The sequence below is a fragment of the Erpetoichthys calabaricus genome, chromosome 7, assembly GCF_900747795.2.
Source record: "Erpetoichthys calabaricus chromosome 7, fErpCal1.3, whole genome shotgun sequence".
Taxonomy (NCBI): Eukaryota; Metazoa; Chordata; class Cladistia; order Polypteriformes; family Polypteridae; genus Erpetoichthys; species Erpetoichthys calabaricus.
Window position 1 is genome coordinate 138877353 of NC_041400.2, and position 72089 is coordinate 138949441.

Here is a 72089-nt window from a genome sequence, read left to right on the forward strand (position 1 = left end):
GTATGCAACAACATTATAGTAAAGTGGTGATACTTGCTTTAGGACCCTGAAAGAGCTGTATGCCCACCTTCTTTTTTAAATCTCATGCTCACTTGCTCCTACTGATTCTTACCCATTCCCACAGGTTTCTCTTACTGTTCCTGCCCATTCCTGATGATCGAGGAGGCTATTATGCTGGATACATTGAATCCACCATATGTTGCCGCAGTGTTAACGAAATATTAAGCAAGCTGCACAAAGCCTTTACCAGCTAAAACACCACAGGGGAAAATGTCTGGACATACAAATTAAATGCATGTCACTACTGTTTTTTGCTTAATGCTAGCTGGGAGCACATCTGCTTATCTCTAAAACACAATTGGGTTTGGCCATGTTGTAGTAAGCTGGGGGAGGTAGCTGATTTGAGTCCAGCGTTATCTTGCAATTTTGTTACCTTTGTCACTGATCAGGCCTCCATCCGAATATAAAATCAAAGCAAATCTATTGGGATGTCTGACTTCAGCCTCTTATTTACTGTGCTATACCACCCAGCTTTCATTGCTTTATGCACATCTGCCAGATTCATTTTCTCAATTTTCTTTGAATGTTTGGCCTTTCACCATAAAAACAACAGCATTATGATTAGCTTTTTAACATGTAAACAAGACAGTTTTTATACTGAATGCCCATTGCCATCCTGTTTTACACTTTGTCCTGCAGATTGCTGATCCCATTGATTCCCACTCCGAACACACACCTCCAAATCCTGATTCCACCCATAATGCTATAGCTCCATGCCCAGTTTTTCAAAATAGGGTACAGCAACAGAAAAATTGAAAACACGGGAGTGTGAGGGACTTGACAGTGCCCCTCTGCATTTGGATGCTGTTAGATATTTTTTCTGGAAAAAGTAAAACAGCGTCCTACAAGACAAAATGCAGATGGGCTTCTAAGAGAAGCATTTTGCAAAGTAAAAGTTGGCATGAATTTGTTTTGTGTAGTGTTAAATCACAAGAACAGGAATGAACACCAAAACATATGCATTTACTTATTTGGCTGACAACTTTATCCAGGGTGACTTGACACATCTGAGATACAACTGGTTACATTTCTTTTAGATTTCCAATTGAAGCACAGGCAGGTGAGTAACATGCTGTTGGTCACACAGCATCAGTAGTGAGACTTGAAAACACAAGCACAGGGTTTGAAGTGCAAAGCCTTAGGCACTTCACTATGCTGCCTGCCTGTATGCCACCATTGTAACCATGTTAATAGTCATTGTTTAAAAAAAAATGCAATATTACCTTATTATGGTTATAATCAGAGGGACATGAAACTCAGAGCAGGCTTCAAATTAAAAAAGGAGGCCTGTCACCAGGTAGGCCTCACTATCACAAAGTATGCTGCCTGCGTGACCATAAAGGGGCCCAAACTTATAAGACTCAAAATGGGTGAGGTGAACAATGAAACCCATTCTTAAAAAAAAAAAATAATATACTTTATTAAACAAGAATTTTAAACACAAGTTCCTAAAGCAAGCACAACCAGAGACAAAAACCACATGCAAGCCTAAAAACAGGCCGGAAATTCCAAAAATCTAAAGATGAATTTGAAAAAAGGCTCAAAAAACAAAATCAAAGAAAGGAGAGCCGGATGACACAAACAGAAGCCAATGTCTCTACACTAATGCGGAGCTCTCCCAGAACTAGGGTTACCACTTTTAATACAAAAAAATAAGGGACGCATACTGCAGCGGGGGCCACATCCCGTATTACCCAATCAAAAGTAGGAAAGGAGGCATCTTCATAAAATGCGTGTGGGATGATTTGCAGGAGACGCTGCTTTAAAAAAAATGATAAAAAAAATACGGGACAAAACCCGTCCCGTATTGATTCAAAACGGGACGCGCAATTTCATTCTCAAATACGGGACGATTCCGTATTTTAAGGGACGGGTGGCAACCCTACCCAGAACTGACAGTCTGGTGGTGGTCTCCTAACTGCTGCATCGGGTGGGGCGTGGGCCTTGCCTCACTAGCACAACAAAGAGAAAACGATAACTGACAGAACCAGCAAAAAAAATACAAAATGATTAAGACAGGAAACAGCACAAATTCAATACTTACATAATATAAAGAGAAAGAAAACAAAACCATATTTCATAGCATAAAGCACATAAGAATTCAGAAAAAAAATAATATACATAGACAAACAGTAAAGAGAGCTATGACAATCATACAGCTGCTGCATCCTTGTACTTATTTGTGAATAGTAGTTGGTTTTTATTTTACCTCACAATAGATGCACTGTGGGTGTTATTTCAATCTGATTTAAATGGAGCTCAATTTCAAATTAAAGATTTCGTTTGGTTCAATTCAATTAATTTATTCCGGAATGAGACTCAAGGCAGAATCACTTTTGCAGACTATGTTGTAAAACTTTCCCAGGATCGTTTTATCTCACTGGTGTTCATGTCTGCGTTTAGTGCTTTGACGATCCGGATGGTGACGCTGCCCTCAATCCTCCATGGCCCAATACTCACAAATATGCAGTGACATTTGGTGTGATTATTACAACCCATTTATTGGCCGCATCATTGAAATTATCCTAGTTTTAAAGTTAGAATTGCTTACCTGTCAAGATGCTTCCAAACATTTTTATTTTGTTGATGTCCTTTCTTCTCCAAGTTTCATGACATCAATTTCGATAGTGTTACTTGTGAAACATCCACAAGGTGATTTGTCTTCGCCATTAAAGGTCCTAAGAGGCACACTACACTCTTAAGTAGATCCCTTTTAAAGCTGCATTGATTTCATCTTCCAGCCATACCAGCAGGTCAAAAAGGCCTTCCTAGTCTTCTTCTGTAAAAGCCTCAGAACCTTTTAATACTATTGACTGCTTTTCAGAAGATTTTCTACTTATTTTTGGGAATTGCCCGTTGGTCATTGGTATGATACATTTAAAGTCTGATTCAGAAATTGTTTCAATGCAATGAGACTCAACGCCATTAAAAATAGGCAAAAAAATGTCATTATATGACATCAACTGGAAAAAAGTTCCCCCTCGTTCCTGCGCTTCTGGGATTAAACCTATCTTCATAAATAAATCATTCACTATCAGAGTAGACATGTCAACTGGAAGCAACGGCGACACAGCTATACGCTGAACAAATGACACTGATGGGAGTGAATGTTCTCATCTTGTCTGCAAAAATCGTTAGTCCCGCTCTGTAGTACACATTTAATAATCCTTACAATTACACAGTGATGATGGATATTAGAGAGAGAGAGACATAGATGTGCCATTCTGGTCTTGTGTATTAAATCCCACATGTCCCTCTTCAGCCCGGCTGACTTCTATCATTGTTTAGATTCGGCCAGCCTTCATCTTTTACTTTTTTATTCTCCACCACAGCTGCAGGAGCACACATTGTGAAATTCATGATCGATAAATGTTGGACACAATGGTTTCGCTCAGTACATTTATGACTGCAGTTACTTCAAGTATAACATTCAAGATATCCATCATCCTCATTGCCAGTTGAAATGATCAGGGGAGCAAAGGTTTGTCCAGCGTTTTAACCTTCTTATCACAATTCTACTTACTACATACAGTAAGGCACACATAATGAGCAGAAAGACTGGAATGCGCAGCTGTAGCCATCTTAAAACAGCCAGTGTTCAGGGTGAAGCACATTGCCTGTCAGAAAGCTCATTTTCTTATTACCCCAAAAAACCATGGGTTTACTTTTTTGCTCAAAGAGACCTTTTATTACCACCACTTAATATTTTAAGAGATTGATTTTTTTTTATTTTCTGTAAATACCCAACAGGAGTCTTTTGCATTACAAAGCCATATTGCTCCACTTCATTTATGGAGTTTTTGACCAAAAAGGAGCAGTTTTTTGTTTTAACATGTAAGTGGCTCAACTGGAACATCCACGGAGTAAAGCCACAGCTAAACATGACCAAGGTGAAGAAGACTTTCAGTATCTCCTCAGTGCAATCTCTCTGAAAAAAGTTTCCCCATCCATGATGTGAACAAAACAAAAAACAACTAAATTTCAGAGTGGTACCGCCTCACCATCTTAACATGCATTTGACTCCTGGCCAGTCCCAGTCTGTGTGAAGCTGGCCTGTTGTGACTGTGTAGCGTTTCTCCTCTCACAGCACAGAAATGATGGTTCAGTTGAACACTCATTCTATTTTGGCCCTTTGTTTTGTCACTGTGGGCGAGTGCACCGGTGTGCCCTGTGAGGGACTTGAATCCTGTCTGGGCTTGATTCCAGCCTTGTGCTTCATACACCTGGAATAGGCTCCAGCTCCTTTTAACCCTGTAACGAAAAAAACGAGTTCAGAATGTGGACACTTATGGTGCTTTAAAATGCACTGCAATGTACTCTTAGCATGTGAAAGCATTAAATATATATATTTAAAAGGACATCTGTTTTTGGCTGCCTTACTTCCAACCTCATTAACAATTTATGCCAGCTTCCAGATAAGTATGGCATCTAATAAACAAAGTTTTTAACCGTCCAATGCTTTTTAAGATAAACAGGAGTTTTTTGGGACATCACTTCCAGATTAAGTAGTCATTTTACTGACTGAAGACGTCAGTTTTCATCTCATAAAGTAATGGATACTAACATATCCAGTCTTGTATTTTTCAGTGCTCAGTAGGTGACATTCTAGTCATTAGGTGGCACAGTTGGCCATATTATTTTAACTGTGTATTTTTTGCACCAAATTTGACTGCAGTTGCATCCCTTACTGACATGATCTTTTCTTGAAATATATATATATTCTTTCCCTTGTCACAGGCCTGGTATTACAATAAACAGGGAAAAAATTCCTCTGCAGTTTTTCATGATCATATCTTATAACACATACAGTATTACCAAAAAAAATAGCTTTGTTATACTGTAGTTAAAATATTGTAAACTATATCCTGCAACAAACTTCAAATTAATTAGGTAATAAAATATAAAAATACTAAGCATAGCCTTGTGTTAGAATTATTCCTTTTCTCTGTGAAAGTAGACAAACATGAGACTAGTTTCAAGATGTACAGAAAGATTTCTAATCAACTGGTTAGGATTACTAGATTCTAATGTGAGCTAAAATAATTCCCTGCAAATGCACTTGTCATTTAATGTGTCCTAATATCCTATAAATTTAAAAGACATTTAGGTAATGCTTCACAAGCTAAGTCCTCCATGGAAATAATGACTGCACTCCTTTTGGAGGTTTGCTGGTTTATGCCCGGACTCAATGCAGCTATCCCCCTCTAGAGGACATTGTGTGGAATCGCGCATTTTGAAATACTCCTCACAAAATGAGATGCTAACATTAAAATCCATCCATCCATCCATTTTCCAACCTGCTGAATCCGAACACAGGGTCACGGGGGTCTGCTGGAGCCAATCCCAGCCAACACAGGGCACAAGGCAGGAACCAATCCTGGGCAGGGTGCCAACCCACCGCAGTAACATTACCATCTTGGCTAACTTACATTCACTGAATCCGGATGAAGAAGAGTAGTGGCAGGTTTTGTGCCGATTTAAAGTAAGAGCTCTCAGAGGCTCAAAATGGCAGGAAACTTTTTTATTAAAAAAAAATAAAGCAAATGGACATGTAACTTTGTCTTTTCTCTGATAAAAATTTATAAAATAAAAAACACCAATACTCCCCCCTTCTGATGTTCAAACATGGTTGAGAACTTCAAAAACGTATTTCCAGCTAATAATGAAGATTTTTTTTTTATATACCAAACCAGATTCATTTTATAATTTTCTTATGAAATACAGTTGAGTGTCACAGACAACAAAACATTTCTCAAACCAGAAACAGTTGTGAAATACCAAAACACACTTCACACAGATTTACAGACCTTCTAATTTTATACAAAAAAATCTGAAAGGTTAACTTCTAAGGTAATTTCTGGGAAAATAAATGTTTATATTTAGCAAACTGAACATTTCTGTGAATGGATTTTGGTAATTAATCAGGTCCTAGCATAGGTGCTTTGTGAATGCCAGACTGTTGGATCTACTTGTCACCTTTTCACAGACACAGACGGATGGGCACACATTGTCAGATTGAAGTGCCGCTTTCTGAGCTGGGAACCCTGATGGAATCACTCCACTACAGGTCTAAGAGGTTAGGTGATTGTTGTATCTATACTTCACTATCCTTTTAATAGATTTGATATATAATTGATTAACAAACTGATCCCAAACAAAGATTACCCATCTACTCCTTCTCTTACCCATAAAGTTTCTGTGAACCCAGTGACTGGATGAGCTCTTATTGTTCACTAACAGGTAAACACCTCTACTTACTCAAACCTGACCAGTTTGATGTCAGTTAGCATCACAATCACACACAGGATGTGAAAGAGAAAACCAGTGATCTGACAGGAGAACAAAATGAAAACATCACATAGAAAGTGAATCAAACTCGAGTCCCCGAGTTAGCCACCATGTCATTTCAGACTGATTGCATTTATTAAATTTATTACCAACACAGAATTTGTTAGGCTGACATGAATTGCACGAGTTACAAGGTGATTAATTTTCTCTTTGGGATTAATAAATATAATCTAATATAATCTACTGTGGTGGGTTGGCACCCTGCCCGGGACTGGTTTCTGCCTTGTGCCCTGTGTTGGCTGGGATTGGCTCCGGCAGACCCCCGTGACCCTGTGTTCGGATTCAGCGGGTTGGAAAATGGATGGATGGATGGATAATATAATCTAATAAATTTTCACTTTATCACATTTTGGGGTACTGAGTGCTGCTTGATGTGGGAAAAACTGAATTAAAATTATTTTAGCACATAGCTGCAACATAGTAGCAAAATGTGAAAAGTGTGAAGGGGTCTGATTACTTTCTGAATCCACCGTGTTTCTTATAAATGTGAACTTCACACTACTGCATTTTTCTAAATTTAGAGAGTAAAAAAAGACTAAATAAATGAACAGTGAGATGCATTGGTGGGTCTGGTTAGAACAAAGGCGTGCCGCCACAGGGACACCCAAAGATTATACTTAAAAACCACTAGTTAAGTGTATTATGATCTAAAAGTCAAAGCATATCTAAAAACCTTAAAGCAACTTTGACTGGGCATTGGTTCAACTTTGAATAAAATCAGCTGTTATCATATATTTGATAAGTGTGACTGGCATGAATAGCGCTTGAATTGCATGAGGAGAACACGTAGAGTAGGTGGGCACTGGGCAGCAGTGTGTCAGGCCTTCCCCACACAAGTTCTATTGCCTATCCTCTCAGTTACTCCCAGTAGAGAGAGAAAAAAAAAAAAAAGATAGTGCGGATCAGCGGCCTACATCTCCTTCATACCACCTCCCCAACCGCCATGACCTCCATGGTGCTACACCAAGATGACTGACCAGTTAGACAATAGATGGCAGTGTCACTGCTGAGACCTATTAGGGTATGACTTCACTTTAAAACAGGATTAAGTAGGTTCAAAATTCATGGGTGAAGTTGAAAATAGACACTTCACACTCTAGCTACATAACATATAACAGTCATATATTGCAAAGTATATACCAGCAAACTTGGCTCATGATAAGAGTTTTTGGTTTATTTTTCTGCATGATAGTTTCATTTTTGTTTTTCTGCACACCAGTCTCGTGTAACTTGACTGACAATTTACTATTAAAGTCTGGAATGTAATCATCCTGCCCTTTCTGTACTTTTCTCATCCATCCAAAAACCCATTTTTACCTACTCATTCAGCATTGCAGGCCCACTAGATGATAATGATGACAAGCTCCATTTATAGCTCATAGATGTGAACATCATTCCTTCATAATATGAAAAGATTTGGTTTGAAAAAGATGTAGATGTTGCTTCAATGGTAAATTCAATGCAGTCCTCGACTAAACACACAACAGATTGTGTAAGAGAGGTAATGAAAAATGAGCAAGCCTGGATACCTGCTGTACACACGACATGCAGTGTAATCACACAAGCCTTTCAGTGGGTTTTAGGATGTTATTCAATACCACAGGATAAGAAGTAAACCCCCAAATTACAAATGAAGCCCTGTATTTAGTTTAGAGGTGCCTAACAAAGTGTATTCAGTTTGGAAGAAGTGAATGAAGTCAGCACTGGTTTAGTAGCTGCCTGTGGAGCTCCAGTAACTGTCTCAGGTTTCATTTCCCTTTCTGAAACTGTTTTAATGAGAAGCTTTCCTCTTTCTCCCTTGCCCGTTCAACAATGTGAGATTGGTGCTTTGTTGATAAGCTAGAATATGTAAGTAAAATCTCATTTTATGTATTAATAGAAATTGCTTTTATATGAAAAAGTTTTATTTTTGTTATATCAATAGGAATGACTTTATAGTCAGTATATTTTTGATTTATTTTTCACGTCATGCAAGCTCTCTTGAAAGATATTACAGTAACCTAGCCCTGAGATATTTCCATATGTGCAGAATTAAGAAAACACAAAATGGGTACAATTTCATGCATGTCAGTGACACCACTTTGCTCTATCGTTCAATACTGGATGTTGTAATAAGTGCACAGTATGCCCTGATGATTTTCTTTGGAAGCTTCACGGTTAATGCTGCTAAAATATGTCCTCGGCTTAAATAGGATCTGTACTCTTAAACACATAGGATTAAGTTGCTGGAATCATTATGCAAACTTGAGTGTTTTCTTTTTCAAGCCTTTAAAATATAACAGATATATATAATATACAGGTAGTACAAAAATAGCTAAAATATGCAAATCACTTCTACATTTTGCTCAGTCTAAGCCCAGCATATACTGTCAAGGGACAACTCTAAACCCACTTGAATAAAAATGATAATTGCTTGCATTCATTTTAATACCTCTCTCAAAATGTTTTGGTTATGAGAGATTCTGTCACACATGTAAGCCTGTCAGCAACTTACAGCCGTGCAGTCTGCAGGAAGCTGATAAGAATGATGTTAAAACTACCTGAAAGCCATATGTAGTCATCTAGTGTCAACTCTGTCTAATCAACAACACGTGGAGACACACAAACAATAAATGAAAAAGAGGGCCTGCAGCAAGTTAACAGTTTTATAATAACCTGATATTATATATCCAAACAGACGAACCATATGACAAAGAAATGACCGGCCGGACTAGTACCATGTCTTCTGCTAGCTAAAAAAACATGTAATAGACAGTAATACAAACTTCCGTCATGAATAAAAGGTAACAAAGCAATAAGTTGACACAAAGGACAGTTGCCTGTAAAACATATATTGTGATGGACGGCGCAAATGGCCAGGCGTCTTGGCTGGGACAGGGTAAGGTTTTTTAACTGGACGGGAGGCCATTCCTTTACTGGCACAAGAAACATGGCAAAAATCATCCTGCCTCAGCCATGAAACAGGCAGAAGATGACAGTGTGGCAGTAGGTACACTGGCATGTCTGCAGGGTTGGACCGAGGAAAAATACCACGCTGGGAGTTCAGTGTAGTGGAAGGCCAGGGGGAGACAACATGCAGCCCCGATAGACCAGGTGGCAGCCTCCATGGATGATGTTACCTTTGCGAACACCCACAAGGCACACTGGGAATTGTAGTCCCATAGGGCAGCCTTGTCGGGTTCCATGGGTGCTGCCAAGAGGTACTGAAGGGATCCATTATCACTACTTTGTGGGAATTCCATTTGAGTTGTAAATACTTCTATCAGGCTATTCCCTAGCACTGGAAGTTCTCCCAGGTCCACATAAAGGAAGCTGCTCAACCTCATCCAGGCGAGTTCGTGTCTGGTGGAAGAAGGACAAAGCTCGTATGAAGGAGATGAAGGAGAAAGAAAGAGAAGTAGAGACGATGCCTTTTTTGTAAGGTAATTGTGCAAGTAAACCTATTTACTTCACCGGGACCTGTGTCATGGCAGCTGTTTCTGAGGTTTGGGGTATACTGTATTATATATAACTAGTCATTTAGCCCGTTACAATAACGGGCGCTAGAACAGTAGTGCATAAACATTAGTAGGAACAGTCTATATTAAATGGCAAGGGACTTTGACCTCATTCTTTTTGTTGGTCGTATTTTTGTTTCTTTCAGCCTTTCTTTTGTTGATGTTTACTTGCTGAGCTGACCGTTCTTCGTGGGCTGCCGCCGTGTATTGTGTGTCTTTAATTTTCTGTGACAGTAATACTGTCTTGTACGGCTCTATTCAATAAGAGCGCATAGATAATTTAGTTCAAATGGCTCTGGAATATGTGAAGAGCAACAGGTGCAGATCTTTATTTACGCGCACCTTTATTCGCTGCGCCCAATTGAGGTCGTCCTTTTGAGGCTCGCCTTTTTGTGCGCGCCCTTATTGAAGGATACCATCTTGTACGTCCGGAATATACGTCCGTACATCCGTAATATACCTTTAATTTTCTCTGGAGGTAATACAGGCGTGCGTGTTGGTAATATGCCTTTAATCTCCTCTGACAATAATACTGGCTTGTATGTGGCTGTAATATGCGTCACTGTATTGTGTACCTTTAATTTCCTCTCGCAGTAATACTGGTTTGTATTTCCGTAAAACGCCTCTAACTTTGTCTGACAGTAATATCGCGCATAGCACCTTGCCCCGCGCATGCGTACTTCACCAGAAGACACCCACACACGGACACCTGGACGCACATAGGGATTTTATATATATATAGAGATATATATATATTCATAGCATTTGTAGTCTGAATCACAATCTGATTGTATGGGTGGTTACCTACTATATATATATAAAATATATATGTACAGTAAAAATTATATTTAGAATTAACTGTTCTTATACAGTAAAAATGATATTTAGAATTAACTGTTCTTAAAGATCGCATGGAATTTTGATTAGTCTTACATCATGATTGGTCTAACATTGTGATAATGCAACGTATAACTGCCAGTGAGTGAATATCATTTCTTTCTCTCTAATTAATAAACCGACTTTTTCAAATGTTTGTCCCTGTGATTTATTAATTGTCATAGCAAATGCTATTCTCACGGGAAACTGTAAACATTTTAATACGAATGGCATATCAAGATCTCCTTTTGTGTCTAATGTTATTCTTGGAATATGTACTACATTACCTTTCTTGTCGCCTGTTAAAATTTTACATGTGAGAATTGTTCGACCAATTTTGAATACAACTAATCTTGTCCCACTGCATAGCCCATCACTCATACATAAATTACGCAATAACATTACGATACATCCTTCTTTCAACAGTAATTCAGCCGGTGGAAGACCGGACAGTGTCAACACTAGTAGATATTAGACGGGATATTGTAAGTTGAAGTTTTCATCTTCCGCACTATCAGCAGCAACTGCTTAAGCATAGTCTATTGATACGCATTTAACCAATTTGCTGTGTTCAAAGTTTCTTTCCGAGAAGATCATGTCTCAACCCATCTTATATATATATATATATATATATATATATATATATATAAATATAAATATACAGTGGAACCTCGGTTCACAACCATAATTCGTTCCAAAACTCTGGTCGTAAACCGAGTTGGTCGTGAACCGAAGCAATTTCTCCCATAGCATTGTATGTAAATACAATTAATCCGTTCCAGACCGTACGAACTGTATGTAAATATATATATTTTTTAGTTTTTAAGCACAAATATATTTAATCATACCATAGAATGCACAGCGTAATGGTAAACTAAATGTAAAAACATTGAATAACACTGAGAAAACCTTGAACAACAGAGAAAACTAACTAACACTGCAATAGTTCGCGCTATACTGCTAGGAACCGCTCGCTAAAACCACTTTTTTTAATGAGTTTTAAGCACAGGGGAAAAAATGAACATTTGAAAAATCCGTAATTTAATAAACCACCAAAAAAAGTAACATTGCAACAATGCAGGCTACGAACCGATCACTGTAAATTGAACTGAAAACAAAAACAAGCCTTCTTTACCTTATGCGTCCCTCGCTCGCTCTCTCTCTCTCTCTCTCTCTCTCTCCCCCGCCTGTGTGTGCGTGTGTCTCTCTTTTGCGAGCCTGGAACGCCTGTGTGTGTTGTCACGCTTGGGTCACAGATTTGCACAGAGACACAGGAGGTTGTAGAAAAAAGAACTTTATTCAATGCACTGCAAACAAACATTTGTCTCTTTTCAACAGTTTAAACGTGCTCCATGACAAGTCAGAGATGACAGCTCCGCCAGGAGCAGAGATTGTCTGAGAGAGAAAGAAGGAGTAGCAAGCAACCAATTTAACAAACTGAAAGAAGCCCGTGCAGGCTTTTTAAGAAGGCGGAGCACCGAGCGAGAGGCATATTACGCGACAGAGCCGGCCAGAAGGGAAAGGAGGAATGTGAAGGTAGTCTGTCCATGTTTCTTAGGGGTTTTCCCAGGGGCGTTTGTATTCTCTGGGGGTGCGATCAGCTTCGCAGCTCACAATGTGTCTTTCTAGAGCGCTCCTGTGTGTGTGCACACGCGCCTCTCGCGCGTGCTCGTTCGTGTGTGTGTGTGTGTGTGTGTGTGTGTGTGTGTGTGTGTGTGTGTGTGTGTGTGTGTGTGCGCGGCTCTCTGTCTCACGCTGCCTGTGTGTGTGCCTCTGTCTCTCGCACTGCCTCTGTGTGTGTGTGTGTGTGTGTGTGTGTGCGCGTGTGTGTGTGTCGCGCTCTCTCGCTCTCTCTCTTGCTCACTGCACAGGAAATGCACAGGCAGAGACTGAACATGAACAAACCGAAAGGGAACCTGGCTTTGTTCGTATACCGAGTGTGTGGTCGTGAACCGAGGTTCCACTGTATGTGTGTATGTGTGTATATATATATATATATATATATATATATATATATATATATATATATATATATATATATATAAATATAAATATAAATATATTCACGGCATTCGTAGTCTGAATCACAATCTGATTGTATGGGTGGTTACCTACCAGGTAACGCTTGTGGTTGGCCAGCAAGTCAGCTAACATCCGCCATGGTGCCCTCAGTTGTGAGAAGCAGATCATAGAATGGTTGAAAATAGTTTACTGTCAAATAATGCAAAGAGTACGCGACATGTGTTTCGTCCTAATTCAGGGCTCATCAGGCGTACATACTCATTGCACTCCCTTACGGGAATCGAACCTCGGACGTCAGCGCTAGAGGCAAAGCCCCTAAAATTACCCCGATCTACATGCTGTTAAATAAACGAACCACACGCTGTGGCGCAATGTTAATGTTTATATATATATACATATATATATATAAATATATATATATATAATGTGACAAATTTGACAGCATTCTGTCTCTGGTTTAAAACAAAACAGTTTAGAATTCTATAAATGCCACAATCTGGACTGCCACTGCCACAATCTGGACTGCCACTGAGATAAAATAATCTGTGGCATGGAGTTTATAACGTAAAATTGTCAGCCTCACTTAATCCAAGAGGCACATACCAACCTGGGATGAGACACCAGATCATCACTGGATACACTCATAAATGTTCCCAAACTCGAAGAAGGCACCATTACATTTATATAGTGCTTTTGTCACTACTCAAAGCACTTTTAATCACCAATTAACCTAACACTGTTTGGGATGTGGAAGTAAAACCCACACAGACAAAGTATGCAAACTCTTTTACTGACAGCAACCAGCCATGGAATACAAACCCAAGATGCAGGATCCATGTGGCAGCATTGAGTTTAGTTTTGAACTAAGACATGCCCTGTAAATACTCATTCTCCATTTCAAGGATATATTACACTCTAAAGGATATATGAGAGAATGTGTAAAACATTTTTTCAGCTTTGAAATAAACACACATCAATTGCCTTTTCTGGCTCACAAGTTCAGTGGAGACCCAAATGGCAGACAAGTATATACTGCACTTTGACATTGCCTCTCTTGACTTGTACTTTACTCCATGAGTAGTTTAAACCTTCATCCTACTATTAATTGCCTTTGTGTAAAACATCATTTCATATTTATCCTTCTTTACTTAATATGCCAATCATCGGCTAAATGCTAATTTTTGTCCAGGTTTTTGTGCAGTGATTTTACTGACACTTAAAAGTATTTCATAAACAGCCTACTGACTTGTCACGTAAGTTTAAGTCTCATTATTAATTAACTAAAATGAGCGACAGACCCAACACTGAGCCCTGCAGAACTCCACCTTGGACATTAATTCTGAAACACATTTCTTGCACTATATAACATGTTAGGTAAAGCCAATTTGGAAAAATCTAAAAAAAAAAATTTGCAATGAAACCCTACCTTTTTCAATTTGATCACAAAATGTTTTTGGGTTAACTTGGGAAATGCTTTTGGAAAGTCAATGTCAGTACCACATGTTTCACATTAACAATTTGTATAGTTTATTTTATGAAAACACCAGAAGAAACAGTAATCAGTCATTTTCATTATTTAATTTCTACACTGACTAAACCTGTTTTAACAGTATAACACACTGGAGATACAAAAATCTTCTTATATAATACAGTACCATGGCTGTCTGTTTGTCTGTCCAGGATTTTAAGTCACCTGTAGCTCGCAAACCATTTGACCTATTGAGCTGAAATTTGGTACACATATATACTATGTGACATCTACTGTCTGCTTTCAAGGTGATGATTTTTATTACTCGTTTTATTTTTATTTTATTTTATTGTAGAATCAACTCATGGCAGCGGGCCAACCTTTGCCGTCACTTCCTCTACCTCTTCTTATCTTAAATCATTCTTGAGGCAGACTGAAAATTAAGAAAAACGTACTAAGTAATTGCAACACCAAAAAATGACTTTTATCAGTTTTAACAGATGCAGATGGAAGAAGAGAAGAAGCGGGCCTCTAGAGTGTAGAAAACAAGGAGGCACATGGCTCAGCACTCATGGGTTTGGCATATTGTTGCCTAATAGATTTTTGTCCAAAAATATCATGTGCTATACATCACTAAAAGAAGAGCATAGAAAACATGCCATGTTTAAAACTTAAATTTAAGCATATAAGCTTGTAATACCAAAATACCAAAGATAAAATTTCTACTGCTTTTGCTACAGGATCCAGGTTGAGCTACATATAGTTTTGTGTATTTTTCTGTACAAAGAGAGAGAAACAAACACATTTTAGAGATTATGAGTATTTTATATAACTATAAAGATTTAATGTTAATCCATGTTCAAATTGCAGGTTGTCTAATTAAGTCAAGAGTTTACAGATGTCAGCAACATGGCAAAGAATAAATATAGCTCTTTGCAGTTCCCTGAGAGTGTCCATAGTTATACAAGTGAGATGACCAAGGCCCAGATAAATAAATACAAACAGAAGCTTAAATTCTGGCAGAGGTCCTACTCTCAAAACTGAATTAACTCTTTGAGGGCTTAATATTTTTTCCAAAAAATTTAATTTTTTGAAAAGCACACAAAGCAATGGTTTCATATATAAATCAACATAAAATGTCTATTGTTATGTGCTGTGGCTGCTGTTGGCGCATGTTCGGCACCTCTGACAGCAGTGGCTGTGCGGGGGCGCCTCGATGGTCAGCAGGAATGCACAGTGGGTCAGCTGCCTGGCTGTCTTCGCACAGTGGGTGGGCAGCAGTGGCGGTTAAAATGTGACGCAATATGGTTTGTACCTCTTGTCATCATACGTGTTGGTCCTATCAGGTGAACGCTGCTGTAGGTGTATCAGCTACATGAAAGTGTTCACCACCACGATCAGTTGGAGACCGATCAAATGATGCTGGTACCTCACTTTCGTTTTCGAACTCCATCTCCAGACCACTTGCATTAAACTCGTAGTCTTAAAAGTAAGAGTCCTATTCAACGAAATTATGTAAAATGTTCATGGAGTATTTTGCTTTGGTCTCTCGCCAGATGTCGATGCCATTTTAGAGGTCGTTTGTTCTTCGCTGCTCTTGTATGCATAGGGAGTTGAGGTTGAATGAACAAAGCTATGTAATTTTCCTTCTAGCAAAGAGAGTCGAACTAAAATCTAAGGGCAAGTTTTGTTGCAAGTTTACAGCCAATTACTGTCCTCTACCCCTGAATTTTGACAAAAGTCGACATCATCCCTGAAAGAGTTAAAGGGAAACAAAGACTGACAGTTCTTCACTCTGCTTTTATATAAAAAGACTGACATTTGAGGCTAAAGCCACCTAGTGATCACTGTAGTCAAATTTCCTTTTAATAGGTCACAAAAGGTCCTACAAAGCATATTGCAATATTTTCATTGGTAGTCTAATGTTTAATACAAAACAGTCTTACACAAATAAATAAATAATTACATTATTCAGAGATCGCTTTAGAGCTGAGCCTATGATGCTTTACCTTTTTTATTTGTAGGAAAAGGCTGGTCTAAAAACTTAGTGGGGTGTACACCTTCGCCATCATGACAAGACTGAAGATCAAATTCTACAGAAGAACTTGTTTCTGTTGAACGAGGTCTGTTCGGAGACATGACAGCTAGTCTTGAAGGAGCCTTAGAACTCCTCAGAGGCGGAACATTACCATACAGGAAGCTGATCAAGTCCTCCCTGCGTATAGTTCTCTTGCATTTTTTTACCCAAGCCAGCACATCTTTATTCCGACGCTGATAGCCAATCTGAACTCCTAAATCATAGCTTCTTTGACGCAACTCCATGCTTTCTAAAAAATGGAAAGAAAAATCAATTGTAGAATTATGCAGGATGTTTTCCGCACCAGTCACGTTTTGCAAACTGGTTTGTTGGTTAAAAACAAGTTAACCAAAGCCAAATATTGCAAGATTTATTTAAACTTTAAACAGTTTTAATAACTAGAGAAACCAGCAAAGGCAGTACATATTAAACATATTCTTATACACTGCATTTAAAAAAAGAAGCACAGCATCTTGCAGACTTTAAACAGCAAAGGCAAATGATGAATATAAGCTTCTTTCAGCCATCTCAGAAGGAAGCCCAGAGTTTGTTAAACATTCTACAGCCGAGCATTATCACAGTATCTTCATCTACTGCCGAGCATAATCATCACAGTATCTTCATCCAGAACTGACACATTTGCTTCTGTCGATATGTTGTTTACAGGTACATGTGTTACTATCTGCACTTCAGCATCTGAACACCTAAACCAGACTGCCAAATTAAAGACATTTCAGGTTTCACAAAGAAACATCACAACTGAGGGCAAGATTTGTGCAAGTGGCGTCTGCTCCTGAATTTTTTTGAGAATTTAAATAGGTTGTGGTACTGTAGTTAATTTGACTGCATCCATATTAAGTGTTACAGTTTCAATTCACAGGCCTGATCATCAGCTGCATGGAGACTGCACTTTCTCCCCACTTCTGTATGGGTTAACACCAATTCCTGCCCATACTGCAAGTTATATTAATTTACAACACTAGATTGACAAAATATGAATGTGTGCCAGTGTAAGAGAGAGACTTGTGTTAAACATGTGTTCCTCTCAAGGTGGGGTTCTTCTCTGCACCTGATGCTTCCTATATCTGCATCATCAGTATCAAAAATAAATGGAAAAATTGATGATCAAAAAGACACTTGGTTAACTGGAAAGTAATTCTCTAATCTAAAAGCTTCGGTTTGCAGATAATGTTGAGCACATTAAGACTAATGACAAATAATTCTTCAGCAACTGTCAAGAATAAAAAATAATTCTGTTATTATGTAATTACATTTATCCTTTAATTTACCTCTAAGTTCAGTTGTAATGTCAAAGTTCTGGTCCAGAATTTCTTCATGTGGCATATCATAGGAATCCAAATCATAGTCCACTTCTTCAGTCATTTCCAGCAATGTTTTTTCACCCTCTATCCATTTTACAGGTTCCTGAAAACACACCACTTAATTAAAATATTATTAATTATTGTTAGTTTAATTTCAAATTTGAGCTCTATCAATTTAAAAGGTTCAAGTGCTGTACATGTTTAGAAATGTACCCTAGGTTCTTGTCTATAAGCCGGACTCATGTATAAGCCGGAGACCAAAAATCATACGAATTTTTAAAATAAAATCGTATCAAAGATAAGCCGGACTCATGGATAAGCCGAACGTACTATAACCTATAACTAATAGAAGGGAGGGAGGTCAGTGGTCTCACTCGCACCCATTTAATTTCTTTAAGGGGGGAGAGAGTGTGAGATATTGGCGTCTCTCTCACTCCCCGCATGGCGTGGTTGGAGCGGCCGGAGCGCGTTCTTTCTGCTCTGGGCGTCGCCGAGTCAACACACGCGCGTAGCGGTCATTTAAATTGTGATTTTATATGTAAGCATATTTAAATATATATCGCAGATTTTTTGCTGGTTCGCGGATTTCTGCGGACAATGGGTCTTTTAATTTCTGGTACATGCTTCCTCAGTTGGTTTGCCCAGTTGATTTCATACAAGGGACGCTATTGGCAGATGGCTGAGAAGCTACCCAACTTACTTTTCTCTCTCTCTTGCGCTGACTATCTGTCATCCTGACGTATGGGGATTGAGCAGGGGGGCTGTTCGCACACCTAGACGATACGGACGCTCGTCTAAAAATGCTGAAAGATTATCTTCACGTTGCTATCTTTTGTAAAGCTGATTCCTGAAAAGACATGCTGCACAGTGCTTCGCATACTTAAAAGCTCGAAGGGCACGTATTGATTTTTGTCTGAAAAACAAACTCTGTCTCTCTCTCTCTGCTCCTGACGGAGGGGGTGTGAGCTGCCGCCTTCAACAGTTTTGTGCCGCGGTGCTTCGCATACTTAAAAGCCAAACAGACATATTGATTTGTTTGCTTCACTGCTTTGAAGAGGAAGATATGTTTGCATTCTTTTAATTGTGAGACGGAACTGTCATCTCTGTCTTGTCATGGAGCACAGTTTAAACTTTTGAAAAAGAGACAAATGTTTGTTTGCAGTGTTTGAATAATGTTCCTGTCTCTCTACAACCTCCTGTGTTTCTGCGCAAATCTGTGACACAAGCATGACAATATAAAAATAACCATATAAACATATGGTTTCTACTTCGCGGATTTTCTTATTTCGCGGGTGGCTCTGGAACGCAACCCCCGCGATGGATGTATAAGCCGGACTTATGTATAAGCCGATATTCTATTTTTTCATTTTCACAACTTTTTTCCTTAGATAAGCCGCGGCTTATAGACAAGAACTTAGGGTAATAGAATAAAAATAAAAGTGCCATCCATTAAAATTAAAACACCAATAACCATGCAATATGTACAGTATCATATACAAGTATTTGTCCACCTTCTCAGTTTACTATCTTACTCCAAATTTTTGGCCCTGAATGTTTTCAGATATTCACCAAAATCTAATATTAGACAAATGTCACCTATGTGAACAAATAGCAGTTTTATCTTTCTTGTAGAATCACTTTAAAATTCTGAAACAGTGCCCGCCAAGTTTTCAAGCATTAACTGCTCATCACAAGTCCTGCCACTGAATCTCTATTGGGGTTAAGTTCATTTAAAGTCTCACTTTGTTTCTTCTCAGCCATTCTGATAAGGAATTGCATTTGAGTTTTGGACCATTGTGTGAATAACTGACCTAAATATGCTGTAGGTTTATGGAAGGATGACTAGATTCTTGAGAATTTTTAGAATACAGAGCAAAATTCATGGTTTGGTCAGTTATGGCAAGTCGTCAAGTCCTGAGAAAGAAAAGCATCTTTACACCATCAATCTGTCATTAACATGTTTAACGCTTGTGGTTGGTCTGCCATTCAGCAAACATCCGCCACGGTGCCCTCTTTCAGTTGCGAGAAGCAGATCATGGAATGTTGCATAGTTTACTGTCAAATAAAGCAAAGACTATGCAACACATGCTTCACCCTCATTTGGGCTCATCAGGCGTACACACTGTACTGTTCGATTCCCCGAGAGGGGAGCAGTAGAGTGTGAACGCCTGATGAGCCCAAATGAGGGCGAAACACGTGTCACGTACTCTTAGCATTATTTGACAGTAAACTATGCACACACACACTAGGGGGCTTTGCCCCCTGGCTGCTCCACTCGCCCAACCACCAAAAGGGGCCTGCACTATGCGCCAGGCACTTCGCATCTCTGCTGCTCGCGTATGTGGATTTCACTTTCACCAAACAACAAATCTTTTAATTCTCGTGGATACGCCTTTTCATTGGGAAGAAACACTACTTTTCCCTGATGGCAACACGAATTAAACGATCTACAAGTCTCTGACTTAAAGTTTAAATCCAAACAATATATTCGATCTCTTTTCGCTGTTCCGTTATTTCACCGAGTAATAATTTCCATTTGTTTACGCTAATGTAATCTTTACTATCATTTTTTTGAGACTTTCAAATTTTGGTACTTTCATTATCTCTAACCTTCTCTGCATGTGTATTGTGCCAACGTTTTTTGAATTCTTTATGACGTTCTACTTTGACGTCTACTCTTTGTCTTTTATTTCCAGCCCCGGATGTGGTTAAATCTCTTGGCACAAGGTCTTGTCTAACGGGACATGAAAGTATCTCTCTGAAAAAGTCATGTCTCGTCCCAGGATAAAAAGTCTTGTCTCATCCCAGGATTTTTTTTATTATAATAGAGAGATATTTGTATTTATTTTTTATTTATTAACACTGCATATTTTTGGATTTGTGCACATTAACAACACATTAACATGTGTGGCAAGCGGCCGGGTCCCATGCCTGGCCGGGATGCCCCTTCTACATATGTTCCAAGGGAGCAACCATGGGCGTCTCAGTACCTCCCCCAGGACACATGGTGGCAGCCTCCCTGGGTGACGATGGTGCCTCAGTTTCCCGCAGGGCTTCATGGGAGATGGAATTCTCCACAGCCCTGTTGGGATCTGGGGTGGACACTAGAGGGTGCTGCATGGGTCCCTGAGCTGGCCTGGACAACTCTACAGCCCTGCCCGGAAGTGCAATCAGAGGCAGGTGATCAAGCACCTGGAGGCACTTCCGGGTGGGCTATAAAAAGGGCCAGCAACCACCACTCAGGAGCCAGAATCGGGAGGAAGAGGATGCCAGGGAGGAGTGGTGGTGCCAGAAGAAAGGGTTGTGATTTGTGCCTACTGTGCTTACTTGGACTATGTTGTAGCTGGATGGTTCACAGAGAAGACGTGCCATCGAGCTGACAAACAGCAAAGTCTTTTTGTGTTTTTACACGTGTCTCAATGTGAGCCTGTGTCGGGTAGGCCACTATACAGCGTCCTTATTACACATGTTACTACAAAAATATAAACAAAACAATTAACATCAATAATTTAAATATAATTAAATGTAAAATCTAAGTAAAATCATAACAATAATACTGCAGACAGCCTTTTTTTAAAACTGCATGTGCGCTGTTTGTTTAAAGGTCTGAATGGTTCTGAACATACTAAACAGAAACAATATATTGTTAATTTTTATTACATAGAAGACAATTTAATGGAAAACTAACTGTTCTCATTTAACTGCAGTCAGGCATTCTTTTTTATGATTTTCTTCGTAAACATTATGATTATTAAATGTACATGCTCAATTAAGAAAAAGCAGCAATAATGTATCTACTGCAAAGTATCACCTGTGCCTTTGCTATCTGTTAAAGGAAATGTCTTTTGCCTTTTATTTTGCAACTTATCTTCTCCTCTTGCAAATACCATGAAGCAAGAGATTTCATTGTGTGATCATCAGAGAAACATGTAGTTTGTAGGCATGGTCTCTCACTGCACAAATACAATTACAGTTAACTGTTAATGTGCAGTAAGGCTCCATGGTCCTGCTACACCATAAATTAGATGTTGCAGCAAAATATTTTGTACTACAAGTAGATGTCATCCCCCTGTGCCAGATACCTTGACCCCCTTTGGGTGTACAGTTTCATTTTGTTTCAGCCATGCAGTCAATGGGCTATCAAAAACATTCACAACCACCACTTTCTCTTTCCATAATATAAAAAAACTAATAAGAAAAGTTCTAAGAGGTTTTGTGCAAGGAACGTTCTTCATTAGTAGATCCTGCTCCTTTTAAACCTCTAACCAAAGTAGAAACTAACAAAAGACATGGGCCAGCTACTGATGATCGGATGAGTGTCTATGCCAAAAACTAGATTAATAGGAGATTTGTTTCAAATGAATGTTCTGGGAATGAGTTTTAAAAAACATTTACAACCAGGATCTTAATGTGATTCAAGTACTGTAACGGACTTGCTAAAGCTGAATGTTCAAACTGAAGAAAGACCAGTTTCCTTAACAAATTTAGAAACCACTATTGCCTATTTTAAAATTGAATTTCCCACAGACTCTATAAAATAACAATGTATTACTTAACCTTCTCAATTAGATAAAAGTAGATTTATCCAGAAACCTATGTGCAATCACTTACAGTTTGTTCAGAGAATAGTTTTAGATCATCTCCATGAGCTGAGCTTCGAACATCCCAAGGAGTGTCCAAAACATCAAACTGACTGACAGTATTGGCATTGGGCTTTCCTTCAGTGGGGTCCACTGTCAGCTCCTTCACTCTACAATCAAAATGCCCCCACACAAATGTAAGCTCAGAGATCAGCAGTAAAACAATAATGTTCATTTTTTATCATCTACTGCAAGCACAGTAAGTAGTAATGTCCTGATTTTTGTATTAGAACCTTCAGAAATTTTAATCTCAACTTCACTGCTAGGCTTGAAAAAATATGTGAGGAATAAGTAGGAATATAGAGAATAACAATAAAATTCTTTGAAATAAAATATTGTGAAAAAACTGTGGGACTTAAATACTAACAGAATGAGCATAGCCATTTAAACAATTCCCCTCCAAAACTTTAACTAAGGTTAAATAGACACAAAAACCAACAAAAGGTGGTTAAGAATAAGATGATAGCAATCAAACTGGACTTGTGGAAACTGATAAACAACAATAAATTCATAATTCGAACATGCACCATAAAACAGCTTCAATGAATGTAATTTCTGTGATAGTGCTATAATGCACACTTTGGCTTAAAGGATGGCCTACAATATTTATGACAACACAGAGAAGAAAACAAAACGTTCACAAACCTATTTGCGTATCTTAAAGTGTTCAATGTATTTTCACACGAGGCCATTCCTGGGGATATTGTAGCAATCTGGAATGATAATGAATAAAACAAAAAAAAAGATTTATTAAGCAAGCCATTTAGTGTGTTTATTGGAATTTTAATAACCCGGTTATTGACAGAAACCCAGTTTCTAAAAAGCCATGTAAACCCTAACCCTTATTCTGGTTAGAGAAACCGGGATGTAGGTCTCTGAAAAACCAGGTTAACACATAGACGTCTCCAAATTATATGGCCATGTTAAACCTTAATCAGGTTACCATTAAGGATGGCATAATATTTCTGTTGAACTCTGTTTACAGTCTATTCATGTCTCAGCTTTGTACACACTTCTAATTCACCAGGTACAAGACAGTGAAAGGCGTCCACAAAGTTCAATTTCCTGAAGCAAATGCTCTGGCAGTCACATTATTCCATTTCTTGGTTGAAACAATCTGTCTCAATACATCAAATATTGCAGAATTTCTATTGATAAACTGGATGCAAAGTACTAAGCTCGGCAGCACAAACGTGAGAGCAGTACAGTAACTTGTTAAAAGTAACAAGTAGTAAGTAGTCTGATTACATTTTAAAATAACAAGTAAACTAATGAAACATATGTATTTTATTGAAGTAAAAATACCTGTGTTATTATTATCCAAGCAGAATTGGGTGTAAGGCAGGAATGGCAGGAAGCAAACATACTGCTGCCGAATTTTTGCCAAAGGAGAACACTAGAAGTGGACTCGTGTATGTAAACATGGTGTCACACATGTGTGCTTGGGAGACAGTTTACAGGTTGTCACAGGTGGCTGGGTGTGGTCAGCATTCGCCTATAAAAGGGTCCACCTCCCGACAATCAAGGCTGGAGTCAGGGGAGGAGGTGGACGAGGTCGGAGAAGGAGGTGGGCGAAGAGAGGCCCAGTGTAAATAGTGTGCTGAGAAGAGAAGAGGTGGCTGAAGGAAGCCTGGACTGTTGGGAACTGGTATTGGTGCACTTATTGACTGTATATAGTAGCGTATGTAAATAAACGTGTGGTGATGGACTTAGTTGTGTCTGCCTGCCTGTGTCAGGGGCGCCCTAATCCACAAGGTTTAAATAAATATGTTTCTCCACCGGACCAAGGATTGGTGCTTTGCTCTAACTCTTTTTCCTCTTTCCCTCTGCAGACCATCAGAAGAACCCAAATCCTAAAACTTCTGCTTCCAATCCCTCAGAACCTGCCTCGGAAAGATCATTTCCACTTCCAGCACCTCCTCTTCCTATCAGTCAGCTATATAACTGCCATGTTTATCATTGTACCTCAGTTCTGTTTTGGACTTATGTCTGCGAAGACCTTGCTACTTATTGATTGGTCAAGTTTTTCCATACTGCCAAGTATACAGGGTGGCCACCCCAAACATGTTTCTTTGTGTTTGCTGTGTATTTTACAATTGGTTTGTAAGAAACCAGGTTTCTGCCTTAACTGGGTTACTCACTTTATCCTGGTTTTGTATGTGTATGTAAACACACTGAATAAAACTAAATAGCAAGATTTCAGAAGTATAGGGTTTTAAGAAAGTCTTAATGATTAGCAATACTGGAGCTGGACTTAATTATTAACTCCAGAACATATTGCTGGGTAGCTCCTTGGATGTGGATTTTAAGAGCACAAGACACTGATTTCACCTTTCATCTATCCAAAGAAGTTCATATTAAGATACAGTAAATTCTAATGACACGTTGCTGAAACCATTTTTCCACTGATAGTGCTTAAAATTTAAGAACTACTTCGCACATTCATATTAAAGCATTTACATTAGTCATCACATTTTGCTAGGGAACCTGCAGCTCACAAACTGTTCAATACTGACTTACAATAGTTTACATTTAATCCATCCATTTTCAATCCATTTTTTCCATTAAACATTCACAAAAAAATATTTTTTGCTTTTTTATTTTGTTAATTTTAAAGATCAAATTACAATGAGCAAGTTACAAGTCAGTCAAACCTTCAGTGCTACATCCGATTTAAATCAAATCAGATACCTAGAAGTTAGATAGTGGCATGGTCCCTTTTGAATTAGATTTCTGAATAATATATTTTATTTTCTATGGCATCTTTGTCTTTTCCAAATGACTCAAGTAACAATTACATCCTGCTTTTAAAAGAAGGAATTGTTGATATACAGTACTTTAGAATGCACAAAAAAAAATTAATACATTGCGGAAGTATGATCTTCTCTTATTTATTTGAGATAAGTTTGGCCAGAATTAAAGCAATTTTGTTCAACAGGAACATTGCATTGCAGAATGCACATTCTAAAATGTTTTTTTTTCAAAGGAATAATAGTCTAGGTAGAATATTTATTTTTTAACTTCCATGGACACAATATGTTAATATGACAAAATATATTTGGTGGGCTAGTATGTCATAACTTAATAACATTTTCTCTATGTTCATTATATAAATAATGTGATTTAAGTCATAGATGTTCTAAGACTTTTGTGACTATGATTTGTTTTTTCCAAATTGTAAATTTGCAATTTTTGTATAGCTCAACCTTGCATATTCATCACTGAATTTGGAAATATGGCTGATTAAGCCTACTGTCCTTGTGGTTTCAATTTATTTTTGAAATGTAAGATTATTTGTCTTTCAGATGTGCTTCAAGAAAAATGACACCTTTTATTGGCTAACTAAAAAGATTACAATATGCAAGCTTTCGAGGCAACTCAGGCCTCTTCTACAGGCAAGATGTAATTGATTACATTTTGCCTGAAGAAGGGGCCTGAGTTGCCTTGAAAGCTTGCATATTGTAATCTTTTTAGTTAGCCAATAAAATGTGTCATTTTGCTTGACTTCTCACTACATTTATAATAGATAACACAGTACAACACCCTAGTACTACAGATGTGCTTTAAGTGTTTCACAGAGAGTAATGGCAAATACCTCTGAAGATATGCTAGTTTCAACTGGATGGAAATCTCAGTAAATCCTTAATTTATCAATACAAGTCATTAAGAGTGAGTTAAATGGTATCATAAGTGCAAGATTTGACAGAGCATAGCAGTTTTTATGGATAAAAAGCAATCACTTCATGAATAACTTTGATATATTGAAAAGAAAAAAGGATTTACTTGAAAATGGGTGAAGCAATCTACATGGGACAGACAATGCTTAATCCTTTAGAAAGATAATATTTTTGATGTATTTATAGTGTGGATGGTTAAATGTTTATAATTGATAGTTTGATAAAGAAAATCTGGACTTTACCAATTTGTGCATGTACATGTTAGGTATTATAGAGCAAAGACATCTTGTAAATACCTTACCTTCTCAATTAGGTGAATTTATTTTAATCAGAATAGGTTCATAAGGTATTAAAGCTTATTCTGATAACTACAGGCAAAAGGCGCATACTAGCACCATATAGCACAATGCACATAGTGACTGTTCTGGAATCAGATCCAATTTCGTTCAGCTTTGAAACAGTTGCACAAACCACTTAAATATGGCAAAACCATTTAACTGAAATACTGTATATGTAATTACATAAAGAGTGAGATGTAGTGAGTAAAGAACGAAAATTAATTTCAACCCCACAGCCAGAAAAGCTAAATTTATGGCAAAGGTATTGTATTGTAGTTTTGACCCAATTTTTAAAAAACCACATACAAGATGATCTAGCAGCCGGAGTGCGTTGATCACCATAGCTTACCATGCATGTCCTCGAGTTCTCGCCAATGAAGGAGTCTCTCAACACTTGTGTCAGTTTACTTGCTCTGAAGGGAGTATGCGGCTTGTTGCGGCCCAAGGCTCTTATACATTCCTACACCCAAAATGTAAAATATTAAATCTCACTGTGTGATATTTTCAACAAGAAAAATAAAATTCCAGTGGAGAACACAACTGCATTAAGTCAACAAAAGACACGACAAAATGGCCATTTATATAGCAATTTTAACCATAAAATGAATGCTAATTTTGCTAACTAAGATTAAAAAAGGTTAACAGACCTTGAGTGCCAGAAGACTTTTATTTATCTCAGCACCTTCAAGCCTCGTTTGTCGATCTGCACTCAGCGTATCTACCCCTCTCTCATTACCAGCAAGATCTATTAGAGAAAATTTTCCATGAATCTTTCCATTTCTTCTAAGTATAATCTGGAACACTGCATGACTTCTTGAAGAATGAGCATTGGCAGACGTCTGTCCAGAGGTTCTAGGAAAAAAAAGTGTGATAATTTTTCAAAAATAAAAGATACACTCTTTTGTATAATTTATAGTGTTTTTATAGTAAACATATCGGACTAAAAACATTTGCAAAAGTTGCACATTAACATTGCCAAAACTATCTCAAGCCTACCACCATTAGCAGTGATATATTCATTATGGAGAGCAGCACGGTGGCACAGTGGGTTTGTGTCCCTGTTTGCATGTTCTCAACTTGTCTGTGTGGGTCTCCTCACGCAGTCCAAAGACATGCATGTAAGGTACACTGGAAACGCTAAACAGGCCCTAGTAGGTGTGTGAGGATGTCCCCCCGCAATGGACTGGCACCCTGTCCTAGGGATATAATTCCTGCCTTGTGCCCTATGCTTATTGGGATGGGCTCCAGCCCACCGTGACCCTGCTCAGGATTAGGCGGGCTTAAAAGACAGCATATTCATTACAGAAGAGTAAAAATTAATTTTATACAGTATGTTTTTGGTCAAGTTCTCAAGACTGACATTTATCTTTATTATAGTAGAGGGCAGTACTATGATATAGTGACAAACACTCCTGCCCCATGACATCCAGGAGACTGGTTTTAAATGGGGTTGAATCCAGCCTAAAATCATCTTTGGAGTTTGCACATTCTCTCCAGATGTTGTCTATTGTCAGAGAAAAACACTAAACCTTCTAGTTATCTAAACAGATATTCACAATTAACATTCTATTTGTATTCTATTCTAATCACACCTTTGTGGTTTTTGACTTATTAGGATTGGCTCTTGCATATAAAGAGGATGCTTTGTTTCACATTGGAACTTTACACATTGCTCATCACATAAATGAAGGATGGACAGAAGAAATCAAAATAATATAGACATACTGAGAACAAAGGTTCTCTTCCATTTTATTAGTGAATCATTACTTAAACAATGCTTCACACATCTGTGCAGAATAATCTGTTATTTTCTTTAGTATATAATAATAATAATACATTTTATTTATATTGCACTTTATATTTTAGCAATCTCAAAGTGCTACAAAGTAAAAATAAAGTAATAAAACAAGAAAATCTATAAATACTTTAACAAAATGTCTTTCTAAAAAGATGAGTTTTTAGATTTCGTTTAAAAGCATCAGTCGACTGTGAGGCTCTCAGGTAGTCATTTTATGGTTAAAATTGCTACAGTCATGGCCGAAATTATCGGCACCCCTGGAATTTTCCCAGAAAATGCACCATTTCTCCCAGAAAATTATTGCAATTACAAATGTTTTTGTATATACATCTTTATTTCCTTTATGTGCATTGGAACAACACAAAAAAACAGGAAAAAAGCCAAATCTGACATCATGTCACACAGAACTCAAAAAATGGGCGGACAAAATTATTGGCACCCTTTCAAAAATTGTGGGTAAATCATTTTATTTCAAGCATATGATGCTCATTTGTACTCACCTGTGGCAAGAAACAGGTGCTGGCAATATAGCAATCACACCTGAAGCCAGTTAAAATGGAGAGAAGTTGACTCAACCTTTCTGTTGTGTGGCCGAGTGTGCCACACTAAGCATGGAGAACAGAAAGAAGAGTAGAGAATTGTCTGAGGACTTGAGAACAAAAATTGTGGAAAAATATCAACAATCTCAAGGCTACAAGTCCATCTCCAGAGATCTTCATGTTCCTTTGTCCATTGTGCGCAACATAATCAAGAAGTTCACAACACATGGCACTGTAGCTAATCTCCCTGGACGTGGACGGAAGAGAAAAACTGATAAAAAGACTGCAACAAAGGATAGTCCGAATGGTGGATAAACAACCCCAATCAACTTCAAAACATATTCAAACTGTTCTGCAGACTCAGGGTGCAACAGTGTCAGCTCGAACTATCCGTCGACATCTGAACGAAATGAAACGCTATGGCAGGAGAGCCAGGAGGACCCCACTGCTGACACAGAAGCATAAAAAAGCCAGACTGGAGTTTGCCAACATGTACTTGAGGAAGCCAAAATCCTTCTGGGCGAACGTCTTGTGGACAGATGAGACCAAGGTAGAGCTTTTTGGTAAAGCTCATCATTCTACTGTTTTCAGAAAACGGAATGAGGCCTACGAAGAAAAGAACACAGTACCTACAGTCAAACATGGTGGAGGTTCTAAGATGTTTTGGGGATGTTTTGCTGCCTCTGGCACTGGATGCCTAGACTGTGTGCAAGACATCATGAAATCTAAAGACTACCAAAAGATATTGGGGCGCAATGTAGGGCCCCAGTGTCAGGAAGCTGGGTCTGCATCAGAGGTCATGGGTGTTCCAGCAGGACAATGACCCCAAACATACCTCTAAAAGCACTCAGAAATGGTTGAAGACAAAGCACTGGAGAGTTCTGAAGTGGCCAGCAATGAGTCCGGATCTAAATCCGATCGAACACTTATGGAGAGATCTCAAAATTGCTGTTGGGAGAAGGCGCCCTTCAAATCTGAGAATCCTTGAGCAGTTTGCAAAAGAAGAGTGGTCGGAAGTTCCAGTTGAGAGGTGTAACAAGCTTGTTGATGGTTATAGGAAGCGCTTGATTTCAGTTATTTTTTCCAAAGGGCGTGCAACCAAATATTAAGTAGAGGGTGCCAATAATTTTGTCCAGCCCGGTTTTTGAGTTCTGTGTGACATGATGTCAGATTTGGCTTTTTTTTCTCTGTTTTTTTGTGTTGTTCCAATGCACATAAAGGAAATAAACGTGTATACCAAAACATTTGTAATTGCAACAATTTTCTGGGAGAAATGGTGCATTTTCAAGGAAAATTCCAGGGTTGCCGATAATTTTGTCCATGACTGTATATAAATGGCCATTTTGTCATGTCTTTTGTTGACTTAATGCAGTTGTGTTCTCCACTGGAATTTTATTTTTCTTGTTGAAAATACCACACAGTGGGATTTGATATTTTACATTTTGGGTGTAGGAATATATCAGAGCCTTGGGCCGCAACAAGCCGCATATTCCCTTCAGAGCAAGTAAACTGACACAAGTGTTGAGAGGCTCCTTCATTGGCGAGAACTCGAGGACATGCATGGTAAGCTATGGTGATCAACACACTCCGGCTGCTAGATCATCTTGTGTTTTTTTTTTTAAAATTGGGTCAAAGCTACAATACAATACCTTTGCCATAAATTTAGCTTTTCTGGCAAAGGTTGAAATTAATTTTCGTTCTTTACTCACTACATCTCACTCTTTATGTAATTACATATACAGTATTTCAGTTAAATGGTTTTGTCATGTTTAAGTGGTTTGTGCAACTGTTTCAAAGCTGAACGAAACTGGATCTGATTCCAGAACAGTCACTATGTGCATTGTGCTATAATGGTGCTAGTATGTGCCTTTTGCCTGTAGTTATCAGAATAAGCTTTAATACCTTATGAACCTATTCTGAATAAAATAAATTCACCTTATTGAGAAGGTAAGGTATTTACAAGATGTCTTTGCTCTATAATGCCTAACATGTACATGCACAAATTGGTAAAGTATATATAGTGTTAGTTTAATGTTTCAGGTAGCTATGCCAAGACCACAATACAATTGCATGGTTTACATTTTTAAGTTTGTGAGTCAGCTATTCATCCTCAGGACTTATTTATGATTTATATCATGTATTTACTTAAATGAAAAATGTAACTTTTTTTAATTGATTTTTTTGGTTTCTGTTATAAGACGATTAATAAAAAATGTTATTAATAGGGCATACATTCGCTTTGGCAAGTCTGCTGTATATGTATTAAATGAACACTAGAGTTAGTGTAGGGTTGTGTCAGCATACATAATTAGTGCTCTCTGAACTGCTGGTCCTCTCACGATTTTTCCCCAACACTATTCATATGTCAAAAACATGCATGTTAGGTTAGTTGGTGACTAAAAGTTGTCACAATGCGAGTGTGGCTACATGTCGTGGCTTAGTGTCTATTCTGGCTGGGCTGTTATCCCATCCTCAGTTGGTTGTCTCAGTTGTGTCTGTAACCGGACTAAGCCAGTTTAGAAAATAGAAGGATGGATGGCTACTTAAAGTAAATGACCAAAACACAAAATAATTGCATTCAATGTTACTTATTCAGGAAATCATCTTGAAAAATACTAATTAGAAGAACACTCAGAAATCAAAACATTAACAAACTGTAATCATATTTACCTACAGCTGTTCCCCATCTCAATCAGCTTTAAAACATCTTCCATGCATTTCACCTCACATTCCTGTAATCCCACTACCTGGACTTGCTGCTTCCCATCCTCCAGAACTCTTAACTTTGTTTTTTGATTCAACAGATCATAAACCTTTCATTAAAAGAAATGTATCAATGTTAAATTATAAAAAATAAAATTGAGAATTTGAGCGTAATGTGAGCCCAATTTGAGACAGCTATGCTTACCTTGCCACTGTAAATTTCAAAAAATGTTGCATACACTTGAAGATCAAGTTTCTTGTAGTAAGGCTTCTTCTGCATTAGAAACACATCCTGTGCTGTGCAGAAACAGATTAAGTAAATAACCATTGCATACATAACACCTTTTCAATCCAATTCATAGTCTTGGTGGACCGGAGCTCATGTAGATAGCAGTGGGCCCAAGATGGGATCCAGTACTGGACATAATGGTAGTTCATCACAGGGCCAGCTCACACACGCAGACCCACACTCTGCACCAATGGTTTGTTTTATGGCCTTGTGTTGCAATGTATTAGTTACACCTGGGCGGCACGGTGGCGCAGTGGTTGTGCTGCTGCCTCGCAGTAAGGAGACTTGGGTTTGCTTGCTGGGTCCTCCCTGCGTGGAGTTTGCATGTTCTCCTCATGTCTGCGTGGGTTTCCTCCCACAGTCCAAAGACATGCAGGTTAGGTGCAGTGGCGATCCTAAATTGTTCCTAGTGTGTGCTTGGTGTGTGTGTGTCCTGTGGTGGGATGGCGCCCTGTTATTTTTTCCTGCCTTGTGCCCTGTGTTGGCTGGGGTTGGCTCCAGCAGACACCTGTGACCCTGTGTTAGGATATAACAGGTTGGATAATGGATGGATGGATAGTTACACCTGGCCAGTGTAGACTCTTGAACATTCACACCATGACAGTTTAGAGACAATTAAACTGTTTAATTTGCACATCTTTGTGTTTTTCCAAAGTTTAACACAGACACAGGAAGAAACATCACCCGGACACTGACCATGTCTGAGATTCAAAACCAGGATTTTAGGTCAATAGGGAAGCAATGCTACCAATTACAGAAACAGGATGACTCAATGAGCAAAAAAATAAAAATACAAACATTTAAATCATGTTAAATATTCGACTATTTTGAGAGAGGTCCTTACCAGCTAATGCATATATTCCTTTAGAACAATCCTGACTCTTTCCAGAAAAATCACCACCCATTGTCTGAGGGAAGGAAGCGAAAAAAGATGGTAACAATTGTTTATAATTAACGGTTTACCTTTTTTGATTAAGAGCAGCTAAACATCAACAAATGTTTATGGTAGATTTTCAGCTAATTATGCCACAGGGCAGTCTCATTTGAAAGCAAAATTATAATTGAAATCAATTGAGTAAGGCACATATCAAATAAACGTCAACTAAAGAAAAAAAATTAATATAATTAAACAGCTGAATACTTCCTAAGCAGTGAATAAATTACATATCTGACATAACTTTATTGATTAAAAATAGAACATTACTAATAACTTTTAATAAATTAATAAAAGGAAGACTCCACCAACATGTGTTTTTCCGCTTCCCGTTTGTCCATAAGCAAAACAAGTAGCCATTCCTTTTTCAAAGATGGTTTCCACAAGAGGTCTGGCTGTAAAACTAGAAAATAGTAAAAAAAAAAAAAAAAAAAATTTTATGAATATGTTCTTTTGTAAAGTGCAGAACAAATTTAAGTAAAATAATTGATGTTAGGACTCCAAGTACATACAAGAGATTTATGTTAAAAAGTACCCTTGCATAAGATTGTATGCATGTTTGGACACATACACACTCCTGAACAGAAAGCCAAGAAGTCACCACCTACAGTTTGGGGGGGGGGTATGGGGCATGGGGTCTGTCCTAGCAGCATTGGGCTCAAGGTAGGGAACAACCAGCCCAGTCACACTTAGACCGACAGGCCTACTTGGCCAGTTTGGAATCACCACCTGAAGTAACACACATCTTTGGGATATTAGAATAAAATAGGGAAATCCATTCAACACAGGGAGAACATGCAAACATCAAACACACAATAACCAGCTTTGGAATTAAAGACCAGACAGCAGATTGATGAGGCAGCAGCGTTAAACACTGCACTAACATTCCACCCTAGAGTTCCAACATTTTAAAAAACTGACTCAAATCATTTTGATAAAAAAACGTTTATTTGGTGGATTCTGAACAAACTTTCATAACTATTTACAACTCTTTCTTTGATTGGGTTGAGATTTTTTTTTTCTGGGGTACATTTAAAATATTTTAAAACATGTGCTTTAAATTGGATCAAGAATTAGGGAAGCTGGAGAATGGTGCAGTGGTCAGCAGAGTTTCCCCACCATTCAAGAAGACTGCATTTCAATGTGAGTGAGATCAACTGGTGAAACGCTCTAATTTTTGTGTATGTGTGCAGGAATGTAGCCTGTGACCGGTCGACTGGCATGTCAACATGTGTTGATTTCTGAGCTACACTTAACAATAATGGGAATGGATGCTGCTCCCCAAAACTCTCAGACTAAGCAGATTTTTTTGTCATTGATGAATATTTTTGCATTGACAGTGGTGGTACAATCGTTAGTACTGCCACCTCAGAGCTCCACAGTCCTTAGCCTGAATCCTGGCATTTGGCATTCTCCCTCCCTGTGTATCTGGTTTCCTCCTACTGTACATCTTAAAGAAAAGCAGTTTATAGTGACTGTGTCAAAGCAGTGGACTGGCATCCTGAAAAAAGGTTCCTGAAGATGGAAAATACTCTAGCATCCCATGACTTTGTACTTAAATATGTAGCTTTTGAAAAGTAATAGTAAATTAATGAATAATCAAGGATCAAATTACAGTTTCATAGGTGGGGAACCCCCCAGGGTGTGGTGATGCTGTCCCTTCACAGCAATCTCTGAGTAAACCTTCCCATTAAAATGAAGATGGTATGTGGACCAACAGTGACAACATTTTGGTTTGGCTCATTTAAAACTCTGGCAATACTGTCGGCTACATTGAACTGCCAAGTGAACAAGTACAGATACTATTAAACATTTAATATACAACACTAAACACGACACATGCTCAAATTCAGTTTGCTCTAAAGCATGCATCAAACAATAAATCACAGTCATTTCAATACAGTCAATGGTAAAAAAAAAAAAAGTGGTTTGTCACACTGCACAAGTTGATTGTTTCATTTGAGACAAGATGATTTTTGCATGCAGTGGCTGGCAGGTCCTTCTAAAATAATCAGAAATGCTTGTTTGTTCATTTGTGTTTAAACTTCTTGTATAGATAGCATTGTTGCGCAAAGAATAATACCAATTAATTATTATTCATATTCAAGCTTTTTTTTTTTTTTTTTTAACTGTTTTTCTAACTTAAAAAATGATACCTGTAAACCATTTCATTTGTTGTTGAGTCATCAAAAGTATAATCAAAGCGGAAGGTCTGATTTTCCAAGTATCTTGTCAAATCCACCTTTTGTTTTGGCTCGTGTACCATCACTATGTCCTTGTTGGGGATGGTAATAACATCGAAGTCTTTAACCGTGGCTTCTGAAAGCACAGACAGTTTCTATTAAATCATCTCTGATCCCTTGTTGAAACTAGTCAAGTTAGCATTTCCTTAATAACTAATAAATCTGTTGCTAACAGATAAGATGACAGTGAATAAAATCACCTTTCTTATTTAGTGGACGTTTCCGTACACAGACACATATCCTGTGTTCTTTGACCTGTAAAGGGAAAAATCATAAAATAAATGAAAAGCAGGGTATTGCTTTAAGATTTTGAAAAACAAAAAAATCTCTTATTTTTTTATTTATAATGAAACCTTAATGCTGTGTCAGAACCAGAGCCAAAGAAAATCTACAGTGGGACCTGAAATATTAGGTGGGCTTTGATATTGTGGCAGAATGTGTGTCACCACTACTGCACAAGTGAAACTTCTGTCACTTTCCAACCCAATAAACAGTGATGCAACAATGAATGTTTTATTAATAAAATTTGGTGCAGGTTGAGTATCCCTAACCTGAACTTCCAACATCCAAAACATTATGAGAACCATAATAATATGACAAGTGGAAAATTTAACAGTTGACCTCACTTGCCTATGTGGGGTTCTGACCAATGATACCGCTAAAGAATTTTTTACTGATGAGCAGGTGTAAATATAACACATGAAACTGTACTTGATTTCGCCTTGGGTCTCTTCACCGTCTTCCAGATAAGAAGGTATGTACTTTCAAAATCCTAGCACTGATGTTTAACTCTTTAAAAGTTAATAATGTCTGTATAAATAGGCATATCTGTGTATACATACATGTATGAAGTATTATTGTATTAAAAATAAATATGTAAAATGGTAAGACTGTCTAACAAAGAGGGTGCTATAAAAGTAACGAAGCTGAAAAAATATTGAACTCACCAGATCAGCTTCAGTTAGTGGCCTGTAGTCAAGACTTGCCCGAAATTCTCTTATCATGTACATTATTTCATAGTTTGGATTTGTAGCATCAACCTCCTATATTCAAGGAAATAATTAAAAATAGTCTATATTAATGCAGTTTCATTTATATTCAGAAAATAAACCATCCCTTCATTCATGTCTTTTTTTTAACCTGCCCAGTCCAATACAAGGTTAGGCAATAATATCTTTTAACCAGAATAATGTTTACAATTTTACAATTAAGCTACCTTATTTAAAAATGTCTTGTTTTGTCTGTATTTCCATTCCAGAGATTTTACTGATTTCAAAATAACTGTACAACATATATATTACATACCAACAAATTATAAACATTTGTATGTTGAATATATAAAATAAGTGGTATAGCAGCCAAATCCACTAGAAAAAGAGAAAGGAAAAATATAGTAGGTTAGAGTCATGCAAACACTTTCAAAAAAGCTTGGGATATGCAGATCAAGTGTGGTTAATGATTATTATTATTGTGAATTTCCCCTTGGGATTAATAAAGTATATCTATCTATTACAGAGATTGTTCTTTGAGGAGGTCATTAAATAAGGGCTGAAAAATACTGCCAAATTTCTTATTCTAGTACAAAATACTTTGCTCATTTTTAGCATTAAGCATTTGGGTTTGTTACACAGAGGAAACATGGAATATGCAAGCATTGTCCAAGGTAAATTAAATATTGGACAACTAGGCAGTTCTTTCCCCTTCAGCTGATAGGCATGCTTAAATAGCTGATTCATACTGAATTTTGAATTAGCCTAATGTCCAAGGTGAGGTCATCAAAGAGAAAGGGAAAAGGGACACCTTCAGCACTATGGGTCCCTTTTTTCTATCTTTCTTCCTGTTGTTCTTATGAACTCCAGCATACACTTGGTACCTGTGCTTTCTTCTCTCTCATCTCTTGTTGCTGCACCCTCCGCCGCTCTCTCCTCTTCTGCAGCTTTTCAACTTCCCTTACACAGTTGGATTTTTTACGAGCTACCGGAAAAATTTAAAAAATGTTTCTTATAAAACTATAATGAACTGTTATTTTTTTTTACTCATTTTCAATATTTATATCACATAATTACTTCACATCAATTAATATATGTGTATATATTATCACACATGTGCATCAGAGGATCACACTCCAAGTTCTTCCCAGGTATGTGGTACCACTCCGGGCCAAGAGGGGGCACTGCTGCTAACTGTCTTGTCTTTTTCTTCCTCCACAGTGCAGAGAAACCGCCCAATGAGGGCAAATGACTTCACCCTTTCCAGTCCCTGTCCCATAAAACCTGACCAGAAGGAGGAGTCACTTCTTTCCTGGGCAACCAGAGTGAGGGAGCTCCTCAACCTTTTCAACAGCAGACGAAAACGTCATTACTGCATTAGCCATGATATTCTGATGGCCACAGTTTTTGTTTCCTTTTTATGCCACCAAGTATAGTTTTTGTTCATAACGGTAACACAGTATTTCCAGAGGATTCACATCCAGGTATTCAGGACTATGAAAAAGTTATTATCATAAATATTACAGGTAACTAAAAGTTTTTACTTTTATACTTGCCACTTTATTAAAAGGGTTGATCATTAAGGATGGTAATAATGATGTGCTACAAGAAATGTGTCACTGCGCCACTATATTTATTGTAAATAGTTTCAAAATCAACCACAATGTAGTCACTCCAGTGGGGTTAAAAGAATGTCTTTAAAAATAAATAAATAAATTAAACAAACACTCGTTGCACACAAATGCTTTTCAGTGCAGCATAGGAGTTGAAGTATTGGTTGCATCCACAATGCCCCCCTGCCTGTATAACACTTGCAAAAATAAAAAACTATATAGATAAATTTTATTTCACATTGCTACTTAATAAATACATTTTATAATAGTCAATATGTGTTAAATGTATATTGCTTGTGTAATTTCATCATTAAAGCCTTTTATTTACTTCAGCATTTAATAGTGACTCTGTTATTGTAACTATAACTGTATTATTAAACTACGATGATTAATTATTTTTATGCTACATGAAACACAATATCAAAATATAACAGGCATTATACATTTTTATTGTTATTTCTGTAGCATCATGGCAACATTACTTTGTGGGGGTATTTTTAATGGGTGCTGCCATTTTATGCATTGTTTTCATATTTCCATATTGTTTACAACAACGATGCCCACTGATAGTCACAGTGAGATAATGGCAATGTGATACATAAAGTCCTTGCCCTGCTGCTGCCAAAGGAGGCAGTGCCCTTGGAAGGTATTCATACTTTGGATTTCAAAGTAAAGACCAAACGACACTCTAGAGCAGTGTTTCCCAAACTCGGTCCTGGGACCCCCCTGTGGCTGCAGGTTTTCGTTCCAACCAGCTTCTGTTTTTAATTGAACTCCTTTCCCAAGTTCTGTGTTTCGGGAACAATATAGAGATTAGAAAACTAAGTTTGCTAAAATATATATATATATATATATATATATATATATATATATATATATATATATTAAAATGTACCCAGCAGTTATATAGGAATAATGTATTTTTTTTCTTTTTAACAGTATTTTCATCTTGGTTTTCATTCTATTTTTCTAGGTGTTCTAATTGTTTAATTGATCCATTATTTACTAATTAGTGGGTCTGACTCTAAAGTAGTTAGATTATTTAGTGTTGTTTGCCTGGGTGTCTGATCTGCTCTTTTTATATTGTCATTATTAAGATACATCAAAGCGGAAAAACTGCACAGAGAAAGGGAAAATTATAATGAAATCAACAAAAGAGGGTTAAGCATTTAAATCTATAGCAAAAGCAGAAATATTTATAAATGTCTTATTAATGTAAAAATCATGCTGCTATGCTTTTCTGAATGTCGACTAAAAGAAAAAAATACCAGCTAATTAAATGAGCTCAGTGCTATCAGGTGTTGTCACTGATTAGGAATCCAGTTGGAACAAAAACCTGCAGCCACAGGGGGTCCCCAGGACCGAGTTTGGGAAACACTGATGTAGAGCTAGTACACCATAAAACACACAAAATAAATGACTTTGGGTTATGACTAGTTTCTTGACTCTAATTTTTGTAAAACAATGTTATTCTGGTGATAAGTTCTTTAAAGTTAATGATTAGACCATTGTCGTTTATTGATCAATCATTGAAAATTCCAAAAAACAACATACATTATTTCCTGCCAGTCAAAACCATTTCAAATCTGTCTGAACTTACCTCATCTCAGATTTACATATTAAGCACAAAAATACAAGAAAACATGTTAAAATGAAAAAAATCAGTGTAATTATGCAGAAACAGGATTTCCTAAAAGGATTTAAATTGCCTTTCAATATTAACCAAGGGCTAAAATGTTATTGTAAGAGTTTGAAAACAGCAGCAACATACCAGCACTTTGTTGCTGATGTTGCTTCTGCTGCATAGTGGGAAGTACTGTGTGCTCTGGAGGCTGACTGGGCCGTGGTCTAGAAGTCCTAACTAAGAAGAAAAAAAAAAGATTATTATTACTATTAGAAGGAAAGAGAACTGCTCAGTGCAGTTGATATGCATTCACTGACAGAAAATTTCTTGAAGATTACCAAACATTAACAATGCACAGTGCTGAACAATTCATCAAGATGCTCACTTTTTCCAGTAGCATATAAGCAGATGTTCTCCTCGACTGAGTACAGAAATGACTTTTCAGGTGGTAAATGAGCACTTTGTAATGTACTGGCAAAAAATATTTGTTTGGTCATGAACAATTAGTTATTTAAAAGCATAATTGAAATTTAACTAAGCAAACATGACATTCACTAATTCAATGATCAAGGCCAAAACATTTAATAATTTAATAATGCCAGTTACCCACTGAAATAAAACTGTTAAATTAAAATATTGAAGGCTTACACATTATATTTCTAGCATACTCAGTCTAATCACATTAATATTATTTCTATGCTGTTAAACAAAATTTGACTAATTTGTGTTACAGGTGGGAGGAAAGATGTGTGGCATGGTCTAACAAAGCTGAAATATCAAATTCACTACAGGCGAGTAAACATGTATGACTTCATAGCTTATGCAGAATTTCAAATTCTTGTGGAATGACGATTAGGGTTGTCACATTAATACCTGCACTTCATATGTTATGTAGCAGTCTGAACATTAAAGAGCGAATCAAAAATGCTAAATACTGTATGTCTCCAATTAGTAGTGTATTATTTCTGCACTACTGTGTATCCCTATAGAATTTTGAGGTTGTTATTTGGTATTCACTCATCCCCTACAGGAATGGTCTGAGGCTACCTAAATAAGGAGTCCTTTCCACTTGGGCTTTGCTGCAGATCGTCCCTTCAAGTTGAGAAGCTAACCAGCTTGGCTTCTAAATATTTAAATCCCTGTTGACATGAGGCTTATACAGTATAGAAAACATGGAGCATTCTGCTTGTTGCTCCGAGTAAGAAGGTGGGGATTTTAAACAGTTAACACTTCGGAGAATCATTTATGATTGGTGGAACACATTATAGAAGTGTTCACCGCTACTTTTTTATAGAAGTGTTCACTGCTACTTTTGAAAGTACTATTAGAGGTAATAACACATAATGTTAATCTGATCATTTCTTTTACTTAAATTAGGGGTCAGAGTGAATGCTTAAAGCAAATCACTGCAGAGGCAGCACAGAATGTTACCTGTACCCATCTGCCTACTCTTCTGGACTTGCTGCCTCAGAAAGGCAAACAGCATCATTGATGACCTCAGTCATCCTGTGCAGTTGCTTTTCTCACTCCCCCTTTTGGCAAACAGTACAGGGCCACTGAAAATCACACCAGTAAATTCAGGGATAGTTTTTATCCCCAAGTTGTAAAGTATATATGTTGCGTATAATTGGATATATTGTACGCTAGTAATACTTTCTATATATTTAGGCTTTTTTATGTAATGCATTTTTGTCAACTGTATGAGAAGACATGCGAGTAAGAATTTCATTGCACTTCGTACACATAACAAACCTGACATCACAAATTGAACAACCAAGAGTAATCAATTTAACATTAAAACTAGTATTATAAGCTTCATCGTCATTATTTAGAAAAACATACATCCCTCAGTGATGATCAGCATCATCAAAATATTACACCTTCTAGTGAGCAAAGAACAAAAAAAATTAATAAAGAACACAATTTTAAAGAAGACTTTAAAAGCTTAGTACTAGTTAGTACTAGTTAGTCCCAAGGCTAGATGATGACGATCAGTGTAACAATACACAACTAACTGACCCATGTCCATGTGTTGCCATGTTCACACACATCTTTCCAGTGACACCAAGCTAACTAGAAGGTGCAATATTTTCATGATGCTTGAACAGTATATGGTGCAAATCCAGCCACAGCTGCAACAAACCTCCAAGTATAAATTGTGAAATGTGGAGCATTAAATATCCTGAAGTGTTTAATTATCTACTAATACCAATGAAGTGATTAATCTGCTTGAAAACAATACATAATTTTGAAAATAACATATTAACAGTTTCTCAGAAGGTATCATGCACCTCTTCCAAAATGTAAATGTAGTCCACAGAATTACTGAACCACATTTAACAATGTTGTAAGAAATACATATTTTTAATATGATACATTTTACATATCATTATTGATTCAGTGATAACTAAATATTTTTAATATGATACATTTAACATATTATTATTGATTCAGTGATAACTCTGCACAACTTGGACAAAGGATAAAAGAACCCAAATGCCAAAAGCTCATGCTCTAAACAGTGGACCCATTGCACTAGTAAGTGCAGCGGATGCAAAGCTCAGCACAGGCTTATGGGCTTACTCATCTGTGAAGGAGTTTCTTCTAGCTTCAGTGAGCCTCAAATGAACTGCGCATCATGTTTGTCAGACAGCTGACATAAGATTTAGAACTTTCCTCATGTAATATATTCCTGAATTCTCCTTCTTTGGTTTAGTTCCCTTTTTATAACAGCCTGTCTATCATTGCTTGTTCTGGAACATCAACTTAAAATTGGGTAGAGGATGATGATCATGATATAGGGTTTGTCAAGCTGTAAGAACTTTCTTTAGAGACAATCATCCATTTTTTTCTTTCCAGCATGAACTGAACCTCACAATACCTGCACATCATGCCATATCAGCCCTTATGATGGTAGGTCACCATTTGCTTACATTGACTTTGTCAGCTATTCAAACGTCTGGAGTGGATGTGCTCTTGGTTTCTTTGTTATGCTGTCACAGTTCACTCCAACTTTCTGTAAGGTCAGGGGAACTCAAAGAGAGGATGAGGAAATCCTTTTGATCCTAAGCATGTTCTTCTGTCCTTGCAAAAAGGACTGTGTGTCCAAAGAGAAGGATATGTCCAAGAAGGACACCACCTGTGTAATGACAGGTTTGTGATGACATATATCTGGGACACTGATTAAAATATGATGAGACCAAGATCAGCTCACTTCCATTCACTCTGAAGGATGAAACTCTGTCACAGCTGCCAAAAGGCAATACATCACAAAGGGGTCGCAATCCTTGAAATACAGCAGATGAACCAATGTGGGCATTTATTATGCAAACAAACACTTGTTGTTTGAAAGATAGACACATTAAATAAATGAAGGTTTGGCAAGATAAAGCCATTCTCATTGGCTCTTTTGCTTTTGCATCTTGCCTACAAACACATCCCAAGACTCAGTATTCAGAGATCCATGTGAAAATAATGGCTTTGGATATTGGTACAGCAAGTTTTTTGATGGTATTGAGATAAACAGATATCCTGATGGTAGACTATATCATGGAAGAAGGAAACAGGATCACACTACATGAGAAATATAGGGATATTTCCAATCTTACGCATCTCTAATTAGCTTTCTGTCAGTCAGGAAGTGCAAGAGATCCAACATCATCTCTAACAATTTTAAGCTTGAAATGTCTCTTTTGTATTCATACAGTATAGCTAGATTGTAAACTCAGATTTAACAACAATGTGACATAATTTGTAAGGTGGCTACTTTTTTTTTTTATCAACGTTATGTGATAGAAAACGTTGACCAACTATTTATTATGATTAACAAAAGTATATTTGAGAATAACAGAACACAGTACATTATAAATGTAGCCTAGCAAGAGCCTGTTGTGTGGTGGACTGCAGCAAGCACTGCACAAATAACAAATGACATACTACAGAAAATATGCAGAGAAATTGTTCCAAAAACTTAGTATTGTTTGAAAATGTACAGACCAAAATTTCACCTTTCAGTTACTAATAAAACGGGCCTTACCTCTATTTTCTCTGGTGGGTGTTTCATTTTTATTTGGAATTAAAGCCCTTTGGTTCTAAAAACAAAAACTGTGTAAATTTTAAATTTATACAGTACATATTAATAGCAACATTTTCCATTAAATATTGAATTCAAGTGTTAAATTATTTAAAACATTTTCTCACTACACTATCTGTTAGCATCCACATAAGTATTTTTTTCTTTTAGTTGCTTGATGACTGAACTGGCTTGCCTCTGAATAAAAGAGAGTGTGGCACACTGGATCTATCCTTAATATTTGTCCTTAAATCAACTTTAATATTAGATATTTGTATCTTCATTTCTGTGTGGCTATTCTAAAATGCAGGCTTTTACTATCTTAACAAATGACAGCACTGACATCTTTTCTTTGTTGTTCAGTCCAGTTACTTATTTTTTAAATGTAATTTTACTGCTCATTACTTACCATCAGTATAATGCCTTAAAAAGCTTAATGCTTGCAAAATATGTAGCTCCATATAATGTTATTAAAAAAATATAATCATAATTAAGAGTGGGTAAAAAATCATTATACTGTCGAGCAGCTTATCAACACAAATTAAATAGCCTTCTCTGGCTGAATCTCTCAACCATATACGGTAAAATGGAGATGAAATGACTACCACAGCAAATGACTTCGCTCAGACTCATTTGTTACCACCCAAACACAGGAGAATAAAATATGTACATTTCATCAAAACTAAAAATCAAAATAGACTTTGCAAAAACAAAGCATTTCTCAGTAACAGTAAGTATAATAAGCTGAGAAACCCTTTCAGAATAAAGAAATATGGCATGAAGTAAAATCCCATGCCCTTTGGCTTTTTATGTGGTATGTTGTTCTTCCATGATCTATACTCCTTCATAATGCATGCTTTCTTTATCATTTCTTGGCCATTCAGGAACATTGTCTGGAGTTGGGGGAATATGGGAACTGTGGGAAATATGATGCAATGTTTGTTCTAGCCGAAATAAACTAATTTAGGTGAAACCTGACTTTAATTTACTACCTTGGCTTGGCTGGACCACCCATCCAAGTACAGTGCATCTGGAAATTATTCACAGCGCATCACTTTTTCCTCATTTTGTTATGTTACAGCCTTATTCCAAAACGGATTAAATTCATTTTTTCCTCAGAATTCTACACACAACACCCCATAATGACAACATGAAAAAAGTTTACTTGAGGTTTTTGCAAATTTATTAAAAATAAAAAAAATTGAGAAAGCACATGTACATAAGTATTCACAGCCTTTGTCGTGCAGCTCGAAATTGAGCTCAGGTACATCCTGTTTCCCCTGATCATCCTTGAGATGTTTCTGCAGCTTAATTGGAGTCCACCTGTGGGAAATTCAGTTGACTGGACATGATTTGGAAAGGCACACACCTGTCTATATAAGGTCCCACAGTTGACAGTTCATGTCAGAGCACAAACCAAGCATGAAGTCAAAGGAATTGTCTGTAGACCTCCGAGACAGGATTGTCTCGAGGCACAAATCTGGGGAAGGTTACAGAAAAGTTTCTGCTGCTTTGAAGGTCCCAATGAGCACAGTGGCCTCCATCATCCGTAAGTGGAAGAGGTTCAAAACCACCAGGACTCTTCCTAGAGCTGACTGGCCATCTAAACTGAGCGATCGGGGGAGAAGGGCCTTAGTCAAGGAGGTGACCAAGAACCCGATGGTCACTCTGTCAGAGCTCCACAGGTCCTCTGTGGAGAGAGGAGAACCTTCCAGAAGGACAACCATCTCTGCAGCAATCCACCAATCAGGCCTGTATGGTAGAGTGGCCAGATGGAAGCCACTCCTTAGTAAAAGGCACATGGCAGCCCGCCTGGAATTTGCCAAAAGGCACCTGAAGGACTCTCAGACCACGAGAAAGAAAATTCTCTGGTCTGATGAGACAAAGATTGAACTCTTTGGTGTGAATGCCAGGCGTCACGTTTGGAGGAAACCTGGCACCATCCCTATAGTGAAGCATGGTGGTGGCAGCATCATGCTGTGGGGATGTTTTTCAGCGGCAGGAACTGGGAGACTAGTCAGGATAAAGGGAAAGATGAATGCAGCAATGTACAGAGACATCCTGGATGAAAACCTGCTCCAGAGCGCTCCTGACCTCAGACTCGGCCGACGGTTCATCTTTCAGCAGGACAACGACCCTAAGCACACAGCCAAGATATCAAAGGAGTGGCTTCAGGACAACTCTGTGAATGTCCTTGAGTGGCCCAGCCAGATCCCAGACTTGAATCTGATTGAACATCACTGGAGAGATCTTAAAATGGCTGTGCACCGACGCTTCCCATCCAACCTGATGGAGCTTGAGAGGTGCTGCAAAGAGGAATGAGCGAAACTGGCCAAGGATAGGTGTGCCAAGCTTGTGGCATCATATTCAAAAAGACTTGAGGTTGGAATTGCTGCCAAAGGTGCATCGACAAAGTATTGAGCAAAGGCTGTGAATACTTATGTACATGTGATTTCTCAGTTTTTTTATTTTTAATAAATTTACAAAAAACGCAAGTAAACTTTTTTCATGTTGTCATTATGGGGTGTTGTGTGTAGAATTCTGAGGAAAAAATGAATTTAATCCATTTTGGAATAAGGCTGTAACATAACAAAATGTGGAAAAAGTGATGCGCTGTGAATACTGTACTTTCTGGATGCACCATATTTTCCAAGGTGGGGTTCCATTAGGTGTGTTTACCCTAACATATCGGATCAACATCAAATTATTGTAGAAGTACTTTGATCTTATTGCAAATGCTTGTCATTCAAAAGAAATACATGAAACGTTTTAATGATGTTCTGCATAACAGCAGTGTAAACACTGTACTGAATATTCACTAGCACTCACTTCAAACTTACAGAGATTGCCTTTTCACCTGTCTACATACCTACATACAACTCACTACAAAATGAAGACAGTGAATAAACCTAAAGATGAAAGCTTATTGACAATCAACTTAAGTGACATTTTGAATGAGATTATTTTTCGCATGTAGTATTCACATACCTTATTTATCAAAACTAGCAATTTATTCACGTTATGCTATCTGTATTGTCTATGAATGTTTCCTTTTCAGCCGATACCTCGTGTGAGCCTGTAACAATCAAATGAGCACATTCAGTGAAAAATTAAGCACAGATATGCTTAATTATTGTTGTCTAAGGAAGTAAGAAGCAATCTAAGGCAACCTGAGGCAGGAGTTGGACAAAATGTGACTCGTTATATATAGACAATGTCAACAAGCCAAAATGGAATGACTTATTTTTTAAATTACTGTTCGAATCTGAAGTCACAGTACTTACATCAAGAAATATCAGTTTAAATTTGAACAGTGTACATTGGCACACTAATCACCTTATAAGGAGTCTAAATAAAATCACGTTTTTGATTCTACTTTTAAGGAAGTTGTAGCCTCATCTAGCCCATTTTATAAAGCTCAACAGTGATGTTTATAAATACAGTGGAACCTCGGTTTGCGAGCATAATTCGTTCCGGAAACGTGCTCGTAGTCCAAAGCACTCGTATATCAAAGTGAATTTCCCCATAAGAAATAATGGAAACTCAGATGATTTGTTCCACAACCCAAAACTATTCATATAAAAATGATTAATACAAAATATAAAGTAAAAATACATAAAACAAATTAACCTGCACTTTACCTTTGAAAAGAATCTTGGCTGGTGTGAGAGAGTTTCTAAACTCTTGTGGGATTGCACCCAATGGGATGACATGCGGAAGAGCGTCCCAAAGCAATCGCAGTCTCCCAGCGCTGTAGCAGTTCGCCGTAAAAGTGAATCCGAAAAGGTCACTGACATGCTATAAGCGCTTTCCGTTGATGGGTGATACAAGGAACAAGGAACATTATAAATGCGCAGGGCCCTGCCTGACTGCTGTGTCTGTGTGTTGGAGAGCGGCAGATCCCGCTACAATAAATAACCGCGCTGTTGCTGTTTCAAGCTGAATAAAGATGGTGTTACTAAAGTACTGAGACTCAGCTTCGTGTTTTAGGGTGCAAGACAGGGACTCGCACGTCACAGCACACATGCGCGCGTGAGCACACACACATACGAGCACACGTGTGCACACACACACACATACGAGTGCGCGCATGCACACACACACAGTCACTATGCTAATGCTGCAGTAAACAGTATACGCTCGTACGGATGTTGAATGTATGAGTGAGGCACTCTGACTCAGACGGAGAATAGGAGACGATTGCCCACAATCCCGCAGCGAGAGAGAGAGAAGAACCATCAGCTCAGTTGTGATCACTTGATGCTCAGCAGACAAAGCGTATACATACTACTTGTACTGCAAGACCTCGCTTGTTTATCAAGACAAAATTTATTAAAAATTTTTGCTCGTCTTGCAATACACTTGTAAACCAAGTTACTCGCAAACCGTGGTTCCACTGTATACATTTTGTGACATGAAAAATGCAGTGCTCATGTGTTCCTGAAGATTAGGTATGGGAGATTAGCACAGTTATTCCTACAGTGGTCACCTTAGAGTCTCACATCAAGCTTGTCAAAGAGGACACAGATCACGTCAACTTTAGAGGCCTTCATTTCTAAGAAAACACATCAAGATTGTGATGTGACACTTATGAAAGTCAGATCCTAGCAATAAAAACTTGTTTCCCTCATAATGGTTTCTTAAGCCACTAGAGCATACTGTGGGTAGATTCTGGGAAGTTACTGCAGAGAAGAGCCAGTTTGGAACTCCCCAGTCACACTCTATTGAAAGGGGGTTGTACTGGGAAACCTGGTGACACTAGGGAGCTTCACAGGGATGCCAACAGGTCTTTGAATAGTGGCCAAGTAACCCAGCAGAAATATTCCTGGACTCCAGCTTAAAAGATCCTTCTGATCAGTTAGGTAGCCAGAAATGAGGGCTCTGTTGGCTGAAGCTGGGGATGAGGACTCTGTTGGCTGAATTGACAATGGCAGGCCAGGTATGTGGAAAGAGGGGGATAAAACTATAAGGTGAACAGAGTAAGGGGAACTGGGCAAGTAGACCAACCACCTTGTGGGTAGACAGACATCATGTGTATGAAGAAACGCTAGAAGGCTTAATCTTTGTTTTTTTTCCCCCTCATATTTATATTTTGCCTTCCTGGCTATTAGTGTTCACTTGATAAAACTCCTTTTCTTTTAATGCTTTGGTTGTTCTGGTCATTATTTTGAGACAGTTTATCATAATCCTCCTAAGTCCACACCCTTTAATCAATTACCAGCATTGGAGTCGATGAATTTGGTCTAATCAACAACGTTTGCATAAAATTCATTACAATTTCGGTTTGTCTTGAGTTGTATTGCAAAGGTTTTAAAAAATTACTTAGATTGCAATATATTTAAGATAATCTTTCACACAAAGCACAGGTGATTATAGATTTGATTTACTAACATTTTAAGCAACCAGTCCGTTTGTAGTGCTTACTATAACAGGGATAATAATGTAAATTGTAAGGTGGAAAATTTTAATGCTAAAGTGAGAGCTGTCACTGACATAGTCGCTCCTGAAAATTATACCATGGAAGAGTATCTGATTTAAAGAAAACATGCAGGAGAGCTGACTGTAAATGGAGAAAATCCAAGAGTTTTATTCTCTACTATTGATCATTTGCTAAACCCATGTCACTCAATGGAATTCCTCAAAAAAACCTCCAGTGAGACTTTTGCTATATTTTTTAATCACAAAATTAATGATATTAGAAATAATACAGTACATCCCCACAATACTGGCCCTATTAAATCCCGATATTCCATTTTAAGTGAATTAAATTTTTTCACCAGGATAGATTTACATAAAATAATTTCTCATCTGAAACCCTCCACCAACGTCCCTGACCCAATACCAACCAAGTTTTTTCAAAGTGGTATCCGACGTGCTAATTGAAAGTGTTCTTGACATAGTAAATTCATCATTAGATACAGGGGTCTTCCCAGACTGTCTTAAGACTGCTGTTGTTAAACCCCCTGCACAAGAAAAATAATCTCGACTGCTCTGTTTTGACAATTTTAAACCTATTTTTAACCTGCCTTTCATAAGTAAAATCCTAAAAAAGGTAGTCATTATGCAGCTAAATGATCACTTGAATAAACATTCTATTCTTGACAAGTTTCAGTCAGTTTTAGAAGAAATCATAGTACAGAAACTGCATTTGTTAATGTAGTAAATGACTTGCGGATAAATGTAGACAGAGGACATGTATCTGTTCACATCCTCTTAGATCTGAGGGCTGCATTTGATACCATTGATTCCAATATTCTTATGAATCGCCTTAGTCAATGGGTGGGCCTCTCTGGCAGTGTCTTAAATTGGTTTGAGTATTATTTAACAGGTAGAAAATTTTGTTAGCTGTGGCAATTATACTTCAAAGACACATGATATTCTATATGGTGTTCCACAAGGACCTATTCTGAGTCCGGATGACACACAACTATATTTATCAATAGCGCCTGATGACCCCGACTCTCTTGGTTCACTGACACAATGTCTTACTTGTGTTTCTGAGTGGATGAGTAGTAATTTTCTCAGACTAAATAAGGAGAAAACAGAAATCTTAGTGATTGACAAAAATGGATATAATGAGGGTATTAAGAAATAACCTTGATCCATTAGGCTTAAATCTCAGGACAGAGGTAAAGAATTTAGGGGAAATTATTGACACTGGCCTAAATTTTAAATTACATATTAATCAGATTACTAGGATAGGATTTTTTTCACTTTAAACTTATAATTGTGCAAGATGCTCAAAAATTAGTTCACGTTTTTGTTTTCAGTCGGCTAGATTACTGTAACATACTCCTCTCAGGACTACCCAAAAAAAGACATCAATCGGTTGCAACGAGTGCAGAATGCAGCTGCCTGAATCTTAACTAGGAAAAGAAAATCTGAGCACATCTATCCTGTTTTGATGTCATTACATTAGTTACCCATGCCATTTAGAATTGACTTTAAAATACTGCTTATAGTTTACAAGGCCTTAAATAATCTCACACCATTCTATATTTCGGAATGCCTTTCACCTTTCACTCCAAAATCACAACCTTAGATCTTCAAATGAGTGTCTGCTTATAATTCCAAGAGCTAAATTTAAAAGAAGTGGGGAGGCAGCCTTCTGCTGTTATATACCTAAAATCTGGAATAGCTTACTGATAGAAATTCGTCAGGCTAATACAGTGGAGCACTTTAAAAAACTGCTAAAAACCCATTATTTTAACATGGCTTTCTCATAGCTTCAATTTAGTGTAACCCTGATATTCTGTATATGCATTTAATTGTCATTTTTATCATGACTTCACAATCTGTACTAACCCTTAATTTCTCTGTTCTTTTTTTGGTTTTCTGGGGTGGCGATCTACGCCGCCGCCACCACCTGATCAAGGCACCATGTAGTCCATACATTGATGGATTGAAGGCCCTAATCCTTCCACACTAAGCCTGAAAATCACAAGGACTGATTTAGATCATTTATGTTAGGTAGAATGTCCAGTGAGGGTGGAGCGGTCTCGTGGACGCAGAACCCCTGCAGATTGTTTTTTTTTTCTCCAGGTCTCTGGGGTGTTTTTTTGTTTTTTCTGTCCTCCTGGCCATTAGACCTTACTTTATTCTTTGTTATTTAGTATTGCCTAATCTTATTTTTATTTTTAATAAGCTTTTCTTTCGTCATCTTGTAAAGCACTTTGGGCTACACCATTTGTATGAAAATGTGCTATATAAATAAATGTGGTTGTTGTTGTACTAAACAATGTAATCTGCGCTTGATTTTTTTCTTAAACTTTGCCCATTGCTTCTATTGTTAAAATCATTTTAATGAATTTTCAGTACTTACGTACTAAACGGACGGCATGACAAAGGAAAAAATTCATAACATATTTATTGGGATAAAAAAAATAGAGAAATTTATAGAAATTGGAATATTGGAATATTAAAGAATTTCATATGACAAAGGAGAACAGAAGTGTTTTGACGAATTCATGACATATTTATTGGGGAAAAAAAAATTGGAATATTGGAATATTATAAAAATTCATACGTTCAATTGGAACTTGATTACGTTTCAATTTTGAGGCACTGTAATATATACTCATCTCGTGACCTTGTTCGCAAGTTTTCGTAAGAGGCACTATGCCTTTCGCACTGCCGTCTGTTTAGTACACAAGCACCATTTACAATTTTTTAAATGATGACATTGTCAGACTCTAAGAACTAAAAAAGTAGAAATGCAGAACAATTCCTGTTCAAGACGGCAAAATGTTATGTTTTAAGTTATGTGTAACCAGCTCATTACTTTATTTTATAAAACCTATTTTATACTTGTAGAGTTGTTTTTTTATTTTTACATTTTTTGCAATTATACTTTCGAGTTTTTATTTTAATAAAACACCTTTACTTGATGAAATGACTGACCCCTACATGACTGACATGGCAAACTAAATTGGATTAAGCAGGTTTCAGAATGTTATACTTCATTTAATCTAGACTGAATAGCAACAGATTATCATACCACAAAACACAAAAAAGGGTTAAAGATTACTACAGAGGAATGTCTTAAATCTATTCCCTAATATATGTGGTACTTAATTGAACACAACTTTATATTACAGTATGTGTGATTGTATTTTATATGCACATTTTATACCATGACTTTATTTCCCAGAGTCATTTTAACAGGAAGTCAAGGCCATGGTACAAGAGAGGCAATAAAAATGGAAGAAAAGATTTTGATAATGAGAAGAAGTTGACGGTAAAGTTTTGAATTACCAGACTAGCTAACTATACTGGAGTTGTTCATAAAGGAGTTTTGTCCACAAGGTTTCAGAAACAGGGAACGTAATTGACCAAGTAGTATGAAAATGAAAATGACTAAAAAGGGGAAGAAGACGAGGGAAGTAGTTTAAAAAGTGAGCCATAAGAAGCCAGCAGGATTGTAATCTACAGTGTCATTTTGTTTCAGTGCTTCACTGCTCAATTGGATTACAATTGTGCCCGTCGGATTACAGTATTTTCTGGATTTATGTTCTTGTCCTGTGCCTGCTTGTTCATGTAATTTTGTCTGGGGTGGAAAATGTCTTCATTTGGTGAGGCTCTAAACTTCTAAAAATCTTCTCTTACATCAGCATCACAGTAGGACAAAACTTCACATAACTTTCAGGAGGCTGTTCACAGGGATTTAGTTTCATAACTACACCACCATCATCATCTGCATCTGTGAAACTGGACAGTGTCATGAGTTTTTATCATTTTGTGCTTAGTGTTTTCTTGCATTTCTTTTGTATCTGTAATATTAATAATTTGTGGCGTTTACTATCATAAATATGCACACACATTTAGTTCCAATTTTGTAAAAAGTTACAATGCACTAACGAACTGCTGAACAACACACTTTATCTGGGGGACACCACCCATCTTTGTTTCAGTAGCCAGCCTCACACATGCAATTTGACTGCACATTGATCATTCTATCTCGTGTTTCTAATAACATTTTAAAATTAGAATATACAGTAATCATGGGCCCAAAACATTTGTGGATTATCGCATCCACGAGAGTCCAATGTCCCTAAACCCTATGAATCACAAGGGTCAACTGTACATTGTTTTTAAGATATAATTTTCCAGTATGAATTGCCTTACAAAGTATCACTTATAGTGTATCACATGGGCACAATTCAAAGCCTCCATATCTCTTCTCAATTAACATTTAAAAAAAAATCATAAATCAATAATGTAATTTTCAAGGCCTCCTTCAGCGCTCCTTTAAGTAAATATATGAAGAAAAAAAAAACCAATTACGCAATTCAGATCTGAATATGTTCTTGTTACAAAACATTTCCTATCAGTTCAAAAATTAACAATACCAATTGAGTAGTTGAAGGTCAGAGATGCGACAAAGCACTTAAGCTTAAAAATATATTGTATGTTATGCAAATGTTTGTCTTTAATAGTTATAGTTTTTAATTTTTTACTACAGACAACAATTATAATCAGTTTTTATCCTTGCACAAATCATTAATGGCCCCTCTAATAATAAAGCTGCATAAAATGTTCATTTTACTAAAAGTAATTTTATTTTGTAAATAATATGGGAAGGGGATAAGGAGCTAGGCTGACATTGAAGCCAAGCATAGGAGCACCGCCAGTCTAAAATCGACACAAGGTGAAAATGCACTCACCTTGACAATCTTGTTAACTTTGGCAGAAATTGGAGTCGAAGGAGGTGGGGTCTCAGGACTTGATGCATTCTCTTCTTCTTGTGCAAAGTCAGCATTAATTGCAAATATACTTGTAATATCAATCAAAAGAGATAAAAAAGGCTTTACAAAACAAATACACTTCATAAGATGTTTTGTTTATAAAAAAGGATGCCATGCTGCTGCCAGACTAGCCAATGTCAACATGGACATCCCAAAGCTGAGCATGTTGGGTTATTTAGTAGCTCTAAATATGTCTAGTAGTAGTTGTGAATGTGGATATGTAGGGGAGTGAGATCTGCAATGGACTGGTGTCCCATCCATGGTAATTCCTGCATTGCACACAGCAGGGCTAGGACAGGTTACAGCTCCCTGTGAGCCAGGAATATTTAGTTTTTTTTAAATGGATAGGGGGATATGAGAACCTGCTACCAAACAAAACTAGTCTGCAATTACTTAAAAAATAAAATATCCACAAAAAAGATCAGGCTTGGAGACCCTGATGTAAATTCACATTAACATTACCAGGCAAACTTAACTGAAAATCTAGACTTAATGATCATACAAACCCACCTAGAAACAGCAATCACACTACATTTCTGTGATACCTATCTATGTTCTCCACCTATTGTGTTCATTACAGGGTGAGGAAGCAGGAACCTACTTCTCCAGCTACAATGACATTCCATGACAAAGCAAGAACACACAAATTAGGAGACTTCACACTGGATATTCCAGTGAACATCCACAGAGATGGAGGAGAAGATTCCAATTATTCAGGCTGGGACTCGACAAGTAAACATTCAGCTTTAAAGTTGTTATCAATAAAGAAAATTGTCTCTGCAACGATTAACTGTGTTAGTCTATTCTAAAAATGTACCCTTCAATCAATAGGACCTGCTACTAGAACAGAAAAAACTGCCAATTTTAATTTTCAGTAAAATCAGCCATTTGTGCGCTTGGCAATACTCCTTTAGTCCTGTGGTTTAAAGTGTTTGCAGCTCATTCAAGTCATATCAAACTAAACTGAACAGACACACGCATTTTAATTGGTTTGAATCCTCACAATTAAAGCTTAAATTCAAGCTCACATGGATCCTATGCAGTGGTTTATGCTTTACCTTTTTGCCTTTGGTATCACCATTCTCAGTCTATTCAACAGAGACATTTTCATTGTTTTCCTTGAAAGATTTAATCATTGTTTGATCTTTCACCCTAAGAAGTGAAGAAAAAATGTTAGTGTACATAAATTACAAATCTTTAAGTAGTTGGGCTTATAGCTTAGTTTAGACCATAAAAAATGGAAGATGTCACTACATTGGGGTAAAATGGATAAGTAGGTTATTTGTCACTATCATAGCATACATTTCATTTCCCATGAGAGACTGTTCTCTAAAATGATTTTTTTTTTATATATAAATTTTTAAAAATACCACAAGAAAATTGGTTCAAATATGAAAAAAGCTGCTTTCTCATGCATGTCGCCATGAAGCAAACGCAGGACAAGATGTGGCTTTTTCCTGTTCCCTCCCTGTTTCAAATCACTGGGTTTATACACACTCATTCTCTTCCAGTTGAAATGGCCAAAAGATATATATTCTGCACTCTTAATCCAGCAGCTCTGGGTGACAACCAAGAGGAAATTTCATACTGGTGACACTAAGAAACTGATTGTGGCAAGAAAACTTTCAAAGCTCTCACGTGGTCATCAGCCCCAGGCAGTTGAAATATGCACACTAACTCATGCCATTTTTTTAATCCAGACTAAGGTCCCAGTTGGTCTCCCTACTGCAAGCCAACATGCCACTATGCATTCTAATTGTTGTGAAAATGGTCACAGCACTTTATAAAAACTGGCTTATGCGTATTATTATGGAATGTGTATTAGACAACCATAGACACGTGGAATACGCTACCAAGAAGCGTGTTGATGTTATTTTAGAAGAATTTAGTGGATAGGACTGACTAGCTTTGTTGCTTGAATGGTCGGTTCTCATCTAGATTGTTCTAATTTATACTGCATTAAATGGTTAATAATATGAATTACCTGCAAGAGTGTTTCTTACAGTCTCAAAGATTCCCATATACAGGTTTGTTCCGCAAAACTTCTAGATGGTCTGACCTGAGGAAGAAGAAACCTTAAATTCCATAGCTCATCTGGTTCACTTTCCTCCATCCAGCAATCAGTCAAATGCACCACAATTCATGAAGTCCAGTATTAAGCAAAAAAAGCTTGACAAATGATGAATAGCTGTACAGGATACTTTCAATATGTGAACTTTGTTAATTATTGGTATCATAGGGTTAGGGCTCAGCTGAAAACTATGAAACATCAAAAGGCCATCTAGAGGACAAAAAGAATAGAGTAGGTGCAAATAGAAAGTAACTGTGCTTAATTCAGAGAGGAAACTATTGGGAGATTGTTGGAGTATTGAAGAGTTCTTCATTCAGAGGTAAACACTTATGGTTATAATGGATATGTTCTATATTCAATAGAGAAGAAAATATTGGCAGAAAACTGTAGTTTAAGGACATTCTACATGCCAAAGGTTTTCAAATCCGTTAACATAAATTCAGTTGAAAATATCCATGATGGAATGGAGCTATATTGAAACTCATGATTAGTCAGACTCAAGTCAGAATTCTAATAAGAGGTCCAGAACCTAAATTGTTTTAGTAAGCCTGAAATCACATTTTAGACTTAGCTATCTGCAATGCCCCAGAGGAAGAAGTCACAGACGTCTCTGGCAGAGGGAACAAGGATCATTACGCTGGCAAAAATGCACCAGGAAAGTGAGCCACAGATGTCCCAGGTTAGACATCAGTACAGACAATGCTTTATTGTTTTTACATTGAGGCTACAAGATTAAAGAGTGCTATTCAAGAACAAAATGCATTGAATTACAGTTTTAAACAACTTATATACTGGGACCTGGAAATTTAAACCACAAGGTATGCAGGTTAGTAACATTATTTAAACTGAGCCCAAGTTGATATTTAAACTTAGCCTAAGTTGACATAACCTTTCTAACCCACTTAATTTGGTCTACGGTGAAGGTCTAGAAACCGGACTAGGAACAGGAAAGGAGCAAGTCCATTTCCGTGCCCATCTCTTGCTCACACTCACACACAGGCCAATCTGGAATCACCAGTTAAATCAAACTTTCCTATCTTTGTGGATGTGGGAGGAAAACCCAAAGAGTCATGTTCAAAATCAGTGAGGTGGAAGTGCTAAACCCTGCAATGCTGTGCCGCTCAATGCTAAAATAAAATGCAAAACATACTGTTCTTTTTAATAGTTGAAATGCAGATTAATGGATTAATTTATTATTCAGTAGCATCTTGACATTTGTTTTACTGAGAGCAATATCCAGTCCTGAAGTCTGTATACTTATTTTCCAGAAATAAGAAACGAAATGTTTCAAATGACTGAATTGTTCCCAGCAGTCAAACTAACGAACAAAAATATAAAAATGTTTCTCCTTACCTGTGTCCCTTTGAATGGGACAAATCTGGGAAAACTGTAAAATTTTCAGAATTTCACAGAGTACTCCAACGTTAAGAGACGCCTGGATTAAAAGACAAATGTAACTGGCAACTTTTCAAGAAATATGGAAACATAGTTTACAATACATCAGGGTTTCCCAACTCCGGTCCTGGAGGGCTGCAGTGGCTGCAGGATTTCATTCTAAGCCTTTCTTATTTAGTGACCTGTTTTTGCTGCTAATTAACTTCTTTTGAATTAATTTTAATTGACTTGTTTGTTAAGAAGGCGGCACGGTGGCGCAGTGGGTAGCACTGCTGCCTCTCAGTTAGGAGACCCACACTCTGCACCAATGGTTTGTTTTATGGCCTGGAGACCTGGGTTTGCTTCCCGGGTCCTCCCTGCGTGGAGTCTGCATGTTCTCCCTGTGTCTGCATGGGTTTCCTCTGGGTACTTCGGTCCAAAGACATGCAGGTTAGGTGCATTGGCGATTCTAAATTGTCCCTGGTGTGTGGGTGTGTGTGTCTGGGCTGGCACCCTGCTGCGGTTTTGTTTCCTGCCTTGCGCCCTGTGTTGGCTGGGATTGGCTCCAGCAGACACCCGTGACCCTGTAGTTAGGATATAGCAGGTTGGATAATGAATGGATGGATGAATGTTTCTTAAGATTTGTTCCCATGAATTTCTTCATCACTTTTCTCAATTGCTTCATTTCTTTCCTTAAATAGCACCTAAACAGAAATGAAATGTGAAGTTAGTGAGCCAACAGAAGACCAACTAAATCAGGGCTTCAAACTCCAACCAGTTTCACTCCAACCAGTTGCTTAATTAGGCTTTGATTCATGTTGTTTTCGATTCCTTGTTGCTGCTCTCATTGTGCAATAGCATATATTTATGAAATTGCTGATTTTCTCTTTTGTAAGAGTACTGTTGAAATGTTTTGGGGACCTGAGCAGATCGACATTTCTGAGACCTTTATCTTTCTTTATTTTCAGATATTGTATGATGAACACAGTTTGTTGGTCATGTTTTGTATCTCACTATTGTTTGGTTGCTAATAAAGGAAAAAGAAACAATTATGGGGTTGGAGTCTTCAAGAGCAACTCATATAAAATGAATACAAAAGATGTTGATTAGGAGCAAAACCAGGTCACTAATTAAGAAAAGTGTTAGAATGAAAACCTACAGCCACTGCGGCCCTCCAGGACTGGAGTTGGGGACCCTTTCAATAAATATTTATTTTTGTTTTTTCCCAACACACTTTTACCTGATGTAGTTTCACAAATAGCATGTAGAGGAGCAGCTGCAGTCAAGCAGTGAACAATACATAATTAATAGTACAAGAAAATTTTAAGGCCATAGTAAGAATAAGCCTAATAAAACATGAGATAAAAACATGACAATTTTAACTGTGAGTTCATCAGTTTAAGGATTTGAGCCAGTTGGGTGACATTTCACTCTACTAATCATGGGTATGTGGGATAAGAATGTGTGGTCTTGATAAAACCTAACATTCTCACGCCCACTTAATCCAATTTAGTGTCCCAGGAGCCTGGATTGTATCCCAGTGGCATTATGTGCAAGTCAAGAATCACCTCTGGACAGGGCACCAGCACACTGCAAGGCCCACTCAAGCATACAGTCACAGGTCCAGTGTGAAATGGCCAATTAGCCTAAAGTGCACAACATTGGTGACGTGGGAGAAAAAATGTAGTTCTCAGTTTAAACTCACACAGACATGGGAAGGATGTGCCGATTCCACATGGACAACGACCAGATGCTGGCTCTGTGAAGCTGCAGCACAAACTACTGTACTACCATACCATCCTCAGTCTTGACAACTGTGTCATTAAACTCCAGCCTTCAACACAAATTTATAGAAGTGTGATTTTCAACCTTGTTCAGATGCCTGTTTGGGAATGCTCACAGGATGGGACTTCAACTCTCAATCAACAAGTCATGTAAATCAGGCACACACTACACTGGAAAGGTGTTCTTCGTACGTGTTTATTCATGACTGTTTTGCAGCACATTTAATTATTGGAGTATTGGTGTTGTGTGTGCGTTTGTGCGTGCGTGACTGGGCCCCCATGAAAGAATGGCACCTTGTCCAGGGCTGGTCCCTTCCTTCTTTGCACCCAATTGACAGTCTTGTGAACCCTAATTGGATCAAATGACTATGATAATGTTGTGACATAAAAACAAATACCTGGTTAATTTAAGCAGAAAAGGGGGACAGCAACTTTCTGAACAATGACCCGGCACATCTGAAACAAAACACACAATACATTTTCAATTACATTAAATGGAAGCCTCTAATGAGTTTGTGATATATACAGTAGATGAATATATGGAGAACAGAGTGGACGGGATATGTTAAAAAAAAAATAAGAAAAATAAGAAATGTAGCTTAAAAATGTATTATATTTCAATTGCATTAGTTGTCACTGGAAGCCACTCCTCATTTACAGTCAAAATGACTGTCAAAGTAAAAAGTATGTGAACCCTTTGGAATTATCTTGTTTACTGCATGAATTGGTCATAAAAAGTGATCTGATCTTCATCCAAGTCACAGGTACAGATATACACAATGAGCTTAAGCCAATGACACACAAAAAAATTCTACTCTTTCATGTCTTTATTTTACAAACGCATTCAACGTTCACAGTGGTAGTGGAAAAAAAAAGTAAGTGAACCTTGGGATTTAATAACTCGGTGACCCTCCTTTGGCAGCAATGACCTCAACCAGGAGCTTCCTGTAACTGCAGATCAGATCTACACTCTTCCATATTCTTTGGTTGTCTTCTGTGTATGGCTCTCTTCAAGTCATTCCACAGCATCTCAATAGGATTGAGATCTGGGCTCTGACTGGGCCACTCCAAAAGGCAGAGTTTGTTCTTCTGAAGCCATTGTGCTGTGGATTTGCTGCGATGTTTGCGTTCATTGTCCTGTTGCATCACCCAGCCCCTTCTGAGCTTAAGTTGAAGGACAGATACCCTCACATTATCCTGGAGAATTTGTTGATAAATTCATTCATTTTTCCCTCAATGATGGCAAGCTGTCCATGCCCTGATGCAGCAAAGCAGGTCCAAATCATGATGTTCCCTCCACCATACTTTACTGCAGAGATGATGTTTTGATGTTGATAAGCAGTGCCATTTTTAAGCCAAATGAAGTTCTGCTTGTTCCTCCTTAGATAGTTCAATTTTGGTTTCATCACTCCACAAAACATTTTCCCAGTACCAGAACACCCCTCAAGTAAAAAATTACCAAATTATTTCTCACTACATTTAATCAGAGATGCAACAGTTTTGAGTACTAACACAGCCAGTCATTACAGGCCACACATGTATACAAACTCACACTCAATCCTACTGATCCAGTCAGGTAATCTAGTAAAAACAGGAGTATCCATGAAAACAATATGCAGACACAGAGAGGAGGTGGAAAAGAATGACAAAGCCACAATTCAAAATCAGTCTTCTGAAGCAGTGAGCCAGTAGTGCTAGTTATTATGCCGCCACGCTACCCTATGCTTTAATACCTAAAACAAAAATCTGTACATTTGGAAAGATATTCTAAGGCATGGTTCCAGGTCTCTCAAAACTTTATGCCCAGCTCAGAAAGCCAGCCCTCTGAATTTACTGTAAAATACTGAGCACTCACACACTAACTGCCTGGCTAATTCCTTTGTGAGGGTTACAGAAGTAGCAGAGTAACTTGGAGAGACCATGCCACTTGATTGCTACCAAGACTCATTAATAACTTGGAGAAAATTCCAGAGTTTTGTAAGGCCAGCTCAGAGCTGTAATCCCATTAGTATGTCATGGGTCTTGTTGCAGTGAGTCATACTGGTTACTCTTGGAGAAGGCCAAATTCTGCCCAGTTCGGTTACTTGGTGGGACAGTGCATCAGTGGAAACATTTGTCTTGTGACTGCTTAATGGAACACTATGTCACCATCACAGTACATCATTTCTGGAAATGAGAAACTGATTGAAGAGATTGTTAATCTCATTTACAACCTCCCATAACCAGCAGTTTTTCTTAGCACTTGGTTGATTTGCTAAGTTAAGAGCAGATCCTTTGGACACAAATGTTAATGTAAAATGTATACATGTTAGTTTTAAAGGGATATTCTTATATGTGGCCTCAGATACCTTAAACAGAACCAAATACCATTCATCTAGAGCTGTTTCCTCAAAAAGACTGAAATATACAGCGAGAAAATGAACAGAGAAGAAACAAAAGAATTAGGCCCAATTTCAAAGGGGCTGAGAGTTTTTGAAATGCAACAGTAAAATGAGCCTAGTTTAAAAATAACACACACACAAACAAAATGTGAAGTTCATATTTGCTGGTAAAATTGAAGTTCAGTAGGTTAATGTCAGTCTGGGGAAAATATTTCTCTAGGTTTACCTAGTACAGTATGTGAATTGCAGCCACATATACAGTACAAGTCCAAGGAGGTTATGCTCCAGAGGCCTCATCGGGAATACTGTGTTCAGATTTGGTCCCCACGGTACAAAAAGCACATATCAGCACTGGAAAAGGACTAGGCTCATTCCTGGGCTACAAGGGATGAATAATGAAGAAAGATTAAATGAGCTGAGCCTTTTCTGTTTAAACAAAACATTAAGAAGTGTTTAAAATCATGAAGGGAATTAGTACAGTCCATCAAGTCTGTTATTTTAAAATGAGTTATCAGGAACACGGGGACACAGTTGGAAATTTGTTAAGGATAAGCCTCACAGGTGGTGCAGTGGTAGTGCTGCTGCTTTGCAGTAAGGAGACTGTAGAAGATTGTGGGTTCGCTTCCCAGTTCCTCCCTGTGTGGATAGTGCTTTGAGTACTGAGAAAAGCGCTATATAAATGTAATGTATTATTATTATTTCACACAAACATTATGAAGTTTTTCTTTATGCAGAGAACCACAGACACTTGGAATAAGCTACCAATTAGCATGGTAGACAGTAAGACTTTAGGAACTTTCAAAATAAGACGACATTTTTTTAGAAGAATTAAGTGGATAGGACAGGTGAGCTTTGTTGGGCTGAATGGCCTGTTCTCATCTAGACTTTTCTAATGTTCTAATATGAAATGAAAATTTATGTGATCATCTCTCTCGAACGTAGATGACAACTGAATTCATCCCACTACTCTCGTATTCAGCACACGTCATCAGAGGACTATTTTAGCTCTTATTTTCTAGGCATATTCTGACATTTTGACTGTCATTTTTGCTTTGTGCGCTGCCCCACCATAACCTATCGTCTATGAGGGAGGAGCAAAAGCTTTTCGTCAAAAATTTCTATCTCCAGTTTTCAACAGATCTCTACGTTTTAGAGTCCCGATACCGAAAACATTGATATTTTGATGGGTGTGTATCTGCCTGTCAGTTTCAAAACTTAAGCCTGTTATGAGATGAAAATGTGCCGATTAGTTTTTGAGGCAAATTATGCAAGAAAAATAGGCACTGTAGAAATACCATAATTCTGCAATTAATTATGAATTCTTCTCGTCAACTGCTATCGTAATGACCTATTTTATGATCAGAAAGATCAGCATCAGTGCAGAAAATAATTACTGAAATGTTACAGAATAGTTTGAGTAACTCAGGCACAAAGCCAACTGATACTCACATCCGAATTTTCTCTTACAACGACAGTGATGTGATATTAAAGTTACCCAAGTATGTAACTAATTTTAAATGACTGCCAAATATGGAATTTTTAAAATCATCATCATAATGGGTATTGGCCAAATGTAATTTAATTGAACACTCCACTTGAAAAGGTTATTTTTTTATGTGTTACTTACCACATGTAGTTTGTACTGAGGGCTGACAAAACATTTTAAATCTCAAGTTTTCATACAGAATAAGTTACATAACCCTGGGTAACAGCAACAAAAATTTAAAATGGCATTGAAAACATCTGACTCTACTCTTGGTGCATAATTAACATGTCATCCAGTCGCATGCTCACTATGTCCCAAACAAATGTGAGTGAAAATGCAACACATTCGGTTACACCTGAGCAGGCTGTGCGTTGTAGTGGTTAAGTCTTTGGTCTGTCGAGTCCGGTGTTGTCTGACTTCGGATTATAACATCAATCCAAAATGGCATGTACACTGCAAACTTCAGTTACAGCAGTATTATACTGTTTATTAGCAGTTCTGTCTACTTGTGTCTCATTATATCAGTCGTACATACAGCACTGTCCAACTTCTATCTGTGGAAGTGTTACTGTGTTTGGATGTGCAAAATACCATGTAATGCATTGTTGTCAACTGGTATTTATTCCAAAAAAAGCAACTACAACAAAAGGTTTCCTGGAGGCATTCATATTTGTTTTCCGGATTTTATACTGGAACATGATCAACTCGGGTGGGACGTCATTCCCAGCTCTGATATCCGAGGTAAATGGAATGCAAATGCAACATAACCTCACACCAGTGCCTCTCAGATGGACATGTGGACCAGTGGGCTTTGTCAGTGACCTGTATGCTTTTCTAATTTATTTTTTCTCTGTTTACTTTTGTATAGCTCAGGAGTGGGTGCCAGTGGTTTGTGCAGGGTTCAAATGTATGAATGAACAAGTGTTACTTTACTATTCACTATCCTCGTTCTGTCTTTGAAATCAAATAAAAAAAAACCGAAAGCTTCACACAAATGCCAACAGTTATATAGTACCATATATAAAAGTTAAAATTAGTTAAAATGGTATTACCAGCTATAAAGGCCCAAGTAGATTTATTCTCTTACAAGTATTTTCTCTGTTTTATATTTTTAATCATTGCAATTACAAAGGCCTGGCCATGAGAGACTGGCTGTTGAAATAACTAAAAGCCTGGCAATCCCAGAAAGTGGAGATTATGATTCATGATTATAATGAACAGGAAGCATCACAGGAACCAAAGCTCTTTCTCATGTTCAGACCCAAAAAGAACAAGAAATTAAAGTCATAAGCCCCCTTGAATCAACCAACCAGTCTGGTATATTATTTAAATAAAATATATAAACCGATAAATAATATTGAACATAACATTAGTGTCTGATTTTAGAATTGACTAGTATTAAGAATTGATTATTCAAATGAATTGCATTATTAATAGAATATTTAACTTATTAAAGAATAAGAATGCTACTAAAAAAGCCTGAGCACTACAAAATCCAAAAAAGGATTATAGCTTCAGATTCTCAGGTGTAACATTGGCCTTTATCTTGTTTTTCTTTATTTACATCATTTTGGTTGCTTTTTTATTAATGATTACCATGCTAATATCTCTGCCAAAGAAAATGACTTCATATTTATTTGTTTAAAACTGCCTAACCAGCAGAAATCAAAGCTATAAGGCACTACTAAGTAGAAACTTTGTAAGTCCTAATTACTACAAAATGTGCTGCCAAACGCAGATCATTTAACAGTTACGAAATAAACAGCTTACCTCACCCAGTCAGGGCAGGACTAGGTCAAACATACTATAGCCGAGGAGTTTTCTGAAGCGTGTAGGACTGCACCAATATCCCTGGGGGTAATCAAAATAATTCACACAAAGAATATGAGAGTTTACGCTAAAGTACTTTTCTTTACCAAAAAAACATATACAAATAAAACCTGAAATTATTTACACTTTAATTACAGTATACATTAGGCGGCACATTTTTAGCACTAATTACTAAAACTACGAAGATTAATCTCCAAGAATATGAGGTGCCATACTACACAGATGTAGTAAAAGATCATAAATGGGTCAATTGAGTGCCCACACAGAGTTCCTTTATCAGCTCGAGTTCAGTGTACAGTACGACACTGTCTATATAAAAGCACTGAGTTGGTTAGAAAATAATAATAATAATACATTACATTTATATACAATACAACACAACTTATTTTCCTGTAGCGCACTTCACTAAGTGCAGGCGCAGAGAGCTGTGAACAAATCCCAGTTAAAATACAAGTACAGATTATACTAATTACTAAATGTAGAACTGATATACGTATAACTGCAGATTTGTTAAAAACACACAAAAAACAAGGTAGAGAAGAGTTGTATTATATAAATGTAATTCGTACTTGCAGGAGTTGAAAACGTGCAACAAACACTGCCACTCTCCAATGCCATGATTAGTGCAACTAACAGCCTTCCCTCAAAACATCCTGAAACATCTGCCTTACATTAGAAATCTCAGAATAATATTATTCGAGAATAGTTTGATTAAGTAAACTGAAAGGAAATTCTTTTGGTAGGCTAAGAGTAAATTAATTCTGATAGAACTATAAATTAAAAGTTTCAGTAAAAAGTTATGTTATTTTTTTTTAATTGTTACTTTCAAATTGAATCTCGTATAATCTTTCCATATCTGAAATTTGTGAATTTCCCCTTGGGATTAATAAAGTATCTATCTATCTATCTATCTATCTTGGACTCATCTAGTCCAGTTAATTGGTATGGGAGCTAGAACCCAGCTAGACAACATTAAGTACAAGGCAGGGCCCAACCTTTTATTGGATGATAAAAAGGAATTATTTTATTTATTTTTAAAATAAAGTTAACATATATGGCTTCAATAATCAGCTACAGCATTCTCTCTAGGGCCTAAGGTGCATCATTGGCATCTCTGCATTTTTACTGATGGCACACTACACTTTCCTTCTTGTCATTTGTCTCCTTTTTTTTTTTAAAAAAAATCACCCATTAGCCATCATTTAATCCATGTCTGCTGGCTTGTTCACATGCCTGCCCAAATTCCTGTCTTGCTGCTTTCTTCCCAAGGGAGCCTCCAATCTGTCGACGTACTGGGCATGAGAAGAGACTATCTTCTGGGGCCTCCACCTGGCCAGCCCTGGGGTAAAGTGCATTACTTCTTGGCCTCTTCTGGGATAAAATCGTGTAGTATTATTAAGTAAACATCTGATAAGGTCCTCCACCAGGTGGGGGCCACACCATATTAAACAGATTTTAGAGATTGGTGGCCTAATCCACTGGAGCTTCTTTTGTTTGACCCAGGCATTACAGCACCTCTGGGACTGCTTCCAAAAAATATCAAACCTTCCCCTCCAAAGAGGAATGGATGGATGGATGGATAGATAGATTTAAATATTTTCCAAGGATTTTGGTAGGTGTCAGGAAATAGAAGTGTCCCTTTCTATCTCTTTCCCTCCTCTCCTCTGGAAGAAGACTGTCCTCGCTGCAGCCTACAGAATGGAGAGAAGGTAGATGACTGGAGCTGGATGTTGGTGAAGCGCCATCATTAGCCATTTCTTAGGATTTTCTGTAAATAGAAATCACAGATAGATAGACAGACAGAGGGATAGATAGGTAGGTAGGGGGCACTCTCCCCATACTCCATAGAGGTGGAAAGGAAGAAATCCATCCATCCATTTTCCAACCCGCTGAATCCAAACACAGGGTCACGGGGGTCTGCTGGAGCCAATCCCAGCCAACACTGGGTACAAGGCAGGGAACCAATCCCGGGCAGGGTGCCAACCCACCGCAGGACACACACAAACACACACACACACCAAGCACACACTAGGGCCAATTTAGAATCACCAATCCACCTAACCTGCATGTCTTTGGACTGTGGGAGGACACCAGAGCGCCCAGAGGAAACCCACGCAGACACGGGGAGAACATGCAAACTCCACACAGGGTGGACCCGGGAGGAAAGGAAGAAATGTCCCACATATTGCACCCTGCTGGTGGCTCAAAGTACTTTCCTCCAGGCAATTTTTTTCATTCTTCTTCTACTTATTTTTTTTTTTTTTTAATAAATGGTCACTAAACACATAGTCATCCATCTCTGCTGGCTTGCTCACCTGCTTGCCCATATTTACATATTGCTGCTTCCTCCCCAAAGGTGCTTCCGGCAGATACCGGGCATGTCCTATGGTCACAGTTTTTTTTTTTTGGTATTAGATTTTTAAGTACTGAACAAGTATATTATTATTAAAAAAAAAAAAGAAAAAAGATGTTTTTAATTCTATCCCCCCTCTCTAAAATATTATATTTGGGGCTTTAGCAAGATATTACAGATTTTCGTTATGTATACCTAATGTGATCTAATGAATACTTCTGTAATGTATAAATGATAGTGTGGCTTGATTTTTTTTTTTTATATACTTTGTTAATCCCTGAAGGGAAATTGTCTTTTCACATGACCTTTGGGTGTTAGAGCACAGGGTCAGCCATTGTACAGTGCCTCTGGAATAATTTGCAGGTTAAGGGTCTTGCTCAAGGGCTTAAGATACCTTCTAGCAGTAACGGGATTTGAACCAGCAACCTTTCAGATACCAGTGCAGCTCCTTAGCCACAGAGGCACCATTGTTACGGAATAAAAGCTTAAAATTTTCATTAATTTAATTTAAAAATCCATATAATTAATAAAATATATATATACAGTATATATATTATATATACACAGTAGAGTCTCGCTTATCCGACATAAACGGGCCAGCAGAACATCGGATAAGCGAAAATGTCGGATAATGGGAAGTGTTAAGAAAAAGCCTATTAAACGTCAAACTGTTATAATTTTACACATTACGAACCTAATAATCAAGTTTTACAACAAAGCAACAGAAAAAATTAACTGAAAAAATGAACTTAGCAACAAAAAATAGACTATGCTCACGCTCGCAACTTGCAGTTCTTGTTGCTGATTGATGCGTTTTTTTTTGCAGTGGGATGTCGGATAATACAGAATGTCGGATAAGTGAGACTCTACTGTATACAGTACATATATATATATATATATATATATATATACACTGTACATCATCTTGATCATCTTCATGACCAAGCCAGCTTTAAGGTCTAGGGACTGGTGGGACATTGTTATTCACAACGGTTTTGTCTTTATGTGTGCAACTGAGCTTACATATGCCTTTGGCTCACTCTGATCACTTGACAAGATAAAAACATTTGTTCTTTGCATGCCATTGGGGCTTCTAAAGGCTTCTGAAGATCACTATTAAAGCATAATCATTGAAACACCTCGTATTAGTGGTGGCTCTGAGGCTAAGGTTCTGTGCTGGTATCCCGAAAGTTGCCGGTTCGAATCCCCGTCACTGCCAAAAGAGATCCTACTCTGCTGGGCCCTTGAGCAAGGCCCTTAACCTGTAATTGCTCCAGGGGCGCTGTACAATGGCTGACCCTGCGCTCTAACCCCATGGGGTATGCGAAAACTAACGAATTCCTAATGCAAGAAATTGTATAAGGCAAAAAAAAAAAAAAAAATTATTTAGCAGAATAAATCTTCCTCTGCAAATGTGTTTGTATATATTTTTTTAGATAGAGAGTTTTAACTGTTATGAGGAGCATAGGGTTATTAAATGCAATATATTTCTTGTAAATGCAGGGAATCTGGCAAAAGTAACAGTTTACAAATTTCTGCTCCCAGAGTAGCATTATGGATATGAATACAATTAGAAAAAAACCATTACAGCAAAAATGACTTCTTTCTGCTTGTAAAGTAGGTAATTCAAACTCTTACCAGCCTATTCCCTGTTCTTACTCTTTATCAGATGTGAAAATGTATACAGTATATGTGTACATGTACTTTTTTACTCTCTTATCCTGTCTTAAGGCCTAAAATGGTGTTTTGTGGTTTATATGTGAATCAGATTACTTAGATAATTTAAATATAAAAGAAACAAAAGCTGACAGATGTGTAAACCCTCCTGTATCTTGCTTAAATAAGGAATAGAAAGACAGAGTTAGGGCGGCACGGTGGGGAGCGCTGCTGCCTCGCAGTTGGGAGAACTGGGGACCTGGGTTCGCTTCCCGGGTCCTCCCTGTGTGGAGTTTGCATGTTCTCCCCGTGTCTGTGTGAGTTTCTTCTGGGTGCTCCGGTTTCCTCCCACAGTCCAAAGACATGCAGGTTAGGTAGATTGGCGATTCTCAATTGGCCCTAGTGTGTGCTGGGTGTGTTTGTGTGTGTCCTGCGGTGGGTTGGCACCCTGCCCGGGATTGGTTCCTGCCTTGTGCCCTGTGTTGGCTGGGATTGGCTCCAGCAGACCCCCGTGACCCTGTGTTCAGATTCCATTCAAAATGGATGGATGGAAGTCAGAGTTGCTCTGACAAAAGGGCAGTTCAAAACGGACAGGTAGGTCATCATACTTGGCCCCTGCTATAATTTAAAGTATTGATGACAATTAAGAAATCAGTTAATACAAGTTTCACACCATCTGTGTCTCTCATGATATAAAAAGAAAAAAAACATTACTTTAATTCCACAGGGAACCAAAAGAGACAGGTAGGTGATCAGATTTGATCAAAATGATAAGCTGATGGAGTGAAGGTATTTAGGCTGGGCCATGTGTAGATAGGGTTAAAATTCAGTAGCTCAACCATTTCTCATTACTTCTAAAGGGGAAAACTGTTTGAAATGCACAATCATGTATCAGAACATAAATACAGTGGGTATAGAATAGAATCACCCCCCTTCAAAATATTCACATTTTGTTGCTTTGTTTCTCCAGCTATATTTACTCAATGCAACTTATATCAGCCAAATGAAAGATATAATAGCAACAGTTCAGAAAATAATAAAGAAAAAAAATACTTATAAACTCAATCAGGTGTAACTAGTCACCTTCTCCTTTCCACACCAAGCTAATTTGCTTCCACGCGTGATCAACTGTAATCATTCTGATTAGTTCAGCTATTCCTAGAGCATTCCAGTGCTTGGACGTGCATCTGAAAATCAACTGTGGATGGAAAGGCACTGTCGAAAAATCTCAGGGATAAAGTTGTGGATAGGCACAAGTCAGAGGATGGATACAAAAAAATTTCAAAGGCATTATCAGTCCCTAGGAGCACAGCAAAATCCATAATCAAGAAGTGGAAAGTGTTTGATACAACCAGGACCTTTCCAGGATCAGGCCATCCCTCCAAACTGGACAGAAGAACAAGGAGGAAACTGGTCAGAGAGGCTACCAAGAGACCAATGGCAAATTTGAAGTAGTTACAGGAATTTTTGTCAAAGAGTGGTCATTGTGTGCATGTGACAACAATATCATAAATGCTTCACAAATGTGGCTTGTATGGGAGGGTTGCAAGAAAAAGGCCACTCCTCAAGAAAGGCAACATTAAGTCAAGATTGAGATTTGCCTAAATGCATCTTGAAGATTCTGAAGCCAAATGGAAAAAGAAGTTGTGGCCAGATGAGACCAAAATTGAACTATATGGCCTCCAGGACAAATGGTATATCTGGCGGAAAGCCAATACAGTTTACCATCCAAAGAACACCAAACCTACAGTAAAGCATGGAGGTGGAAGCATCCTGTTGTGGGGGTGTTTCTCTGCAGCAGGGACTGGGGCACATGTCAAGATAAAAGTAAAAATGGATGGGGCAAAATATCATCAAAGTCATGAGGGAAAACCTGCTGCCCTCTGCCAGAAGGGCGTTAATGGGAAGAAGGTTCACTTTCCAACATGCCAAAGACCCGAAGCACACAGCAAAGTTGACCACACAATGGCTGATAAAGGTGAATGTCCTTGCATGGCCTAGTCAGAGCTCACATTTGAAGTGATTTGATTTGATTTGAAGTTTGCAGTCCACCAATGTTGACCATCCAATCTGACTGAGCTTGAACAGCTCTGTAAAGACGAGTGGGCAAATATTATACAGTCTAGATGTGTAAAGTTGGGAGAGAAAAATCCCAACAGACCGATGGCTGTAATCAAAGCAAAAGCTTGTTCCACAAAGTAATGACCCTTTGGTTGTGATCCTTTAACCAACTCAGTGATTTTGGATTTTTATTTTTTTAAACTGTTGCTATTATATCTTTGGCTGTTATAAGTTGCACTGAGAAATATTTTGGTGCATGTCTTCATTTCAGGCTGCAAAGCAACAAAATGTGACTATTTGGGGGGGAGGGGGGATTCTTTTCCATACCTACTGTAAATTAAGAATCCCTGTACTGAACTTCTGCGGTGGGCTGGCACCCTGCCCGGGATTTGTTTCGTGCCTTGCGCCCTGTGTTGGCTGGGATTGGCTCCAGCAGACCCCCCGTGACCCTGTAGTTAGGATATAGCGGGTTGGATACTGGATGGATGGATGGACGGATGTACTGAACTTCTACTTTCTTTCGAGGATATTTACTTGTTCAAATTTTCCCGTCATGAAAATGTAGGTAGAGGCAGATTTTAGGGTGAAATGTTTGAGAAAGGACTTTCTTTTAGGGGTGAAAGCTAGCAATCAAAAAAGTGCCATTATTCGGAGTTTACTGGCTGGGTGTTTGAAATGTAGCAACAAAAGACTGCACTGGAACTAACTTACCGGCCGAATAATTTTAATATATCGTGAGAAGAATTTTACAATAAGTAGCAGATTACTAATAATTGTTCATACAGAGGAGAGGTTTTTCTGATTGCTCATTGCCGCACGCACCGCACAACAAAACACCTGGATTGGGACCCCAGTGCAGGGGTTGACACCTCAGCGCCGCACAGGAACAGTGTGAGGTTTTTGACGGAGGCTGGAGTGCCAATCCCACCACCAACCCAAAAGTTTTCCCTGTAAGTTGGAGGACCTGCTTCCAGGGCTGAATACAAGTTCACGTCATACCCAGGACAGAGAAATTGTAGGTTGAGGGCCCTGCTCAGGGGCCCAGCGGAGTACAGTCACTTCTAGTATGGTATTTATGGGATTTGAACCAGCAACCTTCCAATTACCAGTGCAGATCCCTAGCCTCAGAGCCATCAATCTGCCTTTTTAACCTGATGACATTTAAAATAAATTCATTATGTGCAATTCCTTTCTCCTGAATAATTTAGAAATTCATAAATCACAATACACAGCAGCCAAAAACTAAAAATTAAATAATTCTGTACAATAACATTGTCATGTAGAAACAAGTACAGTACAACTTGTCCTAATTAATTTTTCCCCTTCTGTTTTTTAGCAAAAGCAAAGCTGCGTGCATGACTTTATCACAAAGAAAGAATGCATCCCTCAGAAGGCAAACGTTTTGACAGACAGCATTCTCAGTACGCTTGTGAAAGATACGAGACCACTGCTAGTGGTCGAGGGCTTTACACAAATAATTAAAATACTCAAATCCAGGTTACACTTTAGCTTCCACAAGTCGTTTTTACAAAACTCATGGAGCCAAAATATGCAGCGACAATGATTAGTGCTCACTGCTGCTTCCTGAACTAGTGTGGCTGCTGAGGCATGTCTTTATGTCACTTGTCCCTTTACAACCAGCCAATAAAATACGGGCACACCACACAAAAACTTGCTGCATGGATTTGATTTGATTGTGCAAACATTTCAAATTCCAACA

At 37.8% G+C, this 72089-nt stretch overlaps 1 protein-coding gene across 3 annotated transcripts; it reads right to left on the reverse strand.

The window, feature by feature from the left end:
• Positions 1-3760: 3760 nt before the first annotated feature.
• Positions 3761-55551, reverse strand: LOC114655134 (kinesin-like protein KIF2A). Of its 3 annotated transcripts, none has more exons than XM_051929692.1 (20): positions 55358-55551; positions 54432-54525; positions 53293-53401; positions 43094-43148; positions 39205-39294; positions 36705-36805; positions 35779-35874; positions 35032-35086; positions 34745-34907; positions 32901-32991; positions 32499-32562; positions 31571-31662; positions 31333-31475; positions 26973-27177; positions 26675-26785; positions 22956-23023; positions 22282-22420; positions 17638-17773; positions 16281-16598; positions 3761-4311 (listed from the first exon to the last, which is right to left on the reverse strand). In XM_051929692.1, the coding sequence occupies exons 2-20, from the start codon at positions 54482-54484 to the stop codon at positions 4175-4177; spliced, it is 2226 nt and encodes a 741-aa protein (XP_051785652.1). In that variant the 5' UTR covers positions 54485-54525; positions 55358-55551; the 3' UTR covers positions 3761-4174. The 3 variants fall into 3 exon arrangements, with proteins under 3 accessions (XP_051785652.1, XP_051785653.1, XP_028661835.2); XM_051929693.1 differs by having other exon boundaries at positions 43094-43161; XM_028806002.2 differs by lacking the exons at positions 54432-54525; positions 55358-55551 and having other exon boundaries at positions 53293-54055.
• Between the last annotated feature and the right edge of the window lie 16538 nt (positions 55552-72089).

What these genes read in the sequence shown, in the direction of transcription:
- LOC114655134 (XM_028806002.2), bottom strand. Translation starts at nt 53,457, where the DNA reads ATGAAGTGTATTTGTTTTGTAAAGCCTTTTTTATCTCTTTTGATTGAT. An exon ending in ACTTTAAGATACGCAAATAG is followed by an intron (nt 22,421 to 22,955) that starts GTTTGTGAACGT and finishes TTTTGATTGTAG; the next exon opens with AGTGAAGGAGCTGACAGTGG. An exon ending in AACTATTCTCTGAACAAACT is followed by an intron (nt 17,774 to 22,281) that starts GTAAGTGATTGC and finishes GTGTGTTTTCAG; the next exon opens with GAACCTGTAAAATGGATAGA.